Source organism: Pieris napi, chromosome 6 (genome assembly GCF_905475465.1).
Source record: "Pieris napi chromosome 6, ilPieNapi1.2, whole genome shotgun sequence".
Classification (NCBI taxonomy): domain Eukaryota; kingdom Metazoa; phylum Arthropoda; class Insecta; order Lepidoptera; family Pieridae; genus Pieris; species Pieris napi.
In genome coordinates this window covers 9,480,756-9,552,844 of record NC_062239.1, presented here as the reverse complement: position 1 = coordinate 9,552,844, position 72,089 = coordinate 9,480,756, and positions in this window count along the sequence as shown.

The window sequence follows — 72,089 nt, the reverse complement described above, 5'->3', positions numbered from 1 at the left end:
AACCTTTTTTTGACATATATATTTATTTATAGAACGGGGGCAAGCGGGCAGGAGGCTCACCTGATGTTAAGTGATACCGCCGCCCATGGACACTCTCAATGCCAGAGGGCCCGCAAGTGCGTTGCCGGCCTTTTAAGAATTGGTAGGCTCTTTTCTTGAAGAAAAGAATATCGATATAATTATTTGTTTTTTATACAAATACCGTAATTTTTTCAAATAAACGGTTCTTGTTGCAAATGAGACCATCTCTTCTTAGCCAATCAGATGTTCTTACGTCTACTCAAAAGAACGCTCTGATTGGCCCATGCGTTGTTCATATCACCTTTTTTCTTCGGATTTTATACTCACCATTCGCATTTTATATTTACTAAAGATTAGATCCATTAGATTGTTTTCTAATATAATAACGATTCTATTTTAATGGAAAACTAATCTTTATATAATATAGTCAAAGTTGATAATAATCATATCATTCCTACGAGTATTATTAATGTAGTGATAGCTATGATTACGATACCTTTCATTACCATACATTACCTAAGGACATATTATGTAATTTCTAGGCCCCCGGTGCCGGTACTGGTCGAGTAACCTGCCTTTATGGAATGAAGCTAACAACATCCTTTATCCATATTAGTGATTATATAAGATAAGTTTTTGTCAACATATGGTGTTGTTTAAAAAAATCCAAACATAGTAGAGAATTAAACTCGAACCTCAAAACTAAAACAGCGTGTGTGCGGTGCACCGGATCCGGTTGAGTGCGGTTCGCGGCAGTTCGATGCGGTTAATTTAAGTTGTTGACGTTTCTTTGAGTGGTTTTCACGTTAACTTTGCACAATTTCCTCTCGACGGCTCTCTCCCACTGCCAATATACACTCGACTGCATTCCATATAAAATCCAACTCAATGTTTCTTGACATGAATAAATACAATTGGAATTAGTTTGAAATCGAATCTATTGCGAAGAAGTTATATTTAGATATAAAAATGTGTTTTGTGATTTGTTTATCCGTATCAATCAAGCATCAGTGAGATTATAAAATGATTTTCTGTAGCTTCATCCGCGTAGATTTGGGGTTAGTGATATCTTCAACATTTCGTTAAACTTTAAAAATCAAACTATCTATTAAGGTCTAATGTCTAAAGTCTTTTTAATGATAACAAACGAGCAGAACAACCATGAATAGACACCCATATAAGTGGTGGTGCCGGCGTAATAAGAGTAATAATTAACGTACAAAGTTCCGATATGGAAGGCCGAAAGACTTTTTTTTTGTGATTGAAGAACACCATCTCTAGTTTAATGTCACACAACATGACACGGCATGATGTCCATGATCATTTAGTCTAAATACAAACGAACAATTTAGTTTTTGTCATTAAAAATATTAAAATAACCGGCGCCATCTTGTGGAATATTGTCGCCAACAGTCATCACTTGCACGTCACAAGCGGTCACAGCTGATACGTAGTGGTGTATTCAGTACTCCGCAGCCCTCGCGGCTCTGAGCTTTGCACCCTTGACACTTGCCGCGCTATTCACTATTCACCTTGCAACTGTTATTATGTAGGCTTATTATGTACAGGGTATATGCCCCTCTAGGAGCAAATTATACACTAAAGTGTAAGTTATAGAAAATGGTTTTTAAAATTTAATCAAGCTTTAAATTTAGATAATAGTAGATGTAAGAAATGTAATGCCCGGTTTATTAAATGATTTAAGGCAGTGAAAGAACATTCTTAGTTTCCGATTGGAACAGCGCACTCAATATTTAACTTAATCTTTATTCTGTCGGCACCAAAGGTGTGAATATAAAATAATAATATCATTTCAAGAACTGTGATACGCAACTACTGTTTTTTTTGAAGTTATACTTCTTTAGGCGCGTAATGAAAAATTGATGAGAGTGAAATTTTACGATGCCCGCGCACCGTGACACAAAATTAACAGAATGAAGTTGCCCACGGAAGATGCTACGGCATTGGACATAATTTAAAAACAACATTCGAATAATAATTGAATTTATGTTACAATTAATGTAAGAGAATAATAATAAATATTTATGTTTTCAAATGTAAACTGAACTTTATTGACTATAATGACACCTTTTCCAGTCTTTTTTAATAATGCCAAAGAAGTATAACTTCTTACGCGCGTACATAAGTACACGCACACTTTTTTTTATAAATAAAAGTTCTTATTAACCATTAAAACTATTCCTAAATTTAGTACAAGAACTATTTACTACAAGGACGAAATCGTCGTTATAAATGACTTGTTAGGAAAATGAAAATCTAAACAATTACAAATAGAAAAATGTCGTAAAAGCGTAATTCCGATTAACCTCAATGATGCCAAATGCCTTTTATATTTCTCTGAATTCTTCCATTGTTATATTCTATCAAAGCTCAAGTAAAATATTCTTGTTTAGTATTATTTTGGTACGAAATATTAAAATGCCCTTGTTTCGTAAAACAATAGTAGCATAATATTTTGGCGTATTGTCTGGCTCCAGTGAACAAACTTTGTCAAGATCATAACCGTAGTGGGAAGAATTGAACGAAAAATTCAAAATCGTTTACTCAGAAGAAATAAACAAATGAAATATAAATATTACAAGGAACTAGTTTTGGTAGTAGTATTTAAACATCGCTTTTAATTTTTTATACTTATGTAACTTTAAGGACGGTGTGGTTTGTGACATTTCCCTTTGAATAATTGTAATGTAGAGGGAGGTTAAACTTGCTGAGTTTCTTGCCCGTTCTTCTCAGAACAAGTCCTCCTGGTGCGAACGGATGGCGTAGTCTTGCTCTTTCGCGAATTTTGTAAACGTTTTTGACATTCATAAGCATGCCCTAAGACGCATCTAAACTGAATTAACGTATTTTAATTGATTGATTGACTGGGCGCCCTGAGTCTTCAGTGGCATAGGGCGAGATGTTTAGGTGTTTTTTAACTCTATTTACGGAAGGAATTTTTGACGTGACAACGTCTTATAATTCGATGGAGCCGGCTGCAAGCACGAAAAACCATGACTCATGGCGTTACCTCGCTCTGAGGTGTTCCATTTAAGGCTTGCAGTGCAAGCGAGAGCGCGAAACGAGCAACAAAGAGGCACAATCGGCCTCCGCGTTCGGCAGCGTTCGTTCGTTAAAAAATTGACATAATTGTATCTATGCGTACAAATAAATGGAACTTGATCAATTCAATTGTGATTTCCGTTTACCTCCTCTATATCCATACAAAATATCTATCAAAGAAATAAAATTAAAATTATCTTTTGAAAAATGCAATCATTCCATCAGTATTTTCTTATGACGTTGTCACGTTCACCTATCGTCAGTTTTTACATTCCTTAACATGGAAGCGACTTTATTACAGGCTATATAGATGTACTTCAATTTCATGCGATGCCGAACCACCTCGTGTCACCCCAGGCTGCAAAAAGGTTTCATTTTTATTTCTCATTTGAGTTGCTGAACTATCCGTTCGCAGATGCGAGGATTGTCCAGGGCATTTCAGAGTTTGACATCATTGTTCCGATTGTATGTCTGGCTACAATTTCAAATGGTATAATATTCATTTTAGAGCAGTTTTAGTGGCTTATGCGTGCGGCTGTGCACTAATGGAATTTTATTTCTGTGCGTGTGTGAAATAAGCACTCGCTACGGTGAAGGCAAACGACGTGAGGAAACCGGCGTCTAAAAAAATCGATGGCATGATGCACAGCAGGCTGATCACCTACTTCATAAAATAAAAATGATTATGAAACGGATGCAATCTTAAGCCAAGATCCATTTAGGTTTGTAGCGCCACTGGATTATTACAATTATGAAAAAAACGTGTATGTACTTATGTACACGCGTTAGAAGTTATACTTCTTTGGCGTAATAAATTTCTTCAAGCACTAGAGGGACGTTTCCCTCTTCGAATTGCATTTCTCTTGTCCATTTTAATGCTCACTTCTAATCGAAACGATATAATATGTACTAATCATGATATTTTATAATGTTAATGGTTTTTATCACATTGGAACGGGTTTTCTTGTAAAGAAATCATTTTTTGGTTTAAAAAAAAACTCTACGCCATGACAGACAATGCAACTTGTAGATAAATCAGAGCAAGCGCCAACTAGCAGCCCAGACTGTTTGACCGACATTTGAACAGATATTCAGGGTGTTGGTTTTTTGTGGCGGTGTGCGCGCGCATCGTAAAAATTTACTCCCATTATTTTTCCCTATCGCGCCAAACGTATAACTTAAAAAAATATTTGTCATTTATTTGTAATAATATCTGTAGGTGCTTAAACTCATGAATAACGAGGGCGTGTTACAAATACCATTTAGAATGTCAGCGTAATTAATATTGTCAGTGCGTCATACCTATAGGGTCCGCCTTATCGTTGTTTCTAATTTATGTCGAACAATTTTGAAGATTTTACAAGAATAATTATTGCGTGGTAATATTCGTTTCAATGCCAAGGTGCATTGCCCGCCTGTCGGCAATGTTGAGTATGTACAATAAAAACATGGCGGCGCATTTTGTTTTGTTCTCATTAGTCCCTAAAATAGGAAAACCACACGCGATTCCTTCCTCTATTCAACCATTCTCTCATTCTTAATTCTTCGGGTTAGAGTCACGGGCTAGGTCACGCAGAGTGGCTTTCTCCTCTCGTGAAGTAATATAGTAAATTAGCACAATAAAATACACATTTTTTTTTAACACAATTCACACCAATTGACCTAGTCCCGTGCTAAGCTGGTGAAGCTTGTGTTATGGCTACTAGGCAACGGATATACATTCATATTATAGATAGATAGACATATTTAAACACCCAAGACCTAAGCACAACACCAAATGCTCATCACATCGATGTTCGTCTCAGCCGGGGATCCAACCCATGAATTAGCAGTCAGGGGTAGTAACCACTAGACCAATGAGTCGTCAAAGACTTAGAGATTAGACTTAGACTTGAAGATTAAGAGTTAAATGCGACTAAAACTTCGCTTCTAACTATGGTAACAAACATAACAGTCACAGAAATGTGTTCAGCATGGAATATATTTCTGTAAGCCCATGTCAGGTACATGTAGCAAGTCAAAGTGAGAACATGTACTATATTGTATACGAGGTCACTAAAGGGTGTTTATTTTCGTATCAACTAACTCAGAGTATTCCTGAAATTCAAGGGTAAATTCCAAAACAATGCCTACGTAAAGCTCGTTAATTAAAGAAAATTTAAGTTTATTTTATACATTAGAAATTATACATATGAATTGTTTATTATCATTAATTTAAAGTGGTTTAGAAAAACACTTTTTTAACGGATTTGTAGTTATGTTTTATTATAAACTAGCAGACTCGGCCAAGCGTTGCTGTGGCTAAGGTTTTTGTTATACTACATAGTAGTAATCTATTCAAGGGAAACGGTAGGAGAACACCAGTCATGGGGACCACCACGCTTTTTTGGTGGTTATACCATTAAATTGTAGCTTATGTGAAACGTTGGTACTTTCAACACAGCGCCATCTGTTAGAATTGTGACTACTAAATAATAAACAAATATTTTGCAATAAAATACTATTGCGGGTATAAATTGAGATGTAAGCTATCCTATCTTTTGTTGGATCAAACTACACACGGTGTGCAAATTTGATTGATATCGGTTCGGTAGTTTAGGAGTCCATAGCGGACAAACAACGTGACACGTAATTTATATATATTAAGATTTACAATTATTTTACATAATTTTAAATTTAACCGACGTTTCGCGTGCTTTACAGCGTGCGTGGTCACGGTGACTAACAATATAAATAATAATAAAACATAACTTCAAATCCGTTATAAAGTGTTTTTCTATGTCTAAAAGTTATGTCAATAAAAGACAATATTAAAGTGGTTTATTTTTTAAACTATGCGTAACAAAACCTAAAACCAGATAAATAACTATTTATGTAATCATTTATATAAAGGGTTATTATGAAATAATACTTTATATTAAACTTAAAGAAGTATTAAATATATACACTTCAGTCGGTAGCTCATGTCTAAACGTCGTGGTCGGCAAAGAACATCTGGAGCTGACTATTTGTTTCCACCGGCTTCTGTCCAGCCCTTCTCTTACAGTTACAGTACAGTGTACAGTTTTGAAGACGATGAGTCTCAAACTCATACTCAAAATAACTTGATTCATATAGGTAACCAAGTACACTTATGAACGTCAACAGAAAAGATGTTAAATTGATTCTAAAGTTACATTTACTAACAGTTCGTAACTCAAGGGCGTAGAGCGGGCAAGAAGAACTGGCAAAAAATTCTCCGCCACTCTTTTTGAACGCCAAGTTTTGAGTCATACAAATTGTTTGTAAGGCCAAGCCATAAATGGTTGGATCTCTCTCTTCTTCACCACCTAAATTAATTAGGTGGTGAATGGCCAGGTGATCTTTTGCCTTCTGTGTTACCAAGCACAAACTGTTTCTCCTCTTATCGTCTCTGCCATTGTAAAAAAGTAATCATATAAAAACAATAGCTAGTTGATGAGAATAATAATAATATAATTATTATAGGACATCTTTGAGGCATTTTGAATGCTCCAGTCTAGAGTAAGCTGGTAACGTGAACATCGATAATATTTGTGATATCCCATCTCTTTCGCTTATCAATGATGTGATACAACATCAAAGCACCAGGCGTGATAATATCATATTGGAAGAGAACCTCGATTCTCATAAATTTAATCAAATATTAATAAAATCATGAAACAGATACCGAAAGAGTTCTGATAGAGATCATTTGTCAGTCTAAGGCAAGTAATCAGCCTCCTGTGCCTGACAAACGCCGTCACTTTTTGGGTCTAAGGCAAGCCAGTTTTCTCACGATGTTTTCTTTCACTGTTTGAGCGAATGTTAAATGCGCACACAGAAGGTGCACAGCCGGGGATCGAACCTACGACCTCAGGGATGAGAGTCGCACGCTGAAGCCACTAGGCCAAAGCTGCTCGTTATGTAAATAAACTAAACCAAATCTATGGCATTAGGTATGTCAGATTGAGTAAGTATGGACATTACGGAAATCTAAAAGCACGATTTTGCCTTTGAAATCGCGGCTAAAGTGTGAGAGTAAGTCTCAAGTCCAACGTCATACAATATTGTCCCTCTCGACGAGGTTTAAATTCAATTTGACGAGTGCAAAGCTTTGTGACGCGACGAGGCCCATTTTGTGCTCCACGAGATGTGGCGACACAAATTGAAATAATTTACCCAATTTCGTTTATATTTGTTATCAATAAAATATAAAAGGAATCTGTAAATAATAAAGGTTTTTCTGAATTTAATGTAAGTCATTACAATGCTTATTATTGTGATAATTGAAGTGCAGACAAACGTTTCTTTTATAATTTTGATTGTTATACTCACGTAAACCAAACAATTTTTTAAGTACGTCGGGCCGTACGTTGCGGATTTTTGGGGTATAAAAAGGTTTCCTTTCGATTTTTACCTTTACAAGCAAGTGTTTCATAGAAAAGATTACCAGGATCAGTACCAGAGTTATGTTAATGAACGATCTAGGGTTAGGTTAAAGAAGTTGATTCATTAAAACGTGTTATAATGTAACTTACATGAGAAAAAATAAAATAAAATGTGTATATTTGTGTAACTAATTAGTGTTCATTAATTTAAAGTCAATGTAAAGATTGTAAGTGGGAGTAGGATTAGGATAACGAAAGAGGATTTTAATTAATTTATTATGTAGAACCTGAAGTTGTTTAAGCACCGCATACACGACCAGTCACCACATGTAGCACCAGTTCACGAGTACCACGCATGGCCAGCAGCATCTTGCACCTTAACGAGAAGATAATTTGTCTATACTGAGATACCCAAGTATCTCTTTGTCTACCCAAGGTAATTTTCGTTGTCTTTCTCGTCGGAACACAATTCAAATTTAAAGGGGTAATAAAAACGACATACCATAAGGCTTTTAAAATGTATTGGTTTATATTAATGTAACTAACGACCACAATAACTAGTGGTATCCTGGGTTCGATTTCCGGTGGATAAATGATTGTTTAAAGTTAAATCGAATCCAGAGTCTCCAGGCTACGGCATGTGCTTTATTCACGTTAATTTAACAATTTAAAATTAAAAACTATAGTCAATTACAAAGTAATATTTTAATTATACTAGTGATGAGGTAAAGCGACGATGTCCGCTCGCGGCGGAAGCTACTTGTTGTTTTTCTTTCCGGGAAAATTGTAAAAAATAACAGGGACAACTGCACAGTTCGTTCGTCGAAACTTCCTTTGTATAGAGAACTCTATATTATTAATTCCATTTTTACACTGCGGAAATATTATCAGTTTATTTCTTGGATTTCCAGCTTTAATATTTACTGGGAATTTGATTTCGAATTAACTCTGAATATTTTCTCGTTTGTTTTCATGTACACTAATATTGTAAAAGTATATTTTTTTTCTTGATTCACACACGATTTATAAATTACAGAATATAAAAAAAAACATTGTGCACCGGGCGGCCTTATAATAAGCGATCCAGGTAGGTCAGAGAGACAGAATATAGCTATTGTTATATTTATATAGTTTTTGTATACAATACAAATATATAGTATTTGCAATCTTACATATGATAGTTAAAAATGTATTAATAGAAAACAATTTTATTATGTTACATTTTTGTTTTAATATTTGTATTAAATTGAAGGGATTTTTATTGATAATACCAGATTATTATTTTAGTTACAGCAACATCAACACGTATATAATAAGAATAAGAAAAAAATTAAAGACCTTTCCAGATCCTTACGAAAACTGCAATTATTTTCAAGGTTTTGAAAAAGAAATGGTAGGTCTGGTCAGCAGTCTGTGAACACATACTAGATAGGCCTAATCACTACATACGCTTTGACCAAGATTGATACGCGAAGCCATTGAAATCAAAAAACACCCCAATTTCAATAGAGAAGACGGCCTAAAATTGTCAAACACCTGGGATCCAATAATATCCAAATTAAAATCTCAAAAAGAAACACAATCCGCGAAAATAGAGGACACCGTGAGCCATTATTGCCAAAACCCTCCATCTTTTAGTCGATACCAACTCCGGGGAAATAAATACAGATAATGCAACTGTGATACTTTTTGACATTCAACATCTTTTGTCTTCAGTCACCGTGACGTCGGATAAATTTAAAATTATGTTAAATTGTTGTAAATTTATAATAATACATAACTTCAATCCGGTCAAAATAGTGTTTTTTTTTTTCTAGGTCTGGTCTACCTTTATCGGTATCAACTTAAATAAGGAGTAGGAGTAGGAGAGATAATTTGTGTTAGTTATCTAGTATTAGGCATTACCTAACAAACAAGCAAAAAGTCCCCTTTCTCCAGGTGGAATGGGTGTTTATAGAAATAGTTAAAAATTCGTAAACGGATCTTTCAGTCGGATGAAAACCTACCCAGTGTGACTAATTATTACACAAACACCCAAAACATTTTATCACGATTTGAACACGAAGGGTTACGTAAGGGTACAATTTATTAAAACAGCGGAAAATATACTTTTTAAAGCAAAGTATGGCCTTGGAGTGCGCAGTTTAAAAGTTCGTAAAAACTTCGCTAATTAACTTTGGGCTTAAGAATTACAAACTTTCCCTTATCTTTGAATCCTTTTACAAAATCTTCTACATCGCTAATTTTAGACATTTGTTGTAACTCTGTTGAGCTTTGGAACAAACCTAATATTAATCATAGATAGACACAAAATTCCTATTTTTGATTAAGCTTAGAACTTAATAATAATAGTATACCATGCACGGATTAAAATAATAGAATTGCTTTATGTTAAACATCAATCGATAGTTTTTAACTTAAATTATGCCTATTTAAGCTAATAAACAGTTATAGTAACATTAAATAGATTTTTTTACTTAAAAGTCCAAAGTCCGTCTAAAGATATATCTTGATAATATATTGATAATATAGCCTTTAAATTCCGAAACTCTGTCACTTTTTATATCTGAACTTTAATATATTTTTTTTTCACTCGATGGGAGGATGGGAGGACGAACTGAAACTAACAGCAGGCTACAACTGGAGAAGAGTCGGAAAAGATAGAGAACAGTAAAGATATATCTTATAAGCCTATAATCATTAATACTTAAAACTGTCGTCATTTAAATATTTTAAAATCATTAATTAGTCTAAATTGAGACTAAACTAATGTTAACATAAATGATCACGTATCTAGTTATATAATAATTAAAAATTATGTTTGTATATTTTTGAAATGAAAAGGTGGATAGAAGAAATAGAAGCGGAAGCAGGAAACGAATGGAGAAAGAGAGTCATAGACAGAGACAGTTGGAAAAAGCTGGAAGAGGCCTTTACCCGTGAAGGGGTTCCGATCGACGGTAGGTACTGAATTAAGCTAGAATATATAATAGCAAGCAAAAGAAAAAAAAATTTTTTTTAAAAATGTAAAATAATCTAAGCTGTGTATTATAATTTGTTTTTGTCATGATTGGAAATAAAACGGGCTTTATTATTATTATTTTGGAAATATTAAATATATATTTATACACCTTTTATTCGAAGAGGCAGGCAGAGACCACGGATCTCTCCCTTCCACTTTATAAATAGTCCCTTCTCTAGTGCCTCCTGGATTTGGTCCATCTACGTCAAGGTCTACCCAATCCGATTTCATATTTTTGTACAAAAATGACGCGATTAAAACTCATTATTGAAATTAAATTATTTCAGATCAAAGTTTTCTAGATTCTATATCATGCATACTGTTGAAGCATTAATGGCATCTTGTACAGGGTAGAGTCGGATTAGATTATCTTATCGCAAAGGCCACTTCCGCCTCACAGGTGGAATTACCTCTGCGCCAAGTATGTCTTCATTACTTTCAGAGCACACTAGTAATATAAACAGTGGCACACTATTCATTAATGGATTTAACTTTAATGTATTAAGGTGTCTGCTGTACATACGTAATATAGCCTTTATAGTATAATGATGTATGAATGTTTAATATAATCGTAAATTTTTGATTAAATCCGTTTTAGTTAATTTTAAGTTTTTTTTAATTGGCAAGTAGGTGATCAGTCTGACACACGCCGTTGACTTTTTGGGTTTAAATGCGCACATAGACAGTAGAAACAAGTTATTGTGTGACACCACGATTTTGTGGAACCAGCTTATTCAGCTTAGCTTCAAGTAACGCTAAGCTGTACCGATTATTAAAGGCCGGCAACGCACTTGTGAGCCTTCTGGCAATGTGAGTGTCCATGGCTGGCGGTATCACTTAACATCAGATGAGCCCGCCCGTTTGTTACATATAAAAAAAGGAGAAAGTCCATAATTGCACATCCGGGGATCGAACTTGAACTCGTGGGTTAGGAGACGCACGTTGTTTGCTTATATCACTATAAACTTATTTTACCAGCTATATATTAATATTGTTACATAAAAACAACGAATAAATATCTATGTATTTTGATTTATCAAACTTAATTAAATTAATAATTCTGCTTCAATACGGCGATATGTTTGGTTAGGTTTGTTTTGGTTCATCCTTCGATACATATTAATTAGTAATCATTTATGTAACGTCTACATCTGATTCAATAAAATTATGTATCCTAAAAAACCTTTCGATTGGTTGAAGACTTTATTATTGTATATACGCAAGATATTTAATATATTTTTTTGTTTTACTGTTATGACTTTGACTGTGACCGTGCAATCCCGTCTTAACATCGCAGTAAATATTAAAAACGTATATTTATTGTCCAATCACAGTTCGCCTCCCCTCGCTGCACATTTTAATTAAAATTGTTGTGCGCGGGTAAATTCGCACCTTATGTTAGGTATATCACATTATATGTTGGTAACAATAAGATTTTATGTTGCGGTTTAAAAGGCTTTATGTGTAGTATTGGAGTATCGCTAGCGAATTTCATACGCCCGGAGTGTTGGTAAAGTTCAATAGTGTAGAACATTTTAATACGTTCTGTGCATGTCCTAAAGAGCCTCTTTAAGGGATTTTCAGGAGCCAAGACTGATTATAATTTAGACACTGATCGGGAACCCTGTGTTAGCTTGCTAGCAATTTATTAAGGCCGCATCTCTATTTCCCAAACTTCGATTGCAATTCAATTTATAAGAGCAGTGTTGGCCTAGTGGCTTCAGCGTGCGACTCTTATCCCGGAGGTCGTAGGTTCGATCCCCGGCTATGCACCAATGGACTTTCTTTCTATGCGCGCATTTACCATTCGCTCGAACGGTGAAGGCAAACATCGTGAGGAAACCGGCTTGCATTAGACTCAAAAAGTCGGCGGAGTGCGTCAGGCACAAGAGGCTGATCACCTATCTGTTATTAGATTAACAAATGATCATGAAACAGATACAGAAATCTGAGGCCCAGAGCTAAAAAGGTTGCTACAGATTTTTTAAAGTTTATTAGTCTTTGGAGGGTGATCTCTGGATCTATTGAAGTGATTTTTTAAAAATTATTTTACCAATAGAATGTCACGTTATTTGTAAGTATATTGCAGACTTTACAGCTGTAGCCTGTAGAAGGATTTGCAAAGTAAGTCGGAGGAAAAAGGGTCGAACGAAAACATTTTTTACGAACGCTGCCATAACGATATAATATTGAGTTCTAGAGAAAAGTTGTAGAACTTGATAATGCCTTCATAAAGTCAGGGACAGCATATGTCAAACTTTTATCTAATATATATATAAAATTCTCGTGTCAATGTTCGTTTCCATAATCCTACGAAACGGCTCGACCGATTCTTATGATTTTTTTTATGCATATTCATTAAGTCTGAGAATCTGCTACTATCTATCTTTCAAACCCCTAAGTGATAAGGGGTGTCCACCCCAAAAATTTTTTTCTTTTTTAGAAATTTTTTTTGCTTTATTTTTTTATAATACAACATACAAAAATACATACAACCCCTAATTTTCACCCCTTTACGATCAACCCCTATTTTTTATTTGTTAATTAAAATCTTATGACTTGATCTCTGAGGTTTATATACAGAAAAACCTAAAAGTTTTCATTCCAGAAAACCGAACAGTCTCTGGATTAGCATAGCAAAATGTTCCATGTTGGTATGTACTAAAAATAGTATGTAAAATCATATCAAGGAGAAACGAAGTTCGCGGGGACAGCTTATATAGAAGAAAGTCCTCCACCTGGTGTATCTGCCTCTCTGTTGGCGATAAACTCAAAAATTACTCCACGGAGTTTATTGCGGTTTTCATATCTAGATTGATTCATGAGGAAGATAAGGCATACGTGCTAAGCCGAACCGCTAGTATTCCATTTAACAAAAAATCTTAATAAACCTCCATTACTCACTCCTTGGAGAGTCGGCGCTCTTCCGCGAACTTTTATACATACTTTCCTTTTAAGTAGTTTTATTTAAGTTGTATCTGATAGGCAAAGTTAAGTTCTTGCGATAAAAGGATATCAAAGGGATCTTTTCCCTGGCTGATCTAATAATTTACCGGTGAGAGCTATACAAAGCAACAATTCCAGTAAATGCAATGGGTACCTTTTACTTCATAGTTGTAGCAATTTTAATAAAGTTTACCCAAAGGTATACAATTCTACCTACATATGTCAACTTAACATTCGTTCTTTTATTAGAAATAATTAAAATCAAAATCAAAACAAATTTAAAATGTTTGGTCCCTGTGCTAAAAAAATAAAATTTAATTAAATAAAAGATTTTAAAAAAATGAAGTAAAAATAAAATTTTAATTTAATTTTTAATTATTTATATTATTACTTTGTAGGTTAAGAAAATTGTAAATACTGTATACTTGATTGTAAATAAAAATAAACAAATTTAAAACGTTCTTGGATTATATGTTTTGAAGGCAAGTCTAAGGTCCTAGGTCCTAAGAACACAGCGTACAAGACAATAATTAAGGCAATGGGTTGATAAGAATTTTAATTAATAAAAACATTTTTAGTCTGTTTTAATAACTTAAGACGTCATTATAGCCTTTGATAAGACAGTTTTTTATATTTTGGTTTGGATATTAACTTGATGTAAAGTGACACTGCCGCCCACGAACAGTCCTGCATAAGGCAAGTGCGAGCCTTTTAGAAAACAGTACGGTTTTTTCTTGAAAGACCCTATGTCCTTATTACTCCAACAAGTTCCAAATAGCGGTGGTTCGCGGCACATAATGCCATATGAATGCCAATACGCCCAGTTGTGGAACGACGACGAAAAGCTTTTCGTGTAAAAAAAGATGGCAACCGCAGCTGATGGACATTCCTATGGTTATTATTATGTATAAAATATATATGCAAGTTAATTTAATAGCCTATTTGAGCCCTTAACGGAAAACGGCTTTCGGCAGTTTCGGCTAGGGGTCAGATTTGGCAGGACGTTAAAACTTATATATTATTTTATGTTCGATGTCCGTTCTATTTACGATGAGGATTTAATAATCTTAAGCCAGCGCCCACTTTCCACTAAAATTAGCTGAAAATAACACATCAAATCAGATTTTCCGAATAGAGCGGGTTTTTTCTCGAGTTCAAAGGTTAAGTTAGTTACGAAGATAAAATCTCACTGAGCTCGGGTTACTGTCGCTAGTCCCTTTACCTGCTTCCCACTCCGTTTTCAATGCGTTTGTACGACAGGATAGGTTAACGATATTTTTCGAAAGAAAATCTGTCAGATCTTAAATATATACCAAGCGCCAGAAAGACGTTGCACTTACTGAATGCTGTCTCCGACACTATCGACATCTTTTTATCTTCGCAGTATGAGTTCACAGTAACGATATTGTGTATCTTAAGTATTAAATGTTATATATTTAATTTATTTACGACATCGTAGTGGCTTAGTACGGTAAGGAAAGTGTGTGTTTTTGTGAATCAATAAATAAATGTTTGATCAAACTTTGAGTAAGTAACTAGTCATCGTTGTAGTAAATAATATGTAAAATAACATTTTCTTTATCTCAATTATCGTACTTAAAATATCATTCATGTGCAGATGACAAATTTTTATCTATATCGTACCGATATAAAATAAACAGGCGATGTATCCACTAAACCTGGTAAATTAGAAGAAATACGTTGTTATAGTAAAGGGAATACGATATCGCTTTGAGCCTCGCCTTTTAAATCTTTTTGCCGACATTTTTTTCCTTTTTTCAAATTAAATAAGGACAGTTCTCCGTTTGTTTCCTAGTTTCGACTCAAAGGTATACATTTCAAGAACACTTTTTAGATACAATTTAACAAGCCCCGTTAAATGATATAAATTGATAGATAATATATATATATATATATGCAAACGCTTTTTAAGTGTGAAGGTAGGGAAGGAATTTTGGTGCAATTTTGATCAAGATGAATGCAAGAATAACACTAGCCTAGTGGTTAATCCATGTATTAGGAACTCTAAGAATATTTTTTTTTTCAAACGCCACTACGCCCTTGACTAGCGAACTGGTAGTAAATGTAAATATATAATTAATTTAACTTCTTTTCTGACGTTCATAAGTGTACTTGTTTACCTATATGAATAGTTATTTTGACTTTGACTTTGAAACATCACACATGTTAAAATAAGGACAGTTCAATACTTATGAAAATATGGAAAAAAGAAAGGAGAAAAATGACATGAGAACTTCCTTACAATAGAGTAAGCAAAGTTGCTGCACACAACTCCCAAGGGAACTTTTTGTTTCGAAGAAGTGGCATTGGTCTGCCAAGCATCGCGAATATACAATGTAAATACATAAATGGCAATATGATTTATGACAATCTTTTGAGCTGTAGTACAGGTTCTGCGTGTTCTTCCCTGTGGCAGGGATGTCTGCCTAAAAAGTGCTGGCCGCTTTTCGAGACTTGCCGCACTTAAGGATTTCATACGCCGGTCCCTTGCCACCTTCAAGGTGCCAAGTCTACTTGAGCCGACTGGTATTGCAAGAGACCGGACGGTATGAGTTTGATTCCATGGAAGATGGGCCGGGTGCTGGTATGAGATGCAACCTGATGCAGACACGCTGGCCCCAACAAATCAACAATAAAACTAGGCGCCGAATATGATTTGGCCCATTCGGTGTCGAGATCCTTGGTCTGTGGGGTCCTAGCGCTATATGGCTTTTTCAGGAAGTAGCAAAAAGGTTAGTCGAGATCACAGGAGACCGAAGAGCTGGCAGCTACCTCGGACAAAGAATTAGTCTATTCAAAAGGGGAACGCTGCGCAGTATATATACTCCTTTTAATAATATATTTTAGTTATTATTTATTATAATATATTTTGTTATTATAAGGTTATTTTAGTATTACTTTTATATTCTGTAATTTGGTTGTTGTATATTAGGAGCGATACATATCTATGGTAGATTATATCACTATGTTATAGCAATTAGGTAGATATAACAAGGCAAAAGAAAATAAATATTCAGAAACGAGGCTTAACGTTATGTGTGATTTCCGATAATGTACTGGATTTTAACTTACGGAGTCATAATGTATGCACGATTTATGTCTTCCATCTCGTTTCATAATGAGAATCAGTAGAATAAAATACAATATAATAACTAAAATTACAAAAGCCGTTACTGTTGAAAGGCCTGAAGGCCCAATAAACTAGATAGTTGTTTCTTAGAACACTAACGGATATTTCTTTCTATGTGCGCCATTAGAACTACTTGCATGTAAAAATTAATAAAACAGTACAACTCCCTGACTGATGTTGCATATGTGGAGTCTCATCATCAATTATTTCTTTGCTGATGTGAGTACCAGCGTAAATATTTTACAAAATCGATGAGGAAGTGATGAAAATCCCTAGTGCAATGTCCATCGGATAGTAAACATAAATAATGAACTTTTTCGCGTGTCGTCGTAATTAGCGCAGCGCTTCACAAAAGAAAAACTTGGATATTTTAAATTTACGAAACTCACTGAATGTGTTAATCAAAAGCAAATAAAAAACTCTGAGTCAAATGAATACGGAATATTTATAACGTTATGTTATTGTTTTATTTATTTTTCGAGCAAAAGCCTATCGACCTCTGAATAGTGAATTGTTTCTCAGAGAAAGATGCATTATTCTCGATCTTGAAGCATTGTACTACTTTTACGTTGGCATTGTCTTGAGAAAAAGCTTGGTTTTTCGTTTAATCAGCAGCAGAGCGCAAGGGTTAATGCTCAGATAAATGGCTGCTTCTAATGTCGACCGCACGATCAACTTAAGTACGCTCATGTTTTTACTGTAATTTGTAATATACAAAATACTATTTAAATACTTGCTGGGCAAGAATGCTATAGGCATAAAATATATTTAAATAATTTCGTAAGACAATTTTTTAATATGTAGGAATCACTTAGACTAAATAAAATGTATGTTGTTGTAAATGAGTTATATCGTTGTTTAGTATAAAAAGGACACAATAAGCCCAACCCTAAATATATGATTCCTTGAACATCGAGAGCAGTGTTGGCCCAGTGGCTACAGCGTGCGACTCTCATTCCTTGGTCGTAGGTTGAATCCCCGGTTGTGCACCAATGGACTTTCTAAGTGCGCATTTAATATTCGCTCGATCGGTGAAGGAAAACATCGTGAGGAAACCGACATGTCTTAGACCCAAAAGTCGACGGCGTGTGTCATCCACAGGAGGTTGATGACCTACTTGCCTATTAGATAAATATCGTGAAACAGAAATCTGTAGCCCAGACCTAAAGAGGTTGTAGCGCCACTGATTGAAACATCAAAGTGATGATTAAACATTTTTAACTCACTTCCACACTAATTCTACGCGATTAAAAAAGCACTGATTACTTTTTACAGGCTCTGAGTCAGTTGCAGAGGTTGCTGAAATCTAATACATACTAATTACATTTCGAATATCATCAGACTAGTTATGAACCAGTCTACGAACTCAACTAGGGTTTGGTTTCGGTACATGAGTTTATATACCTTTTTTGAAGTAAAATTTTCAAATAACATTTTTAGGATTTATTATTCAGGTCTGAGAGTTTTATATACATTAATTGTTAATGGTTAGGTACTAACAATCCAGTAGCGCTATACAGCTCTCTGAGCCTCAAATTGCAACCGTTTCTCAATAATTTTTATTTTATAGACAATAAGGTGATCAGCATCCTTTATCTGACACATATACTTATCAATAATTCGGTTTGAGAAATGCGCATTTCCTTACGATGTTTGCCTTCAGTAGCAGGTACTAATTGCGCACATAGTAAGAAAATATCGGTTATCTGTAAAGTCGGTTTACTGACGATAGTTGAACGTGACAACGTCATATGAAAATACCGATGGAATGGTTGCATTCTTCAAAAGAAAATTTTAATTTTATTTGTTAGATAGATATTTTGTATGGATGGATAGATAGAGAAGGAAGTAAATGGAAATCACAATTGAATTGATCAAGTTACATTTATTTGTACGCATAAATACAATTATATCAATTTTTGTGTGCAAGCGAGAGCGGGGAACGAGTGCTCTCGCTTGCACTTCAAGCCTTAAATGGAACGCCTCAGAGGTAACGCCGCATGAGTCATGTTTTTTCGTGCGTGCAGCCGGCTCCATCGAATTATAAGACGTTGTCACGTCAAAAACCATTGGCACGGCCGTGATTCGAACGCACACCCTCAGGGAGAATTCACGCTTAAGCCACAAGGTCAACACGGCTCTTCTTAACGGTAAGGTATGATATTATACAATTTTTTACATTGTGTTACGTTAGTCTCAGGTGAAATTTAATATGTTAGGGAAACTTTTGTGTAACGTAGTACCAATTAATTCGATACTTTGTTAAGATACCTTTCAAAATCATTAACTGAAACCAAATATAAATATTAAAGGTTGCTTAGGTACCTTATACTTTGCTTCGAGTCACCGACATTAAATGTCAGTTGAAAAATCTGGGCACAAGTAATTACATTTGTTCATTTTTTGTGAATTATTTTACAGGTTATTTTTATAGTTCATGGGGCAAATGGGGATACCACCGCCCATGGACATACATTGCCAGAAGGTTTGCAAGTGCGTTGCCTTTTAAGAATTGGTATGCTCTTTTCTTGAAGGACGATGTCGAATATACGAAATGCGAAATACTAATATGGCATATTTTTTTTTTGTAGGTTGATTACCATCTTAAATACCGGAATTACAGATTTTAATTTAAAGACAGAAATATCGTTAGTTATGCTCAAACTATTTTTAAATTGTATTACATATGTGCGTGACGGAGATATTGCATTCATGTTCAGTTCGTGTCCCATATGATTGAGTATTACATGATATCTGTAGGCTATAGCGATATTCTTCAATATAATGTTGTGTAGTGTCGCATTGCAGCCGCGGCGAGATCCGCAGTTAGATCATTGTATTGATCATCGGAATCACTTCGCTTCTACTTAAAATGTTTTACATAAGTTGCCGGTTACTCTATGTCGATCTAATATATAAAATTCTCGTGTCACAATGTTCGTTCCCATACTCCTCCGAAACCGATTCTCATGAATTTTTTTATGCATATTCAGTAAGTCTGAGAATCGGCTACTATTTATCAAGCCCCTAAGTGATTAGGGGTGTCCACCCCAAAATTTTTTTTTGTTTTTAATTTTTGACCCCTCTACGATCAACCCCTATTTTTTACTATAGTAGATATTTTTTTTTATTGAAGTAAAAAATGGTTCCTAGGAGAAACAAAATAACAATGCACGGCAAAACAACGTTTGCCGGGTCAGCTAGTATTTATATATAGATTGAAATGTTGAGTGGGCCGAAAAAGTAAAACATGCAATTTTTCAAACAAGAAATTGTTTGTGTGAAACTCGATATTAATCTCGTAGTACTATAAGTTATTGAATTTTGAAAACCTTTCTACAACATTATTATGATACATCCGAATAAATAATATTATTGATTGTAGCGACACTACTTTTTACTTACAATCATTGCGAGGACCCTGAAATGCGCTAACGAAGTTAATACGGGCGCTAAGGATATATACAACTTCCAGAGCCCCCTTTAAGATGGAGGAACAGCATCATGGATTCTGACCCGTTCGCAAGTACAGCCTTGCAATTCTGTAACTCACTTTTCGAACTCTCACATCGGTTTTCACAGCGGCGGTCGCGCTCAAATCAGTCGTAAAGCAGTCATTTTACGATTTGTCATTCAGATAAGGAGGGAATTCGTATTTTATTGTTCTGGACTCGATCTCCTCTAGCTTTTTGTACAAAAACGAACGGTACGGCCTGGGTAGGATACTTGCTGTGTCAAACTACCGCGTACGGCGTGTCTCTGCTGGTACCGCATCGGGCGATTGTTGGTGGTGCCTTGGGGTTTTAGTGGGTTTGCTCAGTAGCGAGATTCACATAAACCTCCCGCACTAAACAGCATTTACGTAATTAATAAAAACTGTTCTCCATTCTTCCTCCATATAACTCAACTACAGATCGTAAGTTCACCAATTATTGTGTTAAGACTAGGCGCTGTTAGATAGCGCGGTCTCGTCTGGGCAGTCTCAATTTGACGGGTTTGGAATCACCTCTATAAGGTTCTGAAAGCTAGAGAATATGAGAAATGACTATTTTAGTGACGATATTCTATTTTTTATAGAACAGGGGGCAAACAGGCAGGAAGATTATCTGATGTTTAGTGATACCGCCGCCCATGGACACTCTCAACGCCCGAGTGCTCGCGAGTGCTTTGTCGGCCTTTTAAGAATTGGTACGCTCTTTTCTTGAAGGACCCTAAGTCGAGTTTGGAAATACTTGAGTAGGCAGCTGGTTTGTAATGGTGGTGCGCGGCAAAAACTGCCTTGAAAAACGCTCAGTTGTGAGGACGGGTGGAATTTCGTATTCTGCCTATACGTATATTATATTATATCATATCAGGGCTGAATATTGTATGAAGCTTTTACGACATTACACGTCTTAATGACAAAACAGTAATATCTCGCCCTGTCATCGACTATTATAGGTTTGCCCATTTATTATTAATCCTCTCCTGATAATCGGGCCCCTCCTTTTGACTTATCAACAAATGTTTTCTCATCGCAAAATCAAGCTTTATGTGTATGTAATAAGGTTTATAATCTCACGAGCTTTCGTGTAGGTGTGTGACAGAGGCGCAGAGGTGCGTCGGGCGGCGTGTGCCGGCGCTGGGAGCCGCCACATCTGGCGTTGATGTAAACTTGATTTATCGTTTTATTTGAACTGCCCGCGTGAAATATGGAGATCGAATTATGCTTTTTAATGGGTCATGTTGATGAATTAGGTCGAGCTGCCGTACACTTGTTACATTTGTGATTGTCGGGTCATTGGGATTAATGTTTTAGGCATTTGCTGCCGATAGTATTTAAAGTCTCAACAAAAGATAGAAGTATTGAAAGTGTCAACAAAATCGATCCATAAACAACATACATTTATATATCCGATTATTGTTGATAAAAGGGCCTGGGACTAGTGCTAGACAGGCTACTTATAATTAATTTGCGATATTTGTTTTAAAATAAGTGTTGTTTGATGATTTGCTTTTTTAAAAGAGTACCGAGAGTTCTTTACGCCGGCTGTTTCTCTCGGCCTACACCCTTTGTCTTCTTTGCCGATGAGGGATGCCTACAGATTCAAATTTATGTGGAATAAGTGATACCTGTATCGTATGTGTGTATAATAAACATATTCTTTTTAATGCTCTCAACATATGAACGTGAGGTCGCTTGTACGGTGAAAGAAAGCATCATGTCTTACACTTAGATGATCTTCATTCTCACTTGCCTTCAGAGCAGAAGCCGATAGGTCGACACCCCATGTGGGATTATGGAGCGTCACATTCAGTACTATTTTTTCACGATATACGAGAAGTATTAAAATGTGTTGAATTTTTACACGCTTTATATTAGCTTCACCTGTATGTATGTATGTATGTATGTAACCGACTCCTTCGGACTCGATTTTGACCCACTTTTAACGGACAGATTTAATTCAAACTTTGCGCACCTGTCAAAGATCGATGACAATGCAATAATCCGAAAAAAAAATGAAAAAAATTTGACTAAAAAATAAAAAATAAATAATAGTTTAAAAAAACTAAAAAAGACGCTTTTAAAGCACATCAAACTAAAAAGTGAAAAATAATTCCTAATTTAGGCTGAAAATGGTAATGAACAAAAAATACTGGTATTATTGTGAAAAAGCGTGGGTTGCTCGATAGACGAAAAATATGGCACAGAGGAATTATTTTTCACTTTTTAGTTTGATGTGCTTTAAAAGCGTGTTTTTTAGTTTTTTTTAACTATTATTTATTTAATATGAGTAAAACGTTTAAGTTCCGAATATTTCGTGTTTATTGACCTAATATTTGGAAACTCAAATCATTGGAGCACTAATATTGGAATAATTTCGTTTGTCGGACTCGACCCCGCTCCGAACTTACTTTCAAACTCTAATTTATTTTAATGATCCCAAATTTCACTTCAACTCTACACACTGACGTATCGCCCAAATTGCTTTTCACGAGTACTTATCCTATTTGCTTAACATTTTCCCTTAGCAGCAAAAAAAAGGTGCTTTAAACAGTTTTTTTTAAAACTAATAGTCGTTTTTAGCAATACACGGATCGTATTTGTGAGTAATACACTACCTACTAGTTATTTGGGAACGAATTTACGTGTTCGTTTGTTGGCATGCAATTGTTTTATCTGTGTCGAACCCAGGACCTCCGGGTTAATCAGCAATTACTTTATATACAAAGCCACAGAGGGATTACAACCGCAAAATATACGTTATTTATTTCGTATATTCTATTATTTTTAAGGCATACGCAAACTTGGTTTCATTAGCCCTGGAGAAAAATGGTTTTGGAAAGAATAGTACATTTTCTTCAGTCACCCTCTTCATTTCTGAAGGTCGAGTTAGTGGCTCCGCATTACTCTACCCTATCTTCTGCAAGCCTCTACGTCTGGGTGATGGTAAGACCTGTAAGGGCCTTAACTTGATCGGTCCAGAGAGTAGGGGATCGGCCCCGATGTCAGGAGCACTCTAACAGTCACGATAACTTTCTGGATCGAACATACATATACAAATATACCAGACTGAAATTACGATATAAAAGTGTAAAGGTTAATGACCTTTTAAATGATATTCCACCGCTGTAATGTAAATCAATTTGAAGGTACGTCGTAAAAACTATAAAGTTACAAATTAGATGATGCAGGGTGGGTGAAAGTACTTCGGGGCAACAACTTGCACTTTTATGACAATACTTTACGAGAACAGTATTAAGAATTGTTCTGGTGGATTATTGTTCTTCGTATTTCGTAGTTTGCTAAAAGATTTGGATCTTTACGAGTTTAAGGAATGCAGATTTATTTATACCCTCGGGTGTTTATATATTTTATTTCTGTATATCACCCATAAAACAATTCAAATTGTTCTATTTAAAAGAAGCTATTTATTTCATTGTTATATAGCTGGACCATATATAGAGACCCCATAAAGATAGTTCGATTTTCTAGAATAAAAACATAAGTAGTAAGTACTAAATAAAACTATATTTAAAAGGTTTTAAATATTTTCCAATTTTTCTCTCAACAAAAACCTTTCAGTTCAAGAAAAAAAAAATCTCGAATTGGATGAGCCGGCTTCGAGTTTTGCGCTTTATTTTATTCATATAGATTACTGAATCTCTTCTGACACACCGGCATTAATACTTCTCACGAACAGAGATGTTTTAGTTGTAGTTCTTCCTTCAATCTGAATTGTTGTAATCTATATGTCGCAGTAAAGTAGTTAAATCAGAGTGTTAATTGAATCTCTAGACAGTTAATTAAACATCGATATTCAATCAACTTGCTAGCGTTTTGATTTAAATAAAGCAGCGTCGAAAACGTTTAACTATCTATCTGACCGAAAGCCAGCGTGTTGATTAATAATGTATAACAAGATGGCGGTCAAGACAACAGCTTACTTTTAGAGTCTTTCTTTTGGCAAACGTTGGTTTGTTGACACTGGTTTTTTTTTTTAATTTCGGTGTGAACGTGAGAGCTTGGAAATTCCGTGTTTTGTTTTATTGTAAATCCTAACCATTTAGGTTAGTAATAATTTTAATTGTGTTAGTAAATAAGTTTTTCATTTGCAATGTATTGATTTTAATATTGTTGTTGAATATATTTTATAGTTCCTTTTTGTATGCCTTGTCTCGCCCATAAAATTTTTGTGGAATAGGTTCTCGCTAGTATCTAGTTTATACTTAGATTGAGCAATAATTCCAATTCCAATTCCAATATTTTTTTCCAATCAAAGATCTTGGTCAAAGTTGAACCCTACCAAAGTTGAACAGTGTCTTGTTGTCTAGGAACGTTTAGGAAACTCGTTAAACGTTTCGTTCAGCCATTTGTCTGACGAAACTTTAGCGATTTGATTGAATATCGATATTTAATTAAATGTCTAAAGATTCAATTAACTCTCTGATTTAGCTACTTTACTGGGACTAATATATTCACCTTTATTATATTAAAGTAACAGAGTACTAGACATTTATAGGTGCTCAATTTTAATCATAAACTAAATGAGAGAATTTGTATATAGAGGTACAAATTCGTTCTCCCACAAACTTCGTAGCGAGGTAACATTCGCTCAGTAATAAATAGTAACGAGTAAGAAAACTAGCAACTCTGGCGAGGCTCGTTAAGACAAGGTGACGTAAATTAACCCGACCGCTTCAACCAGCGCCCTCTATGGCCCACAATAACAATAAATTACTCTTCCCCTACCCCACTACCCGCACTGGTTTATCGCACGTGCTCGTTACTGTCATGTTTCTGATCCCTATATTAGCACTGGTCCCAATGGTACGGCTCTACTTTCCTTCTATGAAAAATTGAATATGTTCAGGAATTATTCGTTATTCAAGGCAATATATGTATATTATATATAGGCCGATTTGTTCCATTTTATATATTTTCTCAAGATTTGTATGTGAAAACTAAAAAATTATTGGTAAATTATTACAGCTACCTATCGCGTTTATGTTCACATCTGTGTCGATTATTTGGCAAAAGTAATACCAGATTTTCTAACAATAATTTCCTTTCATATTGATTACTACAATCTGGGGTTCAAACCCTCTACACAGGGTTGACGCACGCACAACCATTAGAATTTCACTACTTGAATTTTTTATAAAACATTGCACATCATAATTTATCTTCAAGAATGACCTGGGACAACTTTAAGTGTATTCAAATAGTAATTTGAAATCAATGAAAAACGAAGTAGAAGGTCAGCAGGGAATGCCTGAAGCTTTCATCTGATCGGACGAGATGAAATAAATGAATTCCAGTCGAGGCACGTGTGGTTCAGACTGAAGATTAAAATCTAGGTCGAATCCGCTCCTTACACTTGAGTTTCCATCATTGGACATTCATGTGAAGCTTGCAATGTGGAAAGATTTTATTACGACCCATTCTACATTACACATTTCTTATATGAGTTTTAATATTAAAAATACAGCTTGGCAGTTCTTCTCTTCTATTCTACGCCCTTGATTTGAGAACTGGCAGTAAATGTAAAATGTGAAGCATTTAATATGTATTTATTTTGTGACGTTCATAAGTGTACATTGTGTTACTTATATGAATAAATGATTTTGACTTTTGAAATTACTTTACTCGTATAGTTTGTAGTCAGTTTGTGCAATTCAGTTTAAACTTTATTAGTGCAATAACCATATATGTTATTTTGGTCTATGTTTTTTCACCAATTCATAATATTATCATTAAATCGAGATATAGAACATCAATAAGACGCTCTCAACTGATTTTATTTTTATAGCCAGGAGCTTCACATGATGTATGTAATGTGACATCCCTAATAATTCTCGAATTTTCCAAAATATAGGTAGGAACGAATATTATAAACGTTGTTCAGATTTCTCTTGAACATAGACCAATTACTGACACGGCTCACGTGGCTGTTCCATACTTTATTAGCTGAAGATGCGCGATACACCGACAGCCCACAAGAGTAATTTTTAATATGTGTGAATAGGTGTAAGTAGTATTTAAGGTGTCTATGTCTATGTCTATGTCTATGTCTATGTCTATGTCTATGTCTATGTCTATGTCTATGTCTATGTCTATGTCTATGTCTATGTCTATGTCTATGTCTATGTCTATGTCTATGTCTATGTCTATGTCTATGTCTATGTCTATGTCTATGTCTATGTCTATGTCTATGTCTATGTCTATGTCTATGTCTATGTCTATGTCTATGTCTATGTCTATGTCTATGTCTATGTCTATGTCTATGTCTATGTCTATGTCTATGTCTATGTCTATGTCTATGTCTATGTCTATGTCTATGTCTATGTCTATGTCTATGTCTATGTCTATGTCTATGTCTATGTCTATGTCTATGTCTATGTCTATGTCTATGTCTATGTCTATGTCTATGTCTATGTCTACTTATGAGTTAGCGTACTTGTGTAGGGCTATAGGATCCGTATAGTTATTAGTTTTCACCCTTTCACATCACATACACATACAGGTCCATTTGTCCTTCCAGCTGGATTATCGTTATACTAGTCAGAATCTAGTCATTATGAGAATTATAAATATTACCTACACGTCTGACGTTATGTACAACGGCTTGCGGCCAATCGCGGATACATATATCATACCGACCGATGACACTACACTGCTCATGCTCCTATATCACCCGACCGCGACCGCTCCTGATATATTATTATCGCTCATTAATTACTTATTGGGTAAAGCTCTAGAACTTGTTATCAACAAATTTCATTTCAATTGACCAAATGATATTCAAAAGTATTCAAAGATAGATTCAAATATAAACTTATACCGAAAATTATTTTTCAACTCAACAGTTAAGCGACGCGAACATAACAACTGCATTACGGTATGTATATTCATCAATTTTTAAATAACTTCAATAGCTTCGATCGCTAATTCAATTAAAGACGTATATAGACCACGATAATGTAGAAATGGATTGGAATTCAGAACTAATCCACTGTAAATCGACAAAACTCAGCAACTATTGCTATGGCTTCGTGTTATATCTCGAAACACCGCAGTGCGTTACGTCGATCGACATGGTATACATTAACTCATAGCTGTGAAACTTATACGATTTTTGTTTGAATTACGCGCAATGTATTGTGATCAATACTTTGGTATTGAAATAGTCTGTTATAAGATTGTATTTTAGCTATGTGTGTCACTAAACCGCATTAAGGCTCTATCTCAGGTCGCGCGTGGCCGATGGGGGCCCAAGAGGGGGAGGGGGGATAGTGTTGTAAGAAGCCCTAGAAATAATAGATATAAATGAGTGGATTAATGAAGGGAAGCCGCGCTGGGCTGAGATTTAATCCGGGGTTATCGGCGTATTGGACTTTTATTTGTCACCCGTTTTTCTATTATTCAGAAAGGATTTATATCGACAGAATTACCATCAAAAATGTTATGGTTAACAGTAAATAAACTAAATAAAATGATTGTTTATTACCCATTAATCATTAGCATAGAAACATTGTTAAATTACATGTCTACATGGGAACTTCAAAAAAAAATTCAGTGTCATAAACCTCTTTAGGGTATGGCCTCAGATTTCTGAATCTGTTTCATGATCATTTTTTAAATCTAATAGGCAAGTAGGTCAGGCTCCAGTGCCTGACACTCGCCGTCGACTTTTTGGGTCAAACACATGTCGGTTTCCTCACGATGTTTTCCTTCACCGTTCGAGCAAATGTTAAATGCGCACATAGAAAGAAAGTCCATTGGTGCACAGCCGGGGATCGAACCTACGACCTCAGGTATGAGAGTCGCACGCTAAAGCCACTAGGCCAACATTGCTATATGGGAACTTAAAGCCGCCTCTTTTCTCGTGAATATGGAAAACGTACACTTAGGATCCGGCGATCTCTTATGTTAGACAAAAAAGTTGTCTACTGTAGCGGTATCGATTATACTTGCCTTGACGAAGTAGGTTGATGGTCCCGTTGTGGTGTAGTGGTGTTTATAAATAGCTAACGCGGTAATATGTAAATATATGCGAGAGGGCGTCGATGTGCTGATCGGCCCCATCTTCCCAATAATTTATTCCTCACCGAACTTAATTAACTTTTGCACTTTTCTACTTCTCTTTGGACAGTTCTACTTTGATTAAACTTATTCCCAACGCTTCATTATACTTAATATTCTTGAGAGTTTCCGCCGCAATTTGGACCTTGGCTGTGGGCGTTGCGTTGGGTAATAATCTTGAATGTACTGAGATTTAAGGACACAAGAGTTTCGGGTTTCTTTTCTTAAAAGCCCTATAGGCATCTATAAAAGTGGAACAAATAACATGAAGTTGAAGGATAACAATCAACAAAATATAGGAAATTTATAGTTAATAATAAAATGTAAACAAAATGGCAGATTTATTGTTTTGGAATGTAAAACACCGGCGCATGTTATCAATAACGGATTTCGATTAACAAACAGTTTATACAAAATCTATCGAAATATATACAATAATATAGTGAACATTGAGCGGACTTTAGTTCGTGTATGATAATAAAATATTCAGGGCACGTATCACTCGTATTGGGCGCTTTAACAAAAGGAAACAAAAGCATTGATTTTTTCATGAAATATCAAGTGACCTTCACGCTCGCCTGGGTCTCTCGGTTCAGTAGTAGATTCTGATATATATGGACATAGCCTGCGGGAGGCTCACTTCACTGCTCTAATATGACATCAAGTTTATGCTAACGATGGGCCAAGTAAATCAAAGATAACTCTTGGTGCAATTGCCATACTATTATTTTATAAAAACCTAAATTTGACAAAGTGAATTTAACAAAGAATCGGACAGATTGGCCGCAATCCCACCTGATGTTATAAGATGCGGCCTATGGGAGGGCACGCCTTTCTAGGAGGCCGCCACATATTACAAAATATAAATAAATCAGTGGCGCTACAACCTCTTTAGGTCTTGGCCTCAGATTTCTGAATCTGTTCCATGATCATTTTTAAATCTAATAGCCAAGTAGGTGATCAACCGTCAGTGCCTGACACACGCCGTCTACTTTTTGGGTCTGAGACATGTCGGTTTCCTCACGATGTTTTTTTTTCACCGTTCGAGCAAATGTTAAATGCGCACATAGAAAGAAAGTCCATTGGTGCACAGCCGGGGATCGAACCTACGACCTCAGGTATGAGAGTCGCACGCTGAAGCCACTAGGCCAACACTGCTCTCTGCCACATCTTGCACCAATGTTATATTTTTTATTTACTTATAATAACGATGAAAAAATAATTGTTATTTTTAACTAATTAGCTTTTATGTTATCATTTATAGTTATTCAATTTAAAAGTTACTCTGGACCTGTACCGATGTTTTGTTTACCATCTTATAAAAAACAAAATTTGCAATACAAGCGTAGCAATCTAATATATAAACTTAATAGTAAATAAGAACAGACCGCAAGTCTTACACTTTATTAGTGTGAAAATGACTTGGCGAAAAAACATCGAGAAACTAACAGTTATTTGCATTTTACCCTAAAATCTTATATAAATGTCGAAAACAATTTGCTCTTAATAGTGAAATAAGCTTTCCGGGTGATGTTTCAGTTTGTTAAAAAAGCTCTTAACAAGGGTTCAACGACCCCCGCTAATTAATGGAATCAACTAAAATTCGAATTATATTTATACATTTTCTATTTGATTGTCGGTGATCTCGAAAAATCTGTTCGAATTACAAGTGCTTTGTTCCATGTTAATTAATAGCTATTTTCTTTTGATGTATTTTCAGAAGCGCGCGTTACCTAACGCTTACTTTGACGTAATATATTTTAAAATATATTGACTTTATAGCTCATGGTTATTTTGTATATATTGTCCTCTTTATTTATTTATTTATATATTATAGATAAAAAGATAATTGTATAACGTGTATACAATATATAAATTGAAAAGTATGTATATTATTTTATTATTAGTTTTATGTGTCTATAGTTACTACCAATGTAAATGATAATAAATTTATTTAATCCTGTAAAAAAAAAAAATTGAAAAGTAAATCTGATTTGAACATTGAATTTTCCATATTTTCGATCGCTTCGGATATTATATAATAACGGTTATATATAAACTTTACATACATACATCAATAATATTTAAAACAAATTATACATCTAACATACATATTTAAACACATAAATTTTAAGATAATAATGTATTTACAATATATAACTATACCATAACCATAAATATTATAGGAATAATATCTCATATAATATATAAAATTCTCGTGTGACAATGTTCGTTCCCATACTCGACGAAACGGCTCGACCGATTCTTATCAATTCAGTAAGTCTGAGAATCAGGTACTATCTATCTTTCAAACCCTTAAGGGATAAGGAGTGCCCCAAAAAAAATTTTTCGACTATTTTTTTTATTTTATTTTTTTATGACACAACATACAAAATATATATTTTTTATTTGCTTATTATAATCTTATGACTTGAACTCTGAGGTTTATATAGAGAAAATCACAGAAAAACCTAAAAAGTTTTCATTACAGAAAACCGAACAGTCTCTGGGGTAGCATAGCAAAATGTTCCATGTTGGTATGTACTAAAAAGGTAGGCTACGTAAAATCACATTAAGGAGAAACGATGTTCGCGGGGGCAGCTAGTAATAATATAAAAACAAATTTAGGTCATAGAAAATGAAACTACATAAAAGTCAATCAAAAAGTAAATAGTCAATACTGTTTATCGGTGGCACTCAATAATTGCACTTTAGACTTAAGCTGCAGTGGTACTGTAATTTCAGTTGTTATTTCTGTAATGGTCACCGTTATTACTTAACATTCTCGTAAATTTCTAGTGAGAAAAGCGAGGAGAGCTCCCGACTTAATGGACTTAGTACTTCATTTCTTGCTTTCATTCGAGTGCACGTCGCTATTAGAAAATAAATACTAACACAACTGAACTGCAGGTAATCGAACTGGCGTCTTATTGCGACCGTCTTACCGTCATTTTTCGCTATTTATGTATACTGACATTTCCAATAACTGTATGCAATGCTAGCCTGTATGGCGTATGTACTTTTAGCAGGATTAAACCAAACAAGATGTGCCGGTCACTATATATATTACTCCTGAATAGAGCACTCTGCGCTCGATTAGCTTGTATAACTTGGCCAATATATTCTGTAAAACCGGCAAAACGCCGAAACTAAGCGAAAATAAAACCTATACTCTCGAACTTTATTGGGGAGGTTTTTATAAATGGAATTTATATCTTTTAAACGATAGAAGAGTTTATTATAGATAATCTCTTTAAAACGTGAATCGAAGCTGCTCGTAAGACTTATTATTTTGTATTGCATCGCGATTCATGAATCCGTGAGATTAGCTTTTTCAATTGTTAGTTTATTTTATTATTTTAGATTTTATAATATTTAGTATTGTCTTTGATTAACAAAACCTTTACACATTTAAAGAAAAACCCTTTTACTGGATTAAAGTTATGTATTATATAATACAGAACTTTAATCCGGTAAAAGGTGTTTTCTTTAAATTTATATAATTTAGTTAAGCACTTCTTGCACTCTACCTATCGAATTTCTTTTCTTAGTTTTTTTCCTTACTAAAAAGACTGTTAATGATTAGGCCGCCCGTTGCATCCCTTATAATTTTTATGTGCTATGTTATTTGTTTTCTATAAATGTATTGAAGTGTAAATAAATAAAGACACAGTTCAATATAACGGCGCACTATCACACGGCAAACGAGCAATCTACCAGTTAATGCTTCGATTTCCTTCCCTTAATTATAAAAGATTATCCGTGACACTTCGATTCGTTTAATAATTGTCGACGTTTAATTAAAACGGAACGCGACGTCCGTAGCAATGGATTCGCAATTCTTTTACCCCCTACTACGATTCCCTATAGGATAGCGTGCACTACTGAAGATAAAAATTTGGCTAAAAAGCTTTGTACAATGCGAGTAATGTATCGGTGGCATGCGATAAATACCCCATTGTTCAGTAGTGACGGTGACAAAGGGTACACGTGATTCCATCGAATCAACTTCATCTGGTAGTGTCACATCCGAAATATCCTTTGACACTATATCCAAAAGGTTGTTTATTTGCACTGCATTTTAATTAAAAAAAATTCTATGATAGTAGGTATCATGTATTTTGTTACTATTTGTATTTCAATACTGCTTGATTTGTTGACTAACTTAAAGAAAGTGTTCAGTATTTACAAACAATACTTATTTATTATCTGTATAACAGTATGCAATCATGTATCTATTTTAATGTCAAATTTGACACTTGTAAATTGTCATATATATCTTTACTTGTGCTTCTTGTTTCCGTATTCCCTACATTATTTGAATAAAGCTAATAAAGTACAAATAGTGTGGGAAGAGCAAGAAAAATTTAATAATTGTTGGAACCACTGCCTAAAAGACGACCTGCAGTCGACGTGTCGCTAAATGTATTACCGTCTTTATACTGAGAATAGAGGCGGTTGGCTATAAGCATAACAATAAAATATCAATGGAAACAATTTAAATTCGATACACGAGTGAACACGGAGATAAGGCGGGCGGCTGGCATCAGTTCCGTAAGGCTTTTGAGCGTCAAACGAGGCTTCGCAGGCTCAAGGCAGGCTCAGGGCGGCCAGGGGTAGGCGGGCGGTAGATGGACGCGCGATAAACGACAATAAATAGCGACAATGCCTGTCCCTCGCACAGTTTCATCCTTATCTGTGTGGTTCAACCTGAGACAACTTGAACTCACCTATCAGACTTTGTATATGTTGTTGGGTTACAGTTTCATATCATTCTAGGTTAATATTTAAACTAGTTCGCAAATTGTTTGAAAATCAAACAAGACTAGATCTGAAGTAGAAATTAGATCATAAAGTCAACATAGCTCATAAATCATAATTTAATTTAACGGTGTAAGTTTAAGTTACACTTATCTACACTAACTTTTCCATATATTCAAATTGTGCGGCGATCCTCGTTATGAACGTAAAGAAAATATTATTAATCATTCAAAATGGAATGGATATTCAAATAGGAGCCAGTTTCATTACCCGGCTACATTCAAAACAAAGTTAATCCGTCACAAGTGTGATGGCTGCTCCCATAGATAGCACATTTGTTCTCCGATCCGATCGCTGGTATTATGTAAAACAAGACACGTTCAACAAAGACGAACACGCCTAATAAACTCTTCATACTACTTCGTCACACTTAAAGCATCGCGGATAATTCACTGCTTGCTTTGAAGCACGTAGTTTCCAAAGGTCGTCCTAAAAGTGGTAATGGATTGCGAACATTATGTAATAATTTTTCAGTGATTGCAAAGAAGCGTTGTTAAAAAGCGCAAAGTGAAGATTTTAATATAAATGCAGATAGGATGACATGGGCGAATGAGGTAGCCATAAACAATAGCTGTTTATGTGAGTGTCAGTGAATAATTCATCAGATTGTGGTACAGTAGCGGCTCGTGAGTGCTCCGATATTGGGCATATTTATGTGACAGCCCCGTTACGTCAAACCACAATAATTTGAGATTACGTCAATTGATAGTTTATTATTTATGGACTTGTTGGTTTATTCGTAAACCGAGGCTGGCTTTGGAAACAATATTGCCGATGTTACTGGTATAAACAGAATCATGTAAAATATATTCAAAATGCGATTCGATATTTAAAAAGTTTTTTGACGTGATAACGTCTTTAAAATCGTTTTAGTCGGGTGACATGTTCAGAAACTTGTGTCACACCAAAACCTCACGAGCGCGATCGCAGGTATAACGAGAGAGAGACGGACCGATCTCCCGTCTCATCTCGAGCGCTGCCAGTCATTCCGTGAATGTATGAAGAAAAATGTATATCATAGTCGAATAAGTAAACTTGTCATTTTACACCCGAAATTTATCATCAAAAGTGTGAATAAAACGATAGATGTAATTTAAAATTTGAAAAAATTGTTATCTTCATTAATTCCTTACTTCCCAAAAACTTATATCACCAATAAGACGTTATCACGTAAACATCTCGATCGTAAACCTACTTTACAAACAACCAATATTTTTTTCCATATAGGTAAATTAAATTGGATTGAATAAAACAGACAGGCTTATTCTCCTTCCTTTAATGAAATCAACAATAACTAAAGTTCCACTATAGGGTTACTTCACTTCCATATAGAACAGCAATATATTTGTGACCGCAAAAGCGTAAACATTTGTGTCCAAAGGAATCGGCGAATTTGCGGTTCGCGGCTCGCAATTAAACGCTGAACATCACAAATGTTATCCGAATCTCTTTAAATATAATTAATTATTTAAACGTATTTTATTGAGTACAACTTTATTTTAATACCTGGAACGAATTAATCGTTACATCGATATATTGAATTAATTAAAGGTGTACTAGAGATTAATAATAAGGAGTGAAGGAAGAGTAGCAGAGAGTTTATGGCCAGTTCTGTTGTACCGCCTTGATTTGAGAACTCGCGATGCATATATACAGTGTAAGAACTAAGCATTTTTATTCGTTGTAGCGTGGTTTCGTTATAGGGAAGGTAGAAGTAATGTATGGATATTGGGTTAAACCAAATAAATTTAACTACATTTTTACGTTATAGAGTTTTTCGTTATAACAAATGACGTTATAAAGAGTGTACACTGTATATATATTTTGAATATAATAACTCAATTCATGTTGATAATGCTACGGACTCTTAAGGAAAGGGACAAAAACGGTACAGGAGTTGATGACGGTTTAATTATTTTAAATTTAAATAAATAGTAATTAATTCTGATATCACAATGTGTCTAAAATAAATTTTATAAAACATACTTAAAAATGTTATTAGTCTTTCTAAAGGGTATGGAAACTGGATTAGCTTTTTTGTTTTAAATAATATTGTTTACATTGTATCTATAAAGCATTAATTTACAAAAGTTTGCACAGATATAAATTAAATATAAATAAATGAGAAAGCCTTTCCAAGTAAATTTCTAAAGTAATTTTACGTAACATTTATCAAGTTTAAATGAAGAGAAAACTTATTATATTTTATTACAAACATAGACTTCACTTACTAACTTAAAGTCAAATCGAACTACACAATGTTTGAACCAATGTTACAAACAATTAGATATTATATTATAGAGGAAACCTAACTTAGAGAAGCTTTATATTGATAAATTTACGATAATATATAAGTTAAATAGCTGAAAATATAGCTGTAGGTTTTTGTTCTTTTTTGAGTAATTTAAATATTCCTAAGATTCAATAACAACTTTTAAAGTAACGCTTATATTAGTAAAATTACTTTAACGTTAATTAGTTATATTTAAAAAAGATCATACAATTGCTGTTTGCTTACAATAATTACCTATCTAAATTCTATTGCTAATTAAGGTTTGATTTCTATAAGGGGTTAGTGACCCTGAAATACTTTGTTATACAAAAGCTTTTGTGTTCATCTATGTATAATTAAAGTTAAATTTATTTGTATTACAATAAATTTCTAGTAAAAGTAACGTGAGCAGTGGTGGCTTAATGGATCCGGCGTCAGATCTCATCCCTGAGATCGTAGGTTCGAACCCCGGCTGTGCACCTATGGACTTTTTGTCTATGTGCGCATTTACCACTCATTCGTACACTACGTGTGTCTGTCAGAGAAGGCTGATCCACGCTTGCCACTAATAAAAAACAAATTATCACGAAACATATTCGTAAATAAGGTCCAGACCTAAAAGGTATCGTCATTGATTTTTTTATTCTGGTGACAAGCAGAATTTATAAAAATATTACAAGTAGGTTCGTTATATTTAGTGTTTATTTTATAGAACTGACAGGCAGCTCACCTGATGTTAAGTGATACCGGCTATGGGCACTCTCAATGCCAGCGTGCACACTCTTTTTTTGTGTAAGTCGATATTCATACTTATAAAAATATAGCAATGTAGACTTTATTTATTTATTTATTTTATTTACACTTTGTTGCTTAATGATATAAAAATTTAACAAAATTACAAGTAAAGGAAAGGCAACTGGCGGCCTTATCGCATTCGAGCGATCTCTTTCAGGTAACCACTGTGAGAAAAGAAAAAAAGAAATTGTATAAAATTACATGAGGTAGGCAAAAAATGTACATGTACTTTATTTACAAGACAGCATGTAAATGGGCGCTCTTTCTATTAGAAGCAGATTCTTCCAGACTGCCCAAACGTAAATATAATTAATGTACAGAGAAATCCTACTTTTATTCATGTTTTTAGATGTATGTTCTATTTAGAATTTAGGTGTCAAAGAACACTCCGCTTGCAGTGTTTACATTAAGTCTCTCTGTTTACGAGTTCGTCCTAATAGCGAGCACCTTCCAATAAAGTTAACTATGTGTTAACGGCCTATTTCATTATCTCCTCGCTTTTATCTCGGTTCGATTTCAGTTTAATTGAGATTTTACTGCCGCCTGCTCACTTTACACATTTGGAATTTCCTATTAATGACGACGACTCAATATAGATTTTAATAGAGCTCAGGAAATATTCTCATTCTGTATTGATTTTATCTGTTTTGAATAAGATTTTTGTCTATTGAATGGTCGTTATATACACGTGGAGTACCCCACCTCTTGGCTTAGCTTTTTAGTACCAGCTCCCTCCTCTTGACCGAATTCAACGAAGAGTAATTCGAATCATTGATGACCAGGTAACTCGCAACGCACTGACGAGCTTTTGGCATGTCCATGGGCGGTGGTAACACTTCACATCAGGTGTGAGCAGGGGGCCCCGTGTACTATAAAAACAAAAATATAAATAATTATAGATTTAAGTATACGACAATATTAACCTTTAGCGATGGGCAATCAAAGGACCTTTTGGAAATTTATTTAAATCCTTACGTAATGAACTCTTACGACTATGAGTTGGCATTCAACATTGTATTACAAGTATACACTTAATTAGTTAGGGTTAGGAAATAATCAAAATGTACCGAGAATTATATATCTTGAAGCAAAATCCAGTCATATTACAGATTATTCTAAATTAATTAATCATATTCCTGTCGTAATCCAATAATAACGTTAAGTAGACATGAAAATGAGTCTATACAGCAATATGCATCAATCAGTTATGAAGGAAGAGATCGCTTGGAGCTTAATGAATATTTCATACATAATGCACCTACACGCTCTTACATAGCACAGAATAGATAGCGAAGCAGTAAAATTATTTCTATGAAAATAGAATTTGTGAAAAGTTCAACCGGTGTCATACGTTCAAACTTAAATAATATTTGCTCTGTTATTAAGGAAAAATATGTCACGAGTAAATTTTGGCGTAATTCACTTCAATGGAGGCCGATCTAGCATTGGGATTGCTCTAAAAATTCTTTCGTTGATGATTCTTCGCATATCATAGAACAATTCAAACAACATATATTTATCAATTTCGTGCGCTTAAATGTATCTTTCTGGGATACGGCTGTCAAACACTTTTAGTAATAAACTAAATCAAACTTTATTAACATTATATATAATTAAATAGTATAACGAAAAATAGCTTATAAATACAAAAAAATAACAATAAAACAATAACTTACCTTAAAATATAGTAACTAAAATATATTATTAAAAGAGTCCGTTTAGGCAAGGTTCCGAAGATACTAGCAGCGATCCCCCTTTGAATAGCTAGACTAATTCTTTGCCCAAGGTAGCTGCCAGTAATAATATATTATTACCATTGCAGAACCACCTGTTCATGAATCTTATACAATCTAAACTGATCTGAAACTATCTTGATTCATGTGTCATATATTAATTGTCCCTTTCACTGTTTACATGTTACATTGCTTTACTTTGTTCCATTAGTTTTCTTAATTGTATGTCTTATGTGTTTGCACTTCTACCGCTAAGCTTATTCAATATTTTTTTACACAGTGGTTGCCTTGAAGCGTTGTTCGAAAGAGTTGCCTTCCTTTTTAATTATTTTAATTGTACTGTACTTCTGTATTACTGCAATTAAGTGTAATAAATAATATAAATAACTTTTATAATTTTTTGTAGTGTTGCTAATAACTTTTATGAAGTGGCATAAATAATAAATTCGCTTTAGAGGAATTGTTATTGTTATAGTGAAATATTTTTAAACGTGTTACGATTGTAAGTATCCTGCGGCGTTAGTAGTTTAAGCACTGTGAGTAGCGGATTAGCCGCGGATATATTAACTGAGAGCGGCATATCCGATGCACTTTACAATATACATATATAAATAGATTGTAGGTAATTTAGATTTTTTAAAATAGGCCAGCAACGCACTCGTCAGCCCTCTGGCATTGAGAGCGTTCATGGTCCATCATTTAACATCAGGTCAACCTCCAGCGCGTTTACCCCTAAATATACTAAATATACGAAATACATATTACAGAAAGATACATTTAAAATGATACAAGCGCACGAAATTCATAAATATTTGTTGTTTGAATTGTTCTATGAAATGCGAAGAATCATCATCAAAAGCATTTTTAGCGCTCACCTTATCCAATTTTTAAGTAATTGCCGCGCACCTCCACTATGTGGAACCAGCTGCCCACTGAAGTATTTCCGAACCAATTCGACTAAGAGTCCCAAGAAAAGAGCGTACCGATTCTTAAAAGGCCGGCAACGCACTCGCGAGGCATTGAGAGCCTAGAGAGAGAAGCCACCAGGCCAACACTTCTCCATTTCATTTTATTCTTTTATTCACGGCAAATAGTATGCAATCTAGGTTAACAATACGGCCGGTGATATCGCGAGACGCTCCTAAATATGTAAAGGGAATTAAGATAAATAAAAAGTCCCGCTCGCACCCGGGGGACACATAAGTTTATCGTAACGGGACGTTTACATACAGCTACGAACCTCGGATGCTCTATGAGTTTCAGTACATCGTATTTACTGAAGTGATTGAAACATAAATAATTAAGATTAACTTGTACAAGTACTATCAGCATTGAAGGGAATAATGCATTTGATAATCTACGTAACTTCACGTTTTGTTAAAATATGTTTTACTAGTGTTAAAACTCAAAATAACTTTATTCATATAAGTAACCAAGTACACTTATGAACGTCAACAGAAAATATGTTAAATTGATTCTAAATGTACATTTACTACCAGTTCGAGAAGAACTGGCAAGAAACTCTCTACCACTTTTTTTAATCTTGTTTTACGTCTTATTAAGACTTATAAGCGGTATTATATAGTAGAACTCAAATAAACTGAAGACAATATATGTATATATTTTAAAAGGTTTCTCACTAACCCAAATTACTCCAATATTTTAATTAATGTTAGTAATTAAATTGTAACAGCCTAATGACAATTTAATTATAAAATAATGATTTCGTGATTTTAAGAGAAAACATGGTACCTGTGCTATATAAATTATTATTATAAGCTGTATTTATAATAGCTTCGTTTAGTTTTTTATTCATATCTTCAACGATTACATAGATATATTGCCTAAAAGATCCTAACATCTTAGGCTACTAAGATATCTTCAATAGTATTTACTCATACGAATAATATAGTATAGTATAAATATAAATAGTAAAATAGTCTCTGCAATCTTTCATCTAACTAATCAATGCTTAAAAAATATTCGATAGAATTCGTAACTTCTAGTGTCCCATATAGCAGCCGATACGGAGCGAGAATTTATGGCGGCTGCGATACAACCTTCCCTCACGTACACAGAAACTGCTCATTAACCACTTTAAATTTGCATGGGATATATGTGACCCTTCTTTACTGTAACAAATGATTACATAAGTATATGTGTACTAGCTGCCCAGCACACTTTTAAAAAGTATATTATTTCTAGAATCATTTTTTAATTTAATAAAAATAACTATCTACTGTAATAAAAAATAGGGGGCTTATCGTAGAGGGGTGAAATTTAAGGGTTGTTTGTATTTTTGTATGCTGTAACATAAAAAAAACACTAAAGATAAAAAAAAAATTGGCGTGGACGCCCCTTATCACTTAGGGGTTTGATATAGTAGCCGACTTCTCAGCCTTACTGAATATGCATAAAAAATTGGGAACGAACAATGTGACACGAGAATTTTATATAATAAAGATATTACAAACGGTCAGCCAACATGTATGACATAAAATAACGATGTGTAGCGACATCTACAATCTGCGCTTACGCTGCGGTGACGTCATACCCTGAAACGCGCCAAAGATGTTTTTCCGGCCGCTAAGGATGTAGAACTTCTCCACCTTAGTCACTGGGTCCCTCAGCCTGGCCAGTCCGTGGTTAGACTGGTTGAGAATCCTCTCTTTTGGTTGGAAGAACAGAAAACCAGCCTTCCTCCACAGACTACCGACCACCTAGAAACAATTTACAATAATATGATAAATTAAATACGACAGTATTATAGTTTATATACTTTTTTTTACGTAGCTTTTGTTTAAAAAAATACTAGGAATATTTAAAAAAATAAAGTATGTGTAGAAATGTATACCAATTAAGAATACATTAACACAAAACCACAATAATATTACTGTATACGTATTATTTTAAGTTGAATATACTGAAAAGTATGATATATTCAAACGAATATTAATTATCCGCGAGCCTGATCGAACATGTAAATGGCAAAACAATATCAGTACAATTGGATAAAACGAAAAAACCACACGCAAACAATTCCCGATTTACCCCGCGGCATAACCTATTGTCGGAATCGAATGTTTCGCTGCAGATAGCGAGTGGCGAGTGGCGACCGATGACCCGTAAAGCTGGACATCGATTATCGCCCATTCGATACATTCCCCGGTCGCCAATCCCCGATCCCGACTTGTCAAAACAAACGCTGTGATTAGCGCAGCTTTGTTTTAGCATTAATTTTGAATCATGCAAATAAGTTTGCATATCGCTCCAGCCTTGGCTTTTATTAGCATTTATTACCATTATTAATATTGTATTTGATATTATCTTTAATATATAAAATTCTCGTGTCGCGGTGTTTGTGGTTAAACTCCTCCGAAACGGCTCGACCGATTCTCATGAAATTTTGTGTGCATATTGGGTATGTCTGAGAATCGGACAACATCTGTTTTTCATCCCCCTAAATGTTAAGGGTAGGCCAAAAAATTTTTTTTTTTATTTTAGATAAATAATTTGTTCTTTATTTTTTTATGATACAACTTTAAAAAATACATACAACCCCTAATTTTCACCCCTCTACGATCAACCCCTATTTTTTATTATAAATGATAAACATGGCAAAACGACGTTTGCCGGATCAGCTAGTTTTATGATAAAATTGTTGTATGGTGTAATTATCTGTACTTACTATTGACACGTTCAGATTAAAATGAATTAATATAAGTCCCCCAGCTGAGTTGACACCCTTTTGATCTCTGAAGCACTTAAGGGGAGCCAATGCCTGACTCACTAGGGCGGTACTTCTGATACACTCGCTAATAATTGAGACACCGGTTTAATACTGTCATTTTAATCATAGCTACAAACGTATATTAAACATCTTACGCAGTACTCCCATATTGTATATTTTACTTGCTATCAAGAAATATTTTACGAGTAATGACTTAATTATATACTTGCAAGTGTACTATAATATACCATTACTAATCATTACCCAAAGGTCTGAAATGGTAATAAGCCTTTAGATTAAGAAAATATCATAGATATATTAGAAAAGAGAAAGAGAAAAAGATCCTTATCTAGAATACCCACCTTAGTAAGAACTATACTTGTAAAGTCTTAAGTTAATATATTTAAACTAGCTGACCCGGCAAACGTCGTTTTGCCATGTATATTTTTTCTAGGAATTTTTTTTTGTTCAACAAAAATAACTATCTACTATAATAAAAAACTAGGGGTTGATCGTAGAGGGTTGACAATTTAGGGTTATATGTATTTTTGTATGCTGTATCATAACAAAATAAGTCAAAAAAAAGTTTTGTCTAAAAATTAAAAATTAATTATTATTAAAAATTTAGGGATGGAACCACCCTTAGCAATTAGGGGGATGTAAATTGATGTTGTCCGATTATCAGACACACCCAATATGCACACAACATTTCATGAGAATCGGTCAAGCCGTTTCGGAGGAGTTTAACTACAAACACCGCGACACGAGAATTTTATATATTAGATAAAACTCTCTCATTGGCACAAGTATTACGAAGTATCGAATCATGTTACACAATGTTATAAATTCGCGCTAGTAAAAGATCTTTTTTAAAAAGAATTATACGAAATAAAGTGTAATAATGATTAAATCGAGTGTCGATACAACGCATAGTATAACCACTTGTTCAGCTCATCGAGTCGCTAATGAACTAAAAATACTCGATAAATGTCAACACTAACTACACACTCGTCATACAAATCAATATTTGATCACGCAATACGTGACTTCAATGAGTTATCATCAAGCCTAACATTCTGTATACGTTTTTTTCATAAACTTTGGTTCACCTTGATATTACATGCGTGTTGTTCCCACAGTAATGTGCATGCTCCTAATCACCGCGCCTTTAGAGATGAAACGTTTGGTTTTATTTATTTATTATTTTAAATATTATACATAAACTAAACGTACGGAAATTAATAAATCCACTTAGAAGTTTAACCTGAAGTGCCTGAAGGGCTACACTACAGTACAAATTCCTTATAAACTAAAGAGTAAAAAAATACAATTAATACAAAAACTAAACGATTTTCTCATCGTAAATATAAGGAGCCAAGTAATTTCAGGGTGTTATTTTAAGATTTGAGGGTAAACAATTAACAAGGAAGGAACTATATGTGAGGTTGTCCGTACTCCGTATACACTATTTGCGCGGATTGTCCGAAGTTGTTGATTATCGCTCTTGTATGCGTTGTTCGACTCAGCTTCTCAGGGCAGAGTCGAAAATGTTTTAAATGAGAAGCGAATATCGAACTTGCCCATAGAATGGTATTAGTCCACAGTCTAAATAAACTTAGGTCATAATTAATGTGTTGGATTTAGGGCCTGCGAAAGTTCTTATGGTAGGGGAGCCCAAGAGGGGATTTCGGGATTTACTAAAGCGCGGCAGATTAATATATAGGGGGATACCTTGTACCCGGTTAAGTACCTCCACAAAATATGAGGCCCATATATAAGGCCGCCCGTGAAGGAGACAGGATCAGATTAGTAAAAAAAAATTGACCATCAGAAATTCCCGAGCGCGTCAGATTAAGGTAGGGTGAGTTAATTACATCCTAAAAAGTGTATATTCCACTAATCTGACAATTTAAGAGTGACGGAAAAAAAGGGGAGGGCAACAAAGTTGTAAAAAAAAAATCATCAGTCATCTCGACATTCTCGAGCGTAGCTATGTTTTTTTAATCTGACGATTTCCGCAAGCCGAAATAACAAAAATTCGTCGATAAAGTTAAATGCGTGCAGCTGCGTGATGCCTACATTTCCTTAAACCGATCGGAATCTACTAAACGGCGTTCTAAATATTTCCCTCAAAATTACATTTCCTGTGAATTTGAACCGATTCGGACCGATAGATTTTGAGAAATTTTGAAAAATCTTAAAAAAATAAGAAATATTTTTTTTTAAAGTGGTTTCTTTATCGATCAACTTCAAAAATTGATCTTGAAAAACCACGTCGATCGCCACCAAGCTGGTCAAAATCGGTTGATTCGTTCGAGAGATATCGTGAACGAAAGAAACCCGAAAAAGTGTTTTTTCGGGATTACTCCGAAATTTGTGGTTCGATCAATTAAAATTGCTTATGAGGATGATAAAACTGCGTCGAATGCCGCCAACCGCGTGAAAATTGCTTGATCCATTCAAAAGTTATTGCGGTTTGAAAATTCCAAAAATAGTGTTCTATGAAACTTCTATTAGACTTTCGAGCTGGGAGAGCTCAAATGCATAGAAATGTTATTTCTTTGAACTCAGCGAGCTCAAAATATCAACTTTAAGCGCCCAGGAATGGAATTAGTGGGAAGTTGCAGGGATGGCCCTTTAGGTGAACCGTTTTTCTAAATTTTTTTTGTCAGATCAGGCGAATCCCTCTAGATAATCGTCAGATTATGAGACAGTACGTTTAGAACATAAAGATGAACCACATATATCTTAATCTGACGCGCTTGAGTATTTCAAAATTGCGATTTTTTTTTGCAAATTATGAAAATGGCCGTGGGTTTGCGTCCCATCGAAATCGTCAGATTAGTGAATGAGAGCTTTTTTTTGGTGCACTTAACATTCCCTTAGAAAGTCTGACGCGCTCGATAATTTTTATTTTTTTTTCATTTTCAACCCTTAAATACAACCACCCGTATCATGCAAACGATCAGATTAACATACGTACATTATTAAAAATACGTAGGGCATTGATGCTATCAATATCTGACGCGCTCGAGGATGTCCATGCAACAGTTTTTTTTTACATATTTAACAATCTATAGAAGCTTCCCCCACCGATGAAAAGGTATATATCATATAACATTTTTTTCTTCTTATTATCTAAGCTTTGCATCCCAATAGGTCTCTACGACGCTCGAGTAAATCCCCATTTAGCATCGTGGGTTCCCCTACCATAAAATGTTTCTTCTTTATTCATTTATTTCACTACACTGGCCATAAATACTGTTAAATAAAATCTTTTCTATTTTTCAACATTTTCATTATTTTGAATTTGGAACACGTTCTCACGATTATTTATTATTTATTTAAAAAATATTTAGGTATACATTTTAATAATATTATCTACTTCATTAAAAAATGCATTTTTATTTTTTTGCATTTTTATTGTATTTAATTACAATAGTTAACTATTTTAACAAGTGAAGAGGAGCATATCTATTAGTTACAGGTGCGATTTAAACAAGTGACGGAGAGTTTATTGTCAGTTCTTCTCGTCCACCCTTTGAGAACTGGCAATAAATGTAAATTTACAAGCATAATTTTTTTTATAACGTTCATGAGTTATTTTCATGAGTTAATATGAATGGTCTTTTTGAAAATTGTGTGTTTTTTGGTTCCTTTAGAAGCAACCATATGATAGTCCTCCCATCTAGGTTGTATTTCATGTGCGTGCCACGGAGGCGTATTAACTTATCATTTTACAATGTATACTATTAATATACAAAGTTTAATTACCTTCTATCAAGTCAATTTGGCAAACTCCAATTTTAATTAAAGCTGGTCCTTATGTCCATACTAACATACAATAGAATAAAAAAAAAATATTTTCTTGGAAGCTTTGAAACACGCAATTTAAAATTCAATTTTCCTATATAATAAAAAAATCCTTTTCAGAGTGATAATTACACGTTTTGTATGAGTCATTTTACCTGATAGTAATCATTTATTATTAAAAAGGTGGATTATAATCTGAATCGGTAGATCGGTGTGTACTATATAGGTATACTTTATAATATATAAGAATTTTTATTTATTTTTTAATGTAACGTAACGAATATGAATAACTTTAATAGAATCATAAGCTTAGCTTAAGCCCTGCATATTCTACCGCATTTACTACGGAGAGTGTTCAGTGAAGTTGTTTGGATTAATACCTGCAGCTAAGTTTCATTATCGGACGTCGAGGCAGAATTTCACCCGTATTACCTCGACGTCCGTCGTTCAACAACTGAGCGTTTTTAAGGCAGTTTTTACTAACACTACTATACTAGATACCCACCGAAGTATGTCCAATTCGACTTCTGTCCTTCAACAAAAATTATCAAAAGGCCGGCAACACACCCGCGAGTTATCTGACATTGAGAGTGTCCATTATCACTTAACATCAGGCAAGCCATAGCCATATATTATGTTCATAAAGCAATAAGGGTCTTATCTACATTCTTTTTTACGCCAATTATATTTGTCACAGATCTCACATATGCAAACTGTCAAAGTTTATAATAATGCTTCTTTTTCGCGTGAAAATGACATCACCCTTTCAACCATAAAAAAATATAAAGCTATAAAAACTACACACGAAATACAATTTTCTGAAATAAGACGCTAAATCAATGTATAGTAGTGACATAAGATTGTGCAAACTTAATTTAGCCAAGAGTGTGCCGGCAGGACTTGAAGAGAAAAATCTATCGAAGAACTCTCGACGCTAGCTTAAAGCGATTACACGACGCTTCTAGTCTTGGAGATAGCGTTAATATTGAAAGATGAGTCCACTTGAATCAATAACCCAGTTTTTAATGGCCTTATTTTATTGTATAACGGTATAATTTAGGTTCAATTTCTGGCGAAATAATTGACTAAGCAAATCTTAAATGCCCTTTGTGTATTTACGATTTCTTTGATTAATAAGAAATAAAAAGCTATGTTAACAAAGATGTTCTTACTTTTATATATAAATAGTCATTAAAAATATATGTTATGGCTCTTTGTCTACAACAGAAGTAGCAATTGTATTCCCTTGATAGGATCTAGAGAGACAGATAAATGCATTTTATGTTATTACATTGCCCATTATTCATTTGAAAGGTCCAACTACATTTATACTTTTAAGAGCTACCTACTCGTCTGCGAAGATTTAGAAAATATATTTACTTCTGAGAGGAGTGTTAGCCTCGTGGTTTAGCGTGCAACTCTGATCATGAGGTCGTAGGTTCGATACCCGACTGTGCACCAATTGACTTTCTGTATATGTGCGCATTTAACATTCGCTCGAACCGTAAAAGAAAACATCGTGAGAAAACCGGTTTACCTTAGACCCAAAACGTTGACTGCGTATGTCAGGCACAGGAGGCAGTTACTTGAAACAGATACAGAAATCTGAGGCCCAGACCTAAAAATGTTGTAGCGCCACTAATTATTTTTTCTTCTTCAGTTTCTGTGGCTGTATTTGTACTAAAATTTATTAGAATCAATAAAAAATATGTTTATTATGGAATATAGGATACAGCTGTATCACATATTCCACGTCATTAAATTTGGACTCTTGAATAATTTAAGTAAGATAAGTAAAGGTTTTGCACATTTGCACGTTTTATTTGAATAATACAATTTTACTTTACACGATACCTTCAGTCTGGTGTCACTTGTCAAACCTTTATGTTCCAAATTCAAAAATGCTGGCATGAATATATACGTTTTGTTTACTAGTGTGAAGTTAGTTGCATAATGTCACGACTTATTTTATTGTTCATCCTTTTTGGGTGCTCCTGTCTGCTGTCGCATAAAAGCCGTGTAACTGGGTCAGTGTTACCAGCAACGAACAGTACATACGTCATAGCGAACACATTTATTTCAAATAAAGAATTCTCACTTTTATAAAAGGCGAAAAAAGAGAATCACTTTTTTTTCTGCCTTCGATATGTAGTAGTAGTATTATATGTCTATAATCAAGTCTATTTTAATTGGAACGAAGTTCCTTATCGCGCGTTGTGAAAGGGGGCTAGACGGAAAAAATTCTTACGAAAAGTTGTCACGACACTTTTTTGCTATTTGCTATTGTAATACACCGGTTCTCGTCCGATCACCGAAGTTAAGCAACGTCGGGCGAGGTCAGTACTTGGATGGGTGACCGCCTGGGAACACCTCGTGATGTTGGCTTTTTTTTTCGTCGTAAGATTGGTGTCGAGAAAATCTATCATACTGTTGTGATACCAATTAACATATAAATTAATCGAAAGGAATTTCGTTCCATCCGGGTGTCCCTTGACACCTCTAAAGTTTTTTTTAATCTGTAGATGTGATATATGCACATAATAAGGAATGCAAAAACTTTATTTAAATATACAAGTCCATAGAAGTAAAATAAAAATATGTATTTTTAAGTTCAATAATCGAATCGAAATATCTATCCATTGGTTAAATTGTTATTAACCGATATTTTACGCAATATTTTTGGATAACACCAAATACGTTCGTTCAAATGTTTACTTTATTTAAAAATAAATACAGATACACATGTTTTATTTGTCAATTGTCACTTTGAGAGCTATAGTGAAACTTTAATAAGTTCTGGCATTGTTCTGTGCTCCAATAGTCATAACCATTGACAGTTGACTGACCCAATTATTTTAAATTCATATTTATTGTAGATTTTAGTGTGTTATATTTCATTTTGGTCAAATTACGTCAATTTAAAACTTTACACCCATGTTTTGGGGTTAAGACAAAATCACTTTTAGGCAGGCGTGACCCACTAACACCAAACGAATTTATATGAAAATAGTCACGTGATAAAGCGTGAGCCAATGATATTCCCATGTTAATTCGTTTACTGAGTCAAAACTGTCGAAAAGTGATTTTGTCACAAGCCTCATATTGTGTTTATTGTTATAATTAAAGCGGGCTTGAATATTTCATTTTGTAGTTTAGTTTGTCCAATAATAGTATAGTATTGTCTTTTATTGATATAACTTTTACACATTTATAGAAAACACTTTTTTACCCGGATTGAAGTTATGTATTATTATAAATTTACAATTATTTTACATAATTTAAAAAAATTCCGACGTTTCGTGTTCGCTTTACAGCGTGCGTGTTCACGGCGACTTGTATTATCTGTATTTATTTCCCCGGAGTTGGTATCGACTAAAAGATGTAGGGTTTTGGCAGAAATGGCAATAATAGTATTCTAAAATAACGAATTGTATGTATCACCTTTTCAGAGTCTTTTGCCGAGGGTTTCCGGCCATTCGCCAAACGATAAGAACCCACTTACCCTTCGGCTACACGGATAAAAGAAGAATAGAAGAGATATTTTTCTTCCAGGTTCTGTTATACTTTTTATGTGGTTAAACCTTTAACCTTTTAATATATTCAAGTATATTAACTTTTTTGGACATGAGCCTATGGGACAGCAATAAAAAGCCCATCGACAATTATTTTGCTAGTTAGAGTGCGTTGCTGGTCTTGGAGGAACGCTCTTTTCTCTTTTTTAAATACTTGGAGGTATATTTTACTGGAAAGACCTCATTTGGAGCTGATTACATCGCTCGCTGGATAGAAATGCTTAGTGAAGCTGACTATGGAAGATTTCCAGCCAACATGCGGATCAAACCGATAACTTGATATAAATTTCCCGCTCCTAAATCAATCAAATCAAACACAGGCACCCCACGTTGACGCTCTTGAAAAATTCTCTCCCTTCAAAAACACAAATAAGTTCTAGTAAATAATACATCAAAGGGCTAAGTGATTGATGCGGCGAGGCGCGTTGGGGGACAACGCTTGTCATTAATCTCTGTTCAGCGAAAAGTGCACCAACACTAATATAGATTTGATCTCAATTTCAAACAGGTTCTGCTAGCATGACTCATCTTACGAATAGCAAGTTAATATTAAAAAAATGCAAAAGTTTATTGTACGACTTTGAGGACTAAGTTCAAATAAATTTATTATAAATAAATAAATATAGTCTTTAGGCAATATTGTAAGTTACATTTTATCTTATTTCTACTTAGTTATTAACGAAACTTAGCTAAAGTAAATGGTAATATTATCATATTATTTCCTATTAGACTTCGGGGTCTTGATGGTCTTGCTTTTCAGCATAGGCCTCCCCAAGTGTTCTCCACAAAGATCTATCGCTTGCTTTCCTTACTAATAAAAGGTGGCAGGAGCGACATGGATGTCTAATTAATATCATCTTCCCATCTACGATCTTCCCTTTACTTCTCGTTTTATGTCTAGGGCACCATTCCATAACTACTTTGGTCCATTTTTCCGTATTACTTCTTATCAAATGGACAGCCCATTTCCATTTTAGTTGTTTGATTCCGTATTTTATGTCTATAATTTTAGTTTGTTTTCTTATTGTTGTTAATCGAACTTTGTCTTTTAGTTTTTTGTTAAGTATACTTCTTTCCATTCGGTGTTGACAAGTATCTATTTTTGTTTGTGCAACTCCATGTCTGACATGTAAGTCATGGCAGGTAAAATACTAAATAAATAAAATAATAATAAATTTAATAGTCTATAGTAATTAATCAATAAAATAAAAAATAATTAGAAGAACAATTTTCAGAGGTGCAGGCTGATTTGGAGCACTCCAATTTGACGAAATGCAAACTGTTCAACATTCACAAATTGTTTAAAACAAAAGGGTGAAGCTCATTGTTTGAGACCTAGATTACTTCGCGAAAATTTTTGATAGAATTTTTTTCTATTTATAAAAGCTTTTTACGTGATGCTTTTTAATGTGCCACTCTTTGACGGACTTTTAGTCATTGCATGAGAAAGCTCGAATTTAGGACGCACTAAGTACACACATACAGTTGGAACAACCAGACTAGATATGATTTTATATCAAAACGAGCATAGCGTTTTGCAAAACTTATTCGCAATTTATCAATAGGTACATTGCTTCGAATGTTTTTCTGTCGTCTGACAGTTGTCTATGTTAAACAAAACATTCAGCCCACACTTTGAATAAACTTAAAATAGAATGCGAGATATATCAATTTATTGAATGTTGAACTTGTACTTGTGATTAGCAGCACTGTTGGCGATGGTCAACTATTAGGGCATGCGGTCTAATGCCGGCTATGCACTTATGTCTTTTTCATTATATGTGGTAAATAAACCCATAAAGAGTTGTAGCCGCACCCGATCATTATCACATTTTTTTAAATGTAAATGGAAACAAACGGGCAGGAGGCTCACCTGATGTGAAGTGATATCGCCGTCTATTGACATTGCCAGAGGCTCGCAAGTGTGTAGCCGGCCTTTCTAGAATTGGTACGTTCCTTTCTTGAAGGACCCTAAGTTGAATTGGCTCAGAAATACTTCAGTGGGCAGTTGGTTCCACATAGTGGTGGTGCGCGGCAAAACTGCCTTAAAGTACGATCGGTTGTGGAACGACGGACGTCGAGGTTATACGGATGATTTTTTATATATGTGTTTTCTATCTGAAGCGTTGATGTAAATAGAAGAAATCAATAACTACATATTATTAATCAAAGTTATTGTGAAGCCTTATAATAAAAGTAAAAATAGATTTTAGAACTAATTGATTTACAGCTATTAAGTTCAACATTAGGTCATTTATTAACTTACAGATATATACTATATGACGAAAGGAAAACAAGCTGGCTCGTTTAAAATAAAAAGCTTAACGCGAGCCATAAACACTTGCAGCGCTGAGAGGCTTACGGCTGTCTGCCGGCCCTTAAGTATAAGGCAAACTCCTTTCTTGAAGGCTTTATTAAATATTTTATACAATTTGGTTATAAAATCTTTAATTATTAAATATATTTGATTGGTACCTGTGTTACTTCTCTTTAATTCACTGGATCGCTTTGGATAAGGGGAAAAAAAGAGAGCCTTAGGGATTACGTAACGAATTTTGGGAGGGGGGGTCCATTTGTAAAACGTTACGATGCGGGGCGGGAATTACGCGTTATTGTTAATGTTATTTTCGACTTTCCAGTATTTTACACTACATAATGGTAACTTTACGTATAAAGAGTCACTAGGTGGTCACGAAACGTTTTACTATTGGATACAGAAAAACGTTACGGCGCGTTACATGGGGGGGTCAATAATCTCCAAAAATTGCGTGACGTAATACTTGAACGCTCCCTTATAGAGGTGGTAATGATTTCCCCTCCAGCCTCCATTGAACATGTTTGTTTGTCCAAGCTTCTATCACGCAGATCCACATCAAAGACGACCACTTATCTATTCCCTTATTCATGTCGCGACCAGACACTGTTTATTCACGATGTTTGACGTTTTTGTTCATCGAATCATATAAGTCTTTTGAGAACATTTCGGTATACAAATAGTCAACATTTGTCGCATCCTTAATATCCTTATCCTTAGAATGAAATTTGTTTTACAAAAAAGCCAGTATTTAGTCTACGTTTTACAAAGATCATATGCATAATTTATTAATACACAATTGTAAGGTATATATAAGTGTTTTGCATATAAACATTGTGACCTTATTATTAATGTTTGACCATATCAATGTTGTTAGACGAACATTTCATAAATTACATCATTTCGTGATTGACATGAATTGATAAATTCTCGCCTGTTATATAATAATGGTTGGTACTCCTTAACGTTATCAGTGAAGTAATTAATCCTAAACTATTGTGAAAAGTATCTATTTACCATAAAACGTGCGTTACGTTTTTTTGGGTTCTGTACTCAGTTAAAAATAATATATGGTACCTACCAAAAACAAAAACTAAAGAAATTCTTATTTGATATAGGTCCTAAATTGTTTTACTGTAGAAAAGATCAAGTTGTCTTCACAAGATTGTGTTAGGGGCCTGCTAATTTATCCAATATTCACTTAGAAAAAAATTTGCCCAAATAAATCCTTATTTGCGGATAGCAATTAACTGTATCAAGTCCGTCAGAGAATTTTTTCTTTATTTATAAAAACACTCCTTGCATTGTGTATCATATCAACTTACAAAAATGCTTTGTTACGGAATAACAAACAAACAATACAATTTACAGGCAAATTAAGTGAGGGCCAGCGGTGGATTCCAAAAAAAACCAAAATATATTAAAACTACTTTAATTAATTACTTTTACAAATAATGAACTTAACTAGTTACAATTATTTAATCGGCCCGATATTAGGTGCACGATAAATATATTATATAATAAACTTAACTACTTGAGACTTGACCGGTCCGATATGAGGTATCCGATCAAAAGCTGTTGGTTCTCTTGTCCCTTTCCTTATATAGCGTAGTTTCGTAAGAGGTGACTTGTATTGGGTTTGCGGGGCAAAGGGAGTGCAATGAATATGTAACAGGCAACATTTAATAAATAAATATATATTTATATTTGTATGTTGCAATACATCAAGGAAGTGCTGCCAGTATTAAAGGTACATTGTCACAGGAACCAAACTTTTTAAGTTTTGATTTTCTATTTCCCATTTTTAATTATTGTATGTAGGTTCAGAATATTATTAGTACTGTACATTTCTGTGTTGGAAATTAATAATTCAAGTAATTATTTCTTAAGGCTATAGATTTGTCCACCAACCTAGGAGTTCAGGGCACCTCTCTTTCGAATTCTTCGCGATTATAACGGATTAAGCAGTACTTAGCTGGATATATTCGGTAGTGGGCTGATCAATTTTAAAGATAGCATTGTAGCATGTATGAAATTATATATAGGGAATATTTTAAGGAATTTATACTTAAGTTTGTTATGGAAAAGCTGGGAACCCTGACACAGGTATTTCTTACTTAAAAGGTTCCTAAATCTTACACATTGTAATGCATATGTACTTAAAATGAATAAACAGAGTTTTTTTATTCTTTTTCAAAGTGCCTATCTCGTACCTAATCCGCGGTTTTGTTGGTATTTTTTTTCTGCTTGACAAAAATTTCTGGTATTTTTATTTTATCTTTAAATTGTATTTTTTATTTTTTTTGTAATATTTATTTTTACCTAAATTGTTATACATTATAGATAAAACAGTTAGTAACTTTTACAGTAGATATAGTATTATGTATGATGTAGTAAACTTGAATAAATAAATGTTTATATACAAGTAGTTTTATCTAGAGCATCTAGGCGAGTTTATTATTTTTCTTTCTATTAAAAAATAACAAAAAAAAATTTAATAAAAAAATAAATTACTGTAACACTGAATTGTATAACTTATAGGTCATATGTCAGTATGTGCAAGCATTGTCTTGTAATTGTTTTCGGTAGTATTTGGTATGTAGTTGATATTTATGTGGCTGTCGATGACTTTGAATAAGGTGACCTGGTATAAACAAATAAAATGTATACGAAGTTGTGTTTTTTAAATGAAATAGCTTGAAGTGCCATGACAGCTTAGCTCAACCGGAAAAAGAGCTTTTCCCGCAACTAGCGCCAGGGTGTCTTCTGTGAGACTCGAGGGCCGGATTATGCTCACAGGATGAAATGGTGTAAAAATTCCTGAAGTAATAAATAATTAGTAATAATATAAGTAATTTATATGGTGTAAATAAGCCCACTAAAACATAGGGTACTTTATTTTTTTTCAAGTAATTCCATTATTTTGTGCCGTACTTAGCGCCAGGGCGTCTCCAGTGAGACTAGGACTTTGGCTGGGGCAGTCGCGGGTTTATTAATCACCTAGAGGGCCTATATAATATGTTGCCGGATATATTTTCACAGGATGAAATGGTGTAAAAATTCCTGAAGTAATAAATAATTAGTAATAATATAAGTAATTTATATGGTGTAAATAAGCCCACTAAAACATAGGGTACATTATTTTTTTTCAAGTAATTCCATTATTTTGTGCCGTACTTATAGCTTTAGTTTCTCAGCGAGCTCAACAATAGATTTGCATTCATTGTAAAAGATTTTCCAAGCCCTCACATATACATGAAAACGTGCTTTATATTCAAAATGCAAATTTTAGTGAAAATATCTTAGGTTTCTCTTTCACGAGCAAATAACCTAATCAAAAAGGTGCTTTAGTCAACAAAGTTATTTAAATAATAAATATTATATTTAGAGCAAACGTAGTAAATTGAATTTAATATGTTCGATATATCACTGATTCATATAATTGGCAGGAAGGGTGAGATTCGGAAACAAGATAAGCGCAAACTGTGACGAAATTTAATAAATTTTTGACGAATGGGAGGCTGACGTTAAGTCTAACGAGACTTAACGTTAAGTAAACTTAACTAAGGACTAGGAAGAGGACTGAAAGACTAGAGGACTAAAAGACTAGAGGACTAAAAGACTAAAGGACTAAAGAGGACTAAAAGACTAGATGACTAAAGAGGACTAAATGACATGAGGACTAAAACACTAGAGGACTAAAAGACTAGACGACTAAAAGACTTAAGGACTAAAGAGGACTAAAGGACTAAAGAGGACTAAAAGACTAGATGACTAAAAGACTAAAAGACTAGAGGACTAAAAGACTAGAGGACTAAAATACTAAAAGACTAAAGGACTAAAGAGGACTTAAAGACTAGAGGACTAAAAGACTAGAGGACTAAAAGACTAGATTACTAAAGAGGACTAAAAGACATGAGGACTAAAAGACTAAAGGACTAAAGAGGACTTAAAGACTAGAGGACTAAAAGACTAGAGGACTAAAAGACTAAAAGACTAGAGGACTAAAAGACTAGAGGACTAAAAGACTAAAAGACTAAAGGACTAAAGAGGACTTAAAGACTAGATGACTAAAAGACTAAAAGACTAGAGGACTAAAAGACTAGAGGACTAAAAGACTAAAAGACTAAAGGACTAAAGAGGACTTAAAGACTAGATGACTAAAAGACTAAAAGACTAGATGACTTAAAGACTAAAAGACTAGAGAACTAAAAGACTAGAGAACTAAAAGACTAAGGGACTAAAAGACTAGAGGACTTAAAGGCTAAAAGACTAAAAGGCTAAAAGACTAAAGGACTAAAGAGGACTAAAAGACTAAATGACTAAAAGACTAGAGGACTAAAAGACTAAAGGACTAAATGACTAAAAGACTAGAGGACTAAAAGACTAAAGGACTAAAAGACTAAATGACTAAAAGACTAAAGTACTAAAGAGGACTAAAAGACATGAGGACTAAAAGACTAAAGGACTAAAGAGGACTAAAAGACATGAGGACTAAAACACTAGAGGACTAAAACACTAGAGGACTAAAAGGCTAGAAGACTAAAAGACTAGAGGACTAAAAGACTAGAGGACTAAAAGACTAGAGGACTAAAAGACTAAAGGACTAAAGAGGACTAAAAGACTAGATGACTTAAAGACTAAAAGACTAGAGAACTAAAAGACTAGAGAACTAAAAGACTAGGGGACTAAAAGACTAGAGGACTAAAAGGCTAAAAGACTAAAAGGCTAAAAGACTAAAGGACTAAAGAGGACTAAAAGACTAGATGACTAAAAGACTAGAGGACTAAAAGGCTAGAAGACTAAATACTAGAGAACTAAAAGACTAGAGAACTAAAAGACTAGATGACTAAAGAGGACTAAATGACATGAGGACTAAAACACTAGAGGACTAAAAGACTAGACGACTAAAGAGGACTAAAGGACTAAAGAGGACTAAAACACTAGAGGACTAAAAGGCTAGAAGACTAAATACTAGAGAACTAAAAGACTAGATGACTAAAAGACTAGAGAACTAAAAGACTAAATGACTAAAAGACTAGAGGACTAAAAGACTAAAGGACTAAAGAGGACTAAAAGACTAAAAGACTAAAGGACTAAAGAGGACTTAAAGACTAGATGACTAAAAGACTAAAAGACTAGATGACTTAAAGACTAAAAGACTAGAGAACTAAAAGACTAGAGGACTAAAAGGCTAGAAGACTAAATACTAGAGAACTAAAAGACTAGAGAACTAAAAGACTAGATGACTAAAGAGGACTAAATGACATGAGGACTAAAACACTAGAGGACTAAAAGACTAGATGACTAAAGAGGACTAAATGACATGAGGACTAAAACACTAGAGGACTAAAAGACTAGACGACTAAAGAGGACTAAAGGACTAAAGAGGACTAAAAAACATGAGGACTAAAACACTAGAGGACTAAAACACTAGAGGACTAAAAGGCTAGAAGACTAAATACTAGAGAACTAAAAGACTAGATGACTAAAAGACTAGAGAACTAAAAGACTAAATGACTAAAAGACTAGAGGACTAAAAGACTAAAGGACTAAAGAGGACTAAAAGACTAAAAGACTAAAGGACTAAAGAGGACTTAAAGACTAGATGACTAAAAGACTAAAAGACTAGATGACTTAAAGACTAAAAGACTAGAGAACTAAAAGACTAGAGAACTAAAAGACTAAGGGACTAAAAGACTAGAGGACTTAAAGGCTAAAAGACTAAAAGGCTAAAAGACTAAAGGACTAAAGAGGACTAAAAGACTAGATGACTAAAAGACTAGAGGACTAAAAGACTAAAGGACTAAAAGACTAAATGACTAAAAGACTAAAGTACTAAAGAGGACTAAAAGACATGAGGACTAAAAGACTAAAGGACTAAAGAGGACTAAAAGACATGAGGACTAAAACACTAGAGGACTAAAACACTAGAGGACTAAAAGGCTAGAAGACTAAAAGACTAGAGAACTAAAAGACTAAATGACTAAAAGACTAGAGGACTAAAAGACTAAAGGACTAAAGAGGACTAAAAGACTAAAAGACTAAAGGACTAAAGAGGACTTAAAGACTAGATGACTAAAAGACTAAAAGACTAGATGACTTAAAGACTAAAAGACTAGAGAACTAAAAGACTAGAGAACTAAAAGACTAAGGGACTAAAAGACTAGAGGACTTAAAGGCTAAAAGACTAAAAGGCTAAAAGACTAAAGGACTAAAGAGGACTAAAAGACTAGATGACTAAAAGACTAGAGGACTAAAAGACTAAAGGACTAAAAGACTAAATGACTAAAAGACTAAAGTACTAAAGAGGACTAAAAGACATGAGGACTAAAAGACTAAAGGACTAAAGAGGACTAAAAGACATGAGGACTAAAACACTAGAGGACTAAAACACTAGAGGACTAAAAGGCTAGAAGACTAAAAGACTAGAGGACTAAAAGACTAGAGGACTAAAAGACTAAAGGACTAAAGAGGACTAAAAGACTAGATGACTAAAAGACTAGAGGACTAAAAGGCTAGAAGACTAAATACTAGAGAACTAAAAGACTAGAGAACTAAAAGACTAGATGACTAAAGAGGACTAAATGACATGAGGACTAAAACACTAGAGGACTAAAAGACTAGACGACTAAAGAGGACTAAAAAACATGAGGACTAAAAGACTAGACGACTAAAAGACTAGACGACTAAAGAGGACTAAAGGACTAAAGAGGACTAAAAAACATGAGGACTAAAACACTAGAGGACTAAAACACTAGAGGACTAAAAGGCTAGAAGACTAAAAGACTAGAGAACTAAAAGACTAGAGGACTAAAAGACTAGAGGACTAAAAGACTAAAGGACTAAAGAGGACTAAAAGACTAGATGACTTAAAGACTAAAAGACTAGAGAACTAAAAGACTAGAGAACTAAAAGACTAGGGGACTAAAAGACTAGAGGACTAAAAGGCTAAAAGACTAAAAGGACTAAAAGACTAGAGGACTAAAAGACTAAAGGACTAAAGAGGACTAAAAGACTAGATGACTTAAAGACTAAAAGACTAGAGAACTAAAAGACTAGAGAACTAAAAGACTAGGGGACTAAAAGGCTAGAAGACTAAATACTAGAGAACTAAAAGACTAGAGAACTAAAAGACTAGATGACTAAAGAGGACTAAAAGACATGAGGACTAAAAGACTAAAAGACTAAAGGACTAAAGAGGACTTAAAGACTAGAGGACTAAAAGACTAGAGGACTAAAAGACTAGATTACTAAAGAGGACTAAAAGACATGAGGACTAAAAGACATGAGGACTAAAAGACTAAAGGACTAAAGAGGACTAAAAGACATGAGGACTAAAAGACTAGAGACCTAAAAGACTAAATGACTAAAAGACTAGAGGACTAAAAGACTAGAGGACTAAAAGACTAAAGGACTAAAGAGGACTAAAAGACATGAGGACTAAAAGTCTAAAAGACTAAAGGACTAAAGAGGACTTAAAGACATGAGGACTAAAAGACTAGATTACTAAAGAGGACTAAAAGACTAGAGGACTAGAAGACTAGATGACTAAAAGACTAGAGACCTAAAAGACTAAATGACTAAAAGACTAGAGGACTAAAAGACTAGAGGACTAAAAGACTAAAGGACTAAAGAGGACTAAAAGACATGAGGACTAAAAGTCTAAAAGACTAAAGGACTAAAGAGGACTTAAAGACATGAGGACTAAAAGACTAAAGGACTAAAGAGGACTAAAAGACATGAGGACTAAAACACTAGAGGACTAAAAGACTAGAGGACTAAAAGACTAGAGGACTAAAAGACTAGAGGACTAAAAGACTAAAGGACTAAAGAGGACTAAAAGACTAGATGACTTAAAGACTAAAAGACTAGAGAACTAAAAGACTAGAGAACTAAAAGACTAGGGGACTAAAAGACTAGAGGACTAAAAGGCTAAAAGACTAAAAGGCTAAAAGACTAAAGGACTAAAGAGGACTAAAAGACTAGATGACTAAAAGACTAGAGGACTAAAAGGCTAGAAGACTAAATACTAGAGAACTAAAAGACTAGAGAACTAAAAGACTAGATGACTAAAGAGGACTAAATGACATGAGGACTAAAACACTAGAGGACTAAAAGACTAGACGACTAAAGAGGACTAAAGGACTAAAGAGGACTAAAACACTAGAGGACTAAAAGGCTAGAAGACTAAATACTAGAGAACTAAAAGACTAGATGACTAAAAGACTAGAGAACTAAAAGACTAAATGACTAAAAGACTAGAGGACTAAAAGACTAAAGGACTAAAGAGGACTAAAAGACTAAAAGACTAAAGGACTAAAGAGGACTTAAAGACTAGATGACTAAAAGACTAAAAGACTAGATGACTTAAAGACTAAAAGACTAGAGAACTAAAAGACTAGAGGACTAAAAGGCTAGAAGACTAAATACTAGAGAACTAAAAGACTAGAGAACTAAAAGACTAGATGACTAAAGAGGACTAAATGACATGAGGACTAAAACACTAGAGGACTAAAAGACTAGATGACTAAAGAGGACTAAATGACATGAGGACTAAAACACTAGAGGACTAAAAGACTAGACGACTAAAGAGGACTAAAGGACTAAAGAGGACTAAAAAACATGAGGACTAAAACACTAGAGGACTAAAACACTAGAGGACTAAAAGGCTAGAAGACTAAATACTAGAGAACTAAAAGACTAGATGACTAAAAGACTAGAGAACTAAAAGACTAAATGACTAAAAGACTAGAGGACTAAAAGACTAAAGGACTAAAGAGGACTAAAAGACTAAAAGACTAAAGGACTAAAGAGGACTTAAAGACTAGATGACTAAAAGACTAAAAGACTAGATGACTTAAAGACTAAAAGACTAGAGAACTAAAAGACTAGAGAACTAAAAGACTAAGGGACTAAAAGACTAGAGGACTTAAAGGCTAAAAGACTAAAAGGCTAAAAGACTAAAGGACTAAAGAGGACTAAAAGACTAGATGACTAAAAGACTAGAGGACTAAAAGACTAAAGGACTAAAAGACTAAATGACTAAAAGACTAAAGTACTAAAGAGGACTAAAAGACATGAGGACTAAAAGACTAAAGGACTAAAGAGGACTAAAAGACATGAGGACTAAAACACTAGAGGACTAAAACACTAGAGGACTAAAAGGCTAGAAGACTAAAAGACTAGAGAACTAAAAGACTAAATGACTAAAAGACTAGAGGACTAAAAGACTAAAGGACTAAAGAGGACTAAAAGACTAAAAGACTAAAGGACTAAAGAGGACTTAAAGACTAGATGACTAAAAGACTAAAAGACTAGATGACTTAAAGACTAAAAGACTAGAGAACTAAAAGACTAGAGAACTAAAAGACTAAGGGACTAAAAGACTAGAGGACTTAAAGGCTAAAAGACTAAAAGGCTAAAAGACTAAAGGACTAAAGAGGACTAAAAGACTAGATGACTAAAAGACTAGAGGACTAAAAGACTAAAGGACTAAAAGACTAAATGACTAAAAGACTAAAGTACTAAAGAGGACTAAAAGACATGAGGACTAAAAGACTAAAGGACTAAAGAGGACTAAAAGACATGAGGACTAAAACACTAGAGGACTAAAACACTAGAGGACTAAAAGGCTAGAAGACTAAAAGACTAGAGGACTAAAAGACTAGAGGACTAAAAGACTAAAGGACTAAAGAGGACTAAAAGACTAGATGACTAAAAGACTAGAGGACTAAAAGGCTAGAAGACTAAATACTAGAGAACTAAAAGACTAGAGAACTAAAAGACTAGATGACTAAAGAGGACTAAATGACATGAGGACTAAAACACTAGAGGACTAAAAGACTAGACGACTAAAGAGGACTAAAGGACTAAAGAGGACTAAAAAACATGAGGACTAAAAGACTAGACGACTAAAAGACTAGACGACTAAAGAGGACTAAAGGACTAAAGAGGACTAAAAAACATGAGGACTAAAACACTAGAGGACTAAAACACTAGAGGACTAAAAGGCTAGAAGACTAAAAGACTAGAGGACTAAAAGACTAGAGGACTAAAAGACTAGAGGACTAAAAGACTAAAGGACTAAAGAGGACTAAAAGACTAGATGACTTAAAGACTAAAAGACTAGAGAACTAAAAGACTAGAGAACTAAAAGACTAGGGGACTAAAAGACTAGAGGACTAAAAGGCTAAAAGACTAAAAGGACTAAAAGACTAGAGGACTAAAAGACTAAAGGACTAAAGAGGACTAAAAGACTAGATGACTTAAAGACTAAAAGACTAGAGAACTAAAAGACTAGAGAACTAAAAGACTAGGGGACTAAAAGGCTAGAAGACTAAATACTAGAGAACTAAAAGACTAGAGAACTAAAAGACTAGATGACTAAAGAGGACTAAAAGACATGAGGACTAAAAGACTAAAAGACTAAAGGACTAAAGAGGACTTAAAGACTAGAGGACTAAAAGACTAGAGGACTAAAAGACTAGATTACTAAAGAGGACTAAAAGACATGAGGACTAAAAGACATGAGGACTAAAAGACTAAAGGACTAAAGAGGACTAAAAGACATGAGGACTAAAAGACTAGAGACCTAAAAGACTAAATGACTAAAAGACTAGAGGACTAAAAGACTAGAGGACTAAAAGACTAAAGGACTAAAGAGGACTAAAAGACATGAGGACTAAAAGTCTAAAAGACTAAAGGACTAAAGAGGACTTAAAGACATGAGGACTAAAAGACTAGATTACTAAAGAGGACTAAAAGACTAGAGGACTAAAAGGCTAGAAGACTAAAAACTAGAGAACTAAAAGACTAGAGGACTAAAAGACTAAAAGACTAAAGGACTAAAGAGGACTTAAAGACTAGATGACTAAAAGACTAAAAGACTAGATGACTAAAAGACTAGAGAACTAAAAGACTAAGGGACTAAAAGACATGAGGACTAAAAGTCTAAAAGACTAAAGGACTAAAGAGGACTTAAAGACATGAGGACTAAAAGACTAGATTACTAAAGAGGACTAAAAGACTAGAGGACTAGAAGACTAGATGGCTAAAAGACTAAAAGACTAGAGGACTAAAAGACTAGAGGACTAAAAGACTAGAGGACTAAAAGACTAAAGGACTAAAGAGGACTAAAAGACATGAGGACTAAAAGACTAAAGAGGACTAAAAGACATGAGGACTAAAAGACTAAAGGACTAAAGAGGACTTAAAGACTAGAGGACTAAAAGACTAAAGGACTAAAGAGGACTAAAAGACTAGAGGACTAAAAGACTAGAGGACTAAAAGACTAAAGGACTAAAGAGGACTAAAAGACTAGAGGACTAAAGAGGACTTAAAGACTAGATGACTAAAAGATTAAAGGACTAAAGAGGACTAAAAGACTAGAGGACTAAAGAGGACTTAAAGACTAGAGGACTAAAAGACTAAAGGACTAAAGAGGACTAAAAGACTAGAGGACTAAAAGACTAGAGGACTAAAATACTAGAGGACTTATAGACTAAATGACTAAGAGACTAGAGGACTAAATGGCTAAAAGACTAAAGGACTAAAGACTAGAGGACTAAAAGACTAGAGGACTAAAAGACTAGAGGACTAAAAGACTAGAGGACTAAAAGACTAAAGGACTAAAGAGGACTAAAAGACTAGAGGACTAAAAGACTAGAGGACTAAAAGACTAAAGGACTAAAGAGGACTAAAAGACTAGAGGACTAAAAGACTAGAGGACTAAAATACTAGAGGACTTATAGACTAAATGACTAAGAGACTAGAGGACTAAATGGCTAAAAGACTAAAGGACTAAAGAGGACTAAAAGACTAGAGGACTAAAAGACTAGAGGACTAAAATACTAGAGAACTAAAAGACTAGACGACTAAAAGACTAGATGACTAAAAGACTAGAGGACTAAAAGACTAGACGACTAAAATATCCAATTCTAAGTATTCAAAAATTATAGCGTCACTGTTTGGACTGAATATTATTTTCACGTTCCTCCTATTTAGCTATAATTAAGACAAGATTTTTTTATAAAGTTTCATGTTATGTATAAAAAAGCGAAATCGAAGAATGAGAAGAAAATTTATAGTTACATGTACGACCTCGTTAACAAGCAATCTCTTCCACGTCAATTATCCAGCAAATAAGTATCATTAGATGCGCAGAAATCGTTTTTATACAAAATGTACCTGCGCGAACTCTATACAATTTTGTTCGAGTTACCTGCTTAGATTTTCTATAATCCACGTTATCTCTCAAAGTTAAAATTAATGTGAGAAAAGTATATTCGACAATAAGTTACATGTTTATTGAGTTATTACTGTATAAAATTCCTACTAAAACAAACATAATTCGAATAAGCGACGGGTTAGAAAAAGCGACATTTTGTTGGCATTCAAATTTGCATTTTAATGTAGCGTTTCGCTCTAAGTATAAAAATATTTTGTTCATTCTTCATAATCATTTGTACGGGTTGAATATTAATTAATTATAATCTTATTAATTTTATATTATCTTTGTAATTTTATACTAATAAAGATATTTTATTACACTAAAGCTAATTAATAACGTGAAACTGGTTTAACATCATATTGGTTTATCTAATATGTAGTAAGCTTATTGTGGTTGAATCTACCTTCCTTCTTCAATATTTTTTTTAGAATTTGTTTTTTTTGGAATTTTGTAAATCTGAATTCCAAAACTTATTTGGTCACATCTCAATTACACACTGCCTAAGGCTTAACTACGAACCGTGCACTTGGGCGTGCCCATGTGCCCTACAACTGCCTATCAACTGCCCTACATTGCCATAAGACAATCCAGGTCGTTTTTCTCTCCAATATTTCAGAAATTTTAGAGCCAACAGGTGCTATGGACGATGGCAAGCGGCCAGTCTTTATTCCCTTGGAGGATGGGACGGGATTTGGGATGCTACTTGTACTAGGACACGTAAACTCCGCTCAACCTGACAAGCTTGAAAAAGAAATATTAAACGAAAAAAATACAAAAGCCACCAACTTTAATTTTGTCCCCTTTCGAGAGACTCTTGGGCAGTGGGTTTCAAGTGCACAGGCGCAAAATAAAGATTAAAACGACGTCTGATAGACAGTAGTCAGTACCAGTGACCCCGGCTGGTTCCTTGCTCAATAAATAAGTATTGCAACACAGTGAGGATATGCTGCCAGCATTAAAGGTACACTGCCACAAGGAACAAATTTTTTTAATTTATTTCAGTTTTTTATTTATCAATTTTTACACGCTTTATATTAGCTTCACCTGTATGTATGTATGTATGTATGTATGTATGTAACCGACTCATTCGGACTCGATTTTGACCCATTTAAAAAACTTTGCGCACCTGTCAAAGATCGATGACAATGCAATAATCCGAAAAAAAAAAAAATTAACTAAAAAATTAAAATAAATAATAGTTTAAAAAAACTGGACACACGCTTTTAAAGCACATCAAACTAAAAAGTGAAAAATAATTTCTCGATAGACGAAAAATATGGCACAGAGCGCCCCACGCTTTTTCACAATAATACCAGTATTTTTTGTTCATAACCAATTTCAGCCTAAATGAGAAATTATTAATAATTATTTCTATGTACATTAAGTATCTATGTAATGTCATTAGATTTAAAGCGTTTTACACTTTATACTTAACGACATAATTTATACGTCATATTAATTTGAAATTATAGTCCAAAACAATAAAAGCCATGATCTTTACGACAGTTTTTTCGATAATTAAAATGTTTGATAGCGTCAAAGTATGCACTATGCATCGACCTACACGTGTTCACAATAACCAAAGGCATTTAATTAAATTGTCTTTGCTATTACGAGCCATGTTTGTGGTTCTGTTTAGTTCGATACGTTCACAGAGGTCAATCGTATAGTTTTACAGGCAGACTACGACACTCTTAATAAAGCTGTGCATTTGTGTGAACCATATTATATTTTCGGATGTCACAAGAAACTTCAAATATACAGGTAAAATCTCAATCACTTTAGCCTGATGAAATTTTTATAGAGAAAAGCTAAGAAGTTGACAATGAGAAAACAATGTATAGAAGAACTATATTCAATGTCTAGCTTATTCAAATAAGCTTTTAAATATTTTTCCATCTTTTTTTATATAAGGTAAACGAACCTACGTGAGCCTAAGAGAGCAGTGTTGGCCTAGTGGCTTCAGCGTGCGACTCTCATACCTGAGTTCGTAGGTTCGGTCCCCGGCTGTGCACCAATGGACTTCTATATGCGCATTTAACATTTGCTCGAACGGTGAAGGAAAGCATCGTGAGGAAACCGGCTATCCTTAGACCCAAAAAGTCGACGGCGTATGTCAGGCACTGGAGGCTGATCACCTACTTGCCTATAAGATTTAAAGAAATGAATTCAGAAATCTGAGGCCAAGACTTAAAGAGGTTGTAGCGACACTGATTTATTTTTAAACGAGCCTAAGGGACGCCCAAATAGGACAGTTACCACAACCCATGGACACCCATTTTAGTGGATGCGTTGCCGGCCTTTGACAAAAGAGTAAACTCTTTCTTTAAAACAATTGAGAGGTTGTATCTCCCAGGTAAGACCCCCTCCCATGAGTAGATTCCACAGTTCGCTAGTTCGCAAAAGAAAATATGTTGTGCAGTGGACTGTGGAAGGAAGAAACACGGGGAAGGAAGAAACAAACTTAAAAAAAAAACTTTAGCAAATGTATATATTACATATAGTTTGACCAATTTATTATACTTTCTTCTATCCTATCTGATTTCCAATAACCTTCAGTCCCTTATGAATATGTACATACATGTTAGTGCGCGCGGTGGCGGCTGACGGCTATTTCCTGTGTCGGTGTCGTGTCGGAAGCGTCGTGTGTGCATTAGAAGCCATTAGTGTGTCAGAGACTGTTTGTGTTAAACGCGATCAAACACTGACATAGATTACATTTTTTAAATATTATGATTCGATATATTTGTTTTGTCTCTAATTAAATACAATGTAATCGTTGGACATGCAAGTAAACTTTCAATTGTAAAGTTTCATATTTAATAAATAATAGTTTAAAAAAACTAGAACACACGTTTTATATGTGCTCTGTGCCATATTTTTCGTCTATAGAGCAACCCACGCTTTTTCACAATAATACCAGTATTTTTTGTTCATTACCATTTTCAGCCTAAATTAGGAATTATTTACATTATTCTTAATTAATATTTATTAAAATTTATTTTCTGTTTTTTAGTTTAGTTTTCTATATAAAGCGTGTGTTCTAGTTTTTTAAACTATTATTTATTTTTTAGTTAAATTTTTTTTATTTTTTTTTCATTTTTTTTTTCGGATTATTGCATTGTCATCGATCTTTGACAGATGCGCACATACATACATACATACATACAGGAGAAGCTAATATAAAGCGTATAAAAACGTTATATCTAAAAACAGCTTCCTATGGTAAGCCTTTTATCCACGTAAATCTGTCCATTCTGCCCCGGTATCGCGATCCCAAAGTTGTGAAAACAGTCCTAAGGATTTTGCGAGAGCTAAATCGAAATTGCATACAAAAACGTCGCAAAAGCTCATTCCGGCTGAGCTAACAAACAATGGCTTAGAAACTTTTTTGTGAAATAATCCTCTATATTGCTGGAACTATAATCATTGTGCATATTATGTTTATACCATTACACACCTCCATTCTTCTTGAAAACTCCATTCATTCATCGGAAACCACTTTATTTATATATCTATAAAGATTAATATACTTTTAATTAAAATTATAAGCGAGTAACCGCGGTGGCGCGAGTTTTGAAGAGATTTTATACTATTTAGAAGATATGGAAATATCCCGAGCCCTCTTTAAACTTGTAATTTGTTGTTGTATTTGGTACAGTTGTTTTCGGCGATAAATATTAGAAACTCGTAAATATCTGTTAAAGTCGCGTCGCTTTGGGAGCGGGACACTTCGATTATCCATGATTTATGTCCGGATTAACGGCACTCAACTCTATGTACAGGAATTTTAAAAGGAGATACAAATTCTCATAATTTTTAGCTCGTCAGTAAATTGTTAATAACGGAAAAGTTGGAGTGAACACATTTTTAAAAATTTATTTTTAAATTGTTGTCCCGTTTTATGTCTTAATGTAAATCAATTCGATATATGATGATTGTATGAGTCAGAAGAAGAGAAAAAATGAGTTTCATAATTCAGTATTGCGTTTAAAATAAATAGTTTGGTCTAAAGTATGTTAACAACATGTTTAAATATAACCTAACATACAGATACCGGCAAACATCTTAAACAAATGTCTTTGCCTGCGCAGAAGCGATTTTTAGGTATCACATCGGCGGGCGGTGGTGTGCGGCGGCGGGAGAGTAACGTGTCGATCGCGTGATTAGTAAATCAGTTTACATTTATATCCTGCGCCGCGCAAACTTTCCCCCACTCTCTGGTTAATGCTCAAGAAGTTTGTCGGTATCTGTACCTATATTTACATAACTCGATGTTTCGAGTTGCTCTTACCCTGTTTAATAAGAGTCTAAACGTCGAGTATTATAAATAATGAAATAAATTAGCGTACTACTTTAAAGCTTATAAAATTTCAATGAGTAATTACTTAGTAGCAAAACATAGACTGATTTGAATAAAAAAGTAAAGTTCATTTAAATTAGAGTAACGAAAATAATTTATAACGTCTACAATGAATAGTTTATAATAATAGATTAATTGCTAGGTTTAAAGACTTTATTTCTCAAAAAAATGTCACTTACATGAGAATAATACTTTAGATTAACATAACATTGTAGTCGTTCTTAAAATAATAACAATAAAAAGATCGCCGATGCAATAAACTTAAAAGTAAAAGTAATGAATTTAAAAGTAATTTCGTCTAACATATTCACTTAGCTTCGATTTGAATGAATTGAAAGAAGTAAGATTAATTGTATAAGCTTAATACTTACATAATATCAATTTCCAATACCTTTGTTTATAACATTAACCGACAGTTAAGTTATTCGGACCGGGCTGGTGGTGTAGCGTCAGTCACACAGTTTAACAACTTCCTCAAAGTTTGAGCTGCCGAAATATCCCGATACAGAAATACCCAACACAATCTATAGTTGAATACATTGTAAATGTATTCAAGAAGTCCTTATTAGACGTTCTAAACTATTCAGGAATTATCGCAGTTTGAAGAGGATGTCAGAGACCTCAATTGAGAACCGCTAATTGTTATATAGGTCGTTATTTCTGGATGTTATTTATTTGCTTATCAGTATTTCTACAGTAAGGTACTTATTATACAAAATCTAATCAATTACATTATTCACAAAAGCCAAAAACGGAATACACATTTAAACATAAACATGAAATACAGTTAACATTAATTAGCTATTTATAATTTTTTTTATTATTATGGAATAACGAAGCCATTTTATCTACTAAAGAATACCAGAATTTTATAAGCATTTTTTAGTTATATTATCTATTTGCTGGTAATTTGTGTTATAATTTGAAGGTATAAGATACATGACTAAATAATTTGTATTAGTGTCCTTACGAAATTACTACAAATCTTTACCAAACTATACACTTTATAAAAATAATATAAAGAATAAAATAATATTTTATAGAATTTATGTATTCTTTAATGTCGCAAGGGTTTTGTTTTGTATGAGAAATTTATGTTAGAAAAATAATTGACTCATATAATAATTATCCTAAAACAGAAATAAATAACTACTGTTATAGTAACATTTTAAAGATTATTAGAAGCATATTTTATTAGGGTTTAATATTAATAAATATATTATAAATAATAAATAATAATTATTAAGCCCGATTTATTCCTTGAAGTGGATAACCATATTTACAAATTAAAACTTTTTATACAAAAATGTAAATTATGTTTATATTTTTTTTAAGGACATATATATGGAGGAGATGGCCATCCCTTTCTTGAGCATTTTTCTCTCAATCTTCCCAAACAACTTTTTAAGCTTGCCATTAAACGTGTTACATTAAAAAAATCTGTTAAAAACGATTGTTAATTTTTAAATAGGTAACTTAAGTACCTATACAATTAGACGTTTCAAGATTCAATTGAACCAACAAAGTTGCGGTGAAAAGTTAAATTAGTCTTATGCAATGAGAGCTTAGCCTTTTTATTATATGCTTATCAAATAGGTATTGCAAATTAAATCTGAATACATTACATATCTCAATGTGTGAGTGATCCGGGTCGATCGCTGATGAAGGTAGAAAAATACACGCAATAACTTCGACAGAATTATTAATACATCTAAAATATATTCTGCACCATCTACAATAAGGCTCGTTTTACCTTAATAATCTTAAAAATATCGTGACGAACGAAATGGAAAAAATTAGACTTCTTTGTATGGAGTTTTCATTACGAATATATTTTGATTATTTTGAATGATTTGAAGAGTAAACAGAGATTATTAAATGGATATTATGTAGGGCTGTAATATTTTTAAAAATGTGCTCAATTTAAAATTGGTATAATGTATGCTCACTTGAGGTGGTGCGGTGGATGGTGGCAGGTACAGGCGTGATATATAGCTGGGCGGGCCACAATTTACCCTTTCATATTTCCACCGATCCATGTATTATATAGTTCAATACATTTTAGTACTACATATATTATAATGTTTCAGATTCATCGTATCTTCAGATTTTCATATTTAGAGTTAATAGTACGGGAGGTAGCAACGTTTTCGAGAAAGAATTTCAGGTCAGCTGATTTTGTGATATGTCTTTCTTCTTGCACTTTCGGTTAGAGTCTGGGCAATCTGGCTGGCGGTAGCGGTTGCGTTCATTAGCGCGCATCCTATCTGTCCAGGTAATAATCCTGGATTTTAAAAGCATTTTAAGAATCGTAATTTTAAAGCGTAATTTGAAATTTTTAGTTTTTAAATAAGTCTACCTGACATACTTTTTTTATAGCCAGACATTTTTCACATTGCTAACTTCTACATAATGGAGTGTTATGTCGCAAACTGAAAAATGCTCAAGGCGGTCATTTGCAGATAGTTGTGCCAAGATCCAAGGTTCGCGACATATTGGAAATGTTTCATACTGACTTGTCTAGTGGACACTTAGGAGTAAAGAGGACTCTTATGAAGATTAAAGAAATATTTTATTGGATACGCTATCGTGAAGATGTTGAAGACTGGATCAAGAAATGTAAGGCTTGTGCAGCTATTAAGGATTCGCAAACTCGGTCTCCATGGGAAAAGATAATGGTGAAAGAAAGTGATGATGCTCGGGACGAGCATGTCTAAGGAGGGGGTAGTGTTACGAAGACGGGTCGACTGAAATGTTTCTCGATTTTTCCACTACTTAGAGAAGTTTTCAGCAGGCTGAAATGTGATTTCTGACCGTTTCAGGGGAGGGTCAATCACATATTAGAAAATCGTAATTTACATAATGTTACCCTAGTTTTCAGGAGCCTGAAAGATTTTTTCAGGCCGTTTCAGAGCACGTGTAGTCGAATGGAACACTTTTCAGGAAACCCGTTATCAGGCGTTTTCAGGCCTGGTTATACCCCTTTGATGAAGGAATGTTCTAGAACGAATTTTCTTGGTGTGGGACAAGGACGGAACGATACGCGAGAGAGAGGGAAGATCGGAACCTTCTCGAAGCTAGACCGAGCACTCTAGAACGCCGTACGACAAGGACGGAGCATTGTGAGAAAGAGATAGCTGCTAGTACGCACGTTCTAGAATTGTGCGATCGCTACTCAGTTGCGCTGCCGCCTAGAGAGTTCTCGAACATCGATCCCAGGGATATATAAGCGAGCCGAAACGCGACCAGTCAGTTGTCGAGCCCGATCCCACCTGACGAAGCCGGGATCTTCTTCTCGCCATCGCAAGTGCGGAAGACGATCCGACGACTGCCGCTGAAGAAGGCCCCAGGACCGGATGGCATCACCCACCAGGCGCTGCGCCATCTGCCGATGAGGTGGATTGTCGCGCTGGCGCGCCTTTTCACGGGAATCCTCCGGACCCTCCACTTCCCGAAGACCTGGAAAGAGGGCAAGGTGATCCTAATACCGAAGCCCAGGAAGGACTCTACCCGACCTGAGAGCTACCGGCCCATCACTCTGCTCTCGACGCAGTCGAAGCTGTTCGAGAGGCTGCTGCTGCAGAGGATCCAACTTTACCTGCAGCCAAGGCCCGAACAGTTTGGCTTCCGCGGCGAGCACAGCACGACGTTGCAGCTGACGAAGGTGCTCTTCACTGCAGCCACGGCCCTGAACAAGAAGAACGCGGCCGCAGCCGTCATGCTGGACATGGAAAAGGCCTTCGACCGTGTCTGGCACGATGGCCTCGTGTTGAAGCTCGCCGAGTCTCCACTGCCCCGCCGCATAGTCGCCGTGCTCCGCGCCTTTCTCACTGATCGCACGTTTTTCGTAGCGACGGGAGAGGCTGCGTCGAGACCGCGACCTATCACGGCGGGTGTACCACAAGGCAGCGTGCTGTCTCCAATCTTGTATGCCACGTATACTGACGACGTCCCGTGCCCAGAAGGGTGCACCTTGGCCCTCTACGCAGACGATACGGCGTACGTGGCCACATCCCTAAAAATAAAGCACGCTGCGGTTAAGCTCCAACGCGCTCTGGACCTCCTGCCAGAGTGGCTAGAAAAGTGGAGATTAGCCGCCAACCCTAACAAGACACAGGCGATTGCCTTTGGCCAGAGTAAGTTGCCGCCGCCCCTGAGATTCCTGGATCAGGACGTGCCGTGGAAGACGCCGGTCACATATTTAGGGGTCACCATAGACCGGCGACTCACAATGCGGCACCATGTCAACAGGGCAGTAGGGAGAGCCAAGGGTGCGACGTACGCGCT